This window comes from Bombina bombina, chromosome 4 (genome assembly GCF_027579735.1).
Source record: "Bombina bombina isolate aBomBom1 chromosome 4, aBomBom1.pri, whole genome shotgun sequence".
In the NCBI taxonomy this organism is placed as follows: Eukaryota; Metazoa; Chordata; class Amphibia; order Anura; family Bombinatoridae; genus Bombina; species Bombina bombina.
In genome coordinates this window covers 706259701-706331789 of record NC_069502.1, presented here as the reverse complement: position 1 = coordinate 706331789, position 72089 = coordinate 706259701, and positions in this window count along the sequence as shown.

Genomic DNA, 72089 nt, shown 5'->3' with positions numbered 1-72089 from the left:
TTAGACTCATGTTTTTATTCCCTCTCTGCAGTTGGAGTCTTTTATGCCTGTATTCTGGGGGTATGTCGGTACAAGGACTGGGGTCTGAGGTTATTCTCTACCTTACAGGGAGCATAATATTGTGTATGTACAATTTTTAACTTTGTTTCTCCACGTTTTTTTTCACTGTTTAATATTTTCTATTTAACAATTATTCATTGGTGTTTGGCGCCATCCTGTGGCCTGTTGATTCATAGCATACTTATGTTTACGGGTTTATTCAAGATATTTTAGCATATTCTTTAGATCTCTTTTTAAAGGGATAATATTCAGTTTAGTGATTTTCTTTTTTTAAGGTTTTCAACTTTTTTTTTAAATCTTAAGAATATATATGTATTGATATATATTGTTAGTATCAGGTACAATTTTCACAGTGCTGACTGTGACCGCATCTATTCTATTATGTAATATTCCTAGTTATCCTAGTGATTTTTAGGACACTTAGATGCTTTGTGTAGGGGAGTTTTACAATTTCCCCACATGGTGAGGAGATTTCAAGCTCTGACTGGTACAGCTTCTATTTTTTTTTTATATAATACTGTGAAATACATTGTCCCATGTGACACCTGTATATATCTTTAGTGCTCTATCTACTTTAATAGGTTTATTTTTAAGTTTTCCTAATTTGTCTATTTGGATGAGTTTAAGCCCAGGTAAAGCAACTGACGTGTGCTTCTGGTGTCATCTAAATTTCTATTGTAGATTTTATATCACATTTTTATAATATTTTTCATATTGAAGTGGTTTCTGTAATGTTATATATATATATATATATATATATATATAGTTCTACTCTGTGAAAAGCATTACTGGGCTAAAAAGAAGCTACACCCAGGTGGTAAATCACCAAAGAACAGGCTAACAATGGTATTGAGCCGGTTGTTTGTTCCTGTGAGTGCACTTCTCTCTGTATTTAGTCTCCCTATGGGAAAAAAGGGGAAACCAGACGTGGACTCCTTGCTCATTCTGCTTAGAGGAATATGGCTACACCTCACTGACGAGGCCCAATGAAGGCTGAAACGATCGTCTGGGGTTGCTGTGTTTCTTGTTCAGAGAGGAATTGCCTGGTATTTTGGTGCTGGACTCACCGTAATAGGTGGGATCAGACTTATAAGCTACAGGAAAGTTCTACTCTGTGAAAAGCATTACTGGGCTAAAAGAAGCTGCACCCAGGTGGTAAATCACCATAGAAAAGGCTAACAATTGTATTGAGCTGGTTGTTCGTTCTTGTGAGTGTGCTTCTCTCTGTATGTGTGTGTATGTCCTTCCTACCAGAGGATAAGAGGAACAAGGGACGGCAGTCCTCTAATTTTCGTTCCGTTCGTTCAAACAAGTCCAAATGATCTCAATCCTTATCCAAGCCTTAACAGCCAAAGAGTACTTGGAAGCCAGCTCAGTCCTGGAACAAGTCCAAGCAGACAAAGAAGCCCACCGAGAACAAATTGGCATGAAGTAGCGGGCCTTGATCTGGGATTGGATCGAGTAGGGGGCAGATTGTCGCTTTTCTCAGACGCATGGTTACAGGATGTTCAGGATCCTTGGGTTCTGGAGGTCGTGTCCCAGGGATACCGGATAGGATTCAAATCTCATCCGCCCAGGGGCAGATTCCTACGCTCCAGACTGTCTACAAGACCAGAGAAGAGGACAGTCTGTTTACGTTGCATATGGGATCTAGTCTCTTTAGGAGTAATTGTCCCAGTACCTGCATCAGAAAGAGGTCTGGGGTTTTATTCAAACCTCTTCATGGTTCCCAAAAAGGAGGGAACTTCTGGACTTGAAGTGTCTAAACAAATTTCTAGATGGAGACAATAAAATCAATTCTTCCCCTGGTTCAGGAAGGATAGTTTATGACCACCATAGATATGAAGGATGCATACCTTCACGTTCCGATTCACAAGGAACATTTTCAGTTCCTGAGGTTTGCCTTTCTGGACCAGCACTTTCAGTTCATAGCACTTCCGTTTGGCTTAGCTACTGCTCCAAGGATATTTACGAAGGTTCTGAGGGCTCTTCTAGCAGTTGCCAGAACACATGGTATTGCAGTAGCACCTTACCTGGATGATATCTTGGTACAGGCACCATTTTTTCGTCAAGCAAGGGAGCACTCGGAATTCCTTCTAAGTCTTCTTCGGCGAGCATCAGTGATTCTCATTGCTCCATCCTGGCCGGGAAGAACTTGGTTCACGGATCTGGTGGGGATGTGCTCATCTTCTCAGTGGAGATTACCTTATCGCAGGGACCTGCTGATACAGGGTCCCTTCCTACATCAAAATCTAGATTCTCTGAGGCTGACTGTGTGGCGATTAAATGACTAGAATTAGTCAAAAGAGTTTTCCCTGAAAGTGTCATTGACACTTTGATTCAAGCTCGTAAGCCAGTTACTCGACGCATATACCATAAGGTGTGGCAGAGTTACCTGCACTGGTGTGAGGAGCGTGGTTTTTCTTGGCATAAGGTTAAGGTTGCCAGATTGTATCTTTTCTCCAGGATGGACTGGAGAATGGGCTATCTGCTAGTTCCTTGAAGGGACAGATATCGGCCCTGTCGGTGTTGCTGCACAAGAGATTAACTGTGCTTCCGGATGTGCAGTCCTTTGTTAAGGCCCTGACTAGGATCAGACCTGTGTTTAGATCTGGGGCTCCGCCTTGGAGTCTCAGTCTTGTTCTTCGTGTGTTGCAACAGGTTCTGTTTGAGCGCATGCATAATGTTGAGGTTAAACTGTTATCTTGGAAGGTTATATTTCTATTGGCTATTGCCTCTGATCACAGAGTCTCTTAGATTTCTGCCTTGCAATGTGACCCCTTTCCTTATTTTTCCTGCTGATAAGGCATTTTGCGTACTAAGTTAGGTTTTCTCCCTAAGGTGGTGTCAGATCGTAGCATTAATCAAGAGATTGTTGTTCCTTTTTTGTTGTGACTTTTCCTTGTTCCCTCTGCCGAATGACTGGTGGGATAGGGGAAGTGGGAGGGATATTTTGGGAAGTGGGAGGGTATCTTTAGCTCCTCCGGGTGGCCAGATGTTGTATTTCCCAACAGTAAGGAATGAAGTTGTGGAATCTCCCTGCCAGGAAAGAAAGGAATTTATCTGGTAAGCATAAATTTAGTTTTTTTCAATCTACCACTTTATATAACTACTTCATACTGTTTGCTACCATTATCATACTATCACTTTACTTCACTCATCATGTAAACACCTCAACTTTAAATACAAACACTTCTGTATAGCAGTAATATAAGATTCACATTCTGTGCCAGGTTGCATTTAAGGGCACTTTCACTGGACCTACTTTTTAATACTCTGCCTCTCTTTTTTATCCCAAATTTGGTTCTTAATTTGGCTCCTAATATGGCCGAATTAGATTATGGGCTTTCTGCCTGACTCCACTGTAAAAGTGAGGTCGGCAGAAAGCCCCTTCACCTCCTCCTCCTTCCTTCCACATTCTCCGTTAATCAAGGCAGATTACCAAAAGTAGGGCCGGAAAAGAAATATGAAGTGGGCTCAAGATGAATGACCGTTCCATTGTCCACTCCATCCTACCAACCACCTCAGAGGGGAGATTGGGTTGGGCATTCATCTTTTGCTCACTCGTGCCCTTTAACTTTTGCTACAGGTGTGTTTCTGATACTAGAGATTGCATAATAAGAATTTCACTTCTCATATTCATCCACATCCTCACATTCATCCACAAATAATTCCTAAACTCCCTAACACTTTATGCAACTACTTCATACTGTTCTCTGCCATCATCATACCTTCACTATAAATCAGTCCTCATGTAAAAACCTCAACTTTAAATACAAACACTTCTGTATAGCAGTAATATAAGAATCACATTCTGTGCCAGGTTGCATAAGGCATTTTCCCTGGACCTACTTTTTAATACTCTGCCTCTCTTTTTATCCCAAATTTGGCTCCCAATTTGGCACCCAATATGGCCGAATTAGATTATGAGCTTTCTGCCTGAATCCACTTTAAAAGTGAGGTCGGCAGAAAGCCCCTTCACCTCCTCCTCCATCCTTCCACATTCTCCGTTAATCAAGGCAGAGTACCAAAAGTAGGGCCGGAAAAGAAATATGAAGTGGGCTCAAGATGAATGACCGCTCCATTGTCCACTCCATCCTACCAACCACCTCAGAGGGGAGATTGGGCTTGGGCATTCATCTTTTGCTCACTCGTGCCCTTTTCCTTTTGCTACAGGTGTGTTTCTGATACTAGAGATTGCATAATAAGAATTTCATTTCTCATATTTATCCCTATCCTCACATTCATACACAAATAATTCCTAAACTCCCTAACACTTTATGCAACTACTTCATACTGTTCTCTGCCATCATCATACCTTCACTATAAACCAGTCCTCATGTAAAAACCTCAACTTTAAATACAAACATTTCTGTATAGCTGTAATATAAGAATCACATTCTGTGCCAGGTTTCATTTAAAGGCATTTTCCCTGGACCTACTTTTTAATACTAAGGTTTGAGCAATATTAATCATAGTCTGTCCTGTCTACTTGAAGCAATCGAAACGTTTGGCGTGATTTCGGGATACAAAATCAACCTCACTAAATCTGAACTACTGTGGCTCAATAAGAAAGATGGTCATATTAATCATCCATTTGTCGAGACCTCACAGATATCCTATCTTGGTATTAAATTAAGTGCAAACCCAGATGAGTGGTATAAGTTAAACTTCGGTCAATGTTTCTCAGATTGTATAGATAAGATGGAAGGGTGGAAGAACTTACCTATCTCCTTAACAGCTAGGGTCACACTTATAAAAACCATTCTGTTTCCCAAATTATTCTATCTTATACAAAATCTTCCAATCCCTATTTATAACAAGGACATAAAAAATTACAACAGGGCATGTTCTAATTTAATCTGGAAAGGTGCCAAAGTGCGTATCTCTGCTGTACGTCTCATGTGTAATAAAGAAGCGGCAGGTTTAGCTCTCCCTAATTTAAACTTCTATAGTTTGGCCGCTCGGCTAAAGGTAGCGGTTGACTGGTTAACCCAATGTGATCAGGTTTCGCCAGTACTTTGGGAGACCGCTATGGTGGCCCCTTTTCGGTTGGATGCTATCCTACATTGCCCTATGAATGCACTTCCATCCTCACTTTTTGCACTCAGTACTTATAGGTATATCATTTTAGCATGGCAAAAATGTTGTTCCCTTGTGGGTTGTTCTCCATATGTCTCAAAATATTTATCCATTACGGGGAACCCTAATTTTGCACCAGGTTTGTCAGATAAAGTTTTTAGGGTATGGTCTTCTAAAGGATTGGTATTTGTCGCCCAAATATTAGATACGAATTTCGTCCCCTTAACCTTTGTTGAACTAAAGCAAACATTTGGGCTCGAGAATAAAGATTTCTACGCCTACCTCCAATTAAGACATTTTTTCTTTGAGTTAAAACAAAATTATGGAGTAGAATGGTCTCTTTCGGCACTCCAAGTGAAAATTAATAGCTTTCAGGGCGGCCTATATTCAATATCGCCTTTTTACAGCCTTCTGAATCAGGGGCCTTCAGGTCTTCAAAGAGAGTTCATAGCTGCAAAATGGAACAGGTTCTTTCCAGCGGTGAATAGTCAGGCCATCGAGAACACCTTTAAAATAACTGGGAAAAGCTGGGCACTGACGTCGTGGAGAGAGACTCAAATTAAACTAATCTTTATGACATACTTGACCCCTATTAGGTTAACTAACTGGTATAGGTCACAGACGGTGTGTCCCAAATGTTCCTCTCACACCGCTGATTTACTACATTGCTTTTGGAGTTGCCCTAGGATTATGCAATTTTGGTGCAGGGTAGAATACTGGATACAGGCCTCTCTTAAGATAGAGTTTCACCTTCAATCAATGCAGATATTTTTTTTGGTGCAGCCACAAATCGCCCCTAGAAACTTTAAATTACTCGATCAGATTATATTTCTTGGCCGTAATATAATACTGAGAGCTTGGAAGGCAAAAGCAGCACCTAAATTAAATGAGCTTAAAAACGCGTTGGTGTTCCTTTTCACACAAGAACAGTGGAACTTACAGGACGTGTCGGAGGGAAGGCTAGCTAAATTCTTTAAGCATTGGGGTCCATTCATTTTTTCCCTTCCTGTTGAAGTACAGATCAGGCTGGTCAAACCTTTCAGGGAAACCTCATATATGCAACTCCAGGTATTGGCTGGTCATTTTCCCCAAATTTGGTATAATACGGGATAGGGATCGATTAGGGTGAGGGCGACAGGAGCCGGCAGGGGAGTAATCCTTTTCCTTTGTTTTTTTTTTTTTTGTTTTTTTTTTTGTTTTTTTTGATATTTTATGCTTTGGTTAGATTGCATATTTAGTTAGGTTGTTGTACAACAGGTGTTATTCAAGAATTGAGTCAAAAGAGGGAAGGTAGAGAAAATGGGAAAGTTTGGAAAAGATGACACAGATTAGTGTACTATATTTCTTACAAGGGGGCTGGTAATTTGTCAAAATGTATCAACTTTGTTTTGTTCATTGTTTTGTTTTATTTTTATATCATGCCATACCCAGCCCTGCGTGGCAGAAAGAGGTCGATTTCTGTTATGAGTACACTTATTGTGTGTTAAATAAATAAATATTTAAAAAAAAAAAAAAGAATCACATTCTGTGCCAGGTTGCATAAGGCATTTTCCCTGGACCTACTTTTTAATACTCTGCCTCTCTTTTTATCCCAAATTTGGCTCCCAATTTGGCACCCAATATGGCCGAATTAGATTATGGGCTTTCTGCCTGAATCCACTTTAAAAGTGAGGTCGGCAGAAAGCCCCTTCACCTCCTCCTCCATCCTTCCACATTCTCCGTTAATCAAGGCAGAGTACCAAAAGTAGGGCCGGAAAAGAAATATGAAGTGGGCTCAAGATGAATGACCGTTCCATTGTCCACTCCATCCTACCAACCACCTCAGAGGGGAGATTGGGCTTGGGTATTCATCTTTTGCTCACTCGTGCCCTTTTTCCTTTTGCTACAGGTATGTTTCTGATACTAGAGTTTGCATAATAAGAATTTCACTTCTCATATTCATCCACATTCTCACATTCATCCACAAATAATTCTTAAACTCTCTAACACTTTATGCAACTACTTCATACTGTTCTCTGCCATCATCATACCTTCACTATAAATCAGTCCTCATGTAAAAACCTCAACTTTAAATACAAATACTTCTGTATAGCAGTAATATAAGAATCACATTCTGTGCCAGGTTGCATTTAAAGGCATTTTCACTGGATCTACTTTTTAATACTCTGCCTCTCTTTTTTATCCCAAATTTGGCTCCCAATTTGGCTCCCAATATGGCCCAATTAGATTATGGGCTTTCTGTCTGAGTCCACTGTAAAAGTGAGGTCGGCAGAAAGCCCCTTCACCTCCTCCTCCTTCCTTCCACATTCTCCGTTAATCAAGGCAGATTATCAAAAGTAGGGCAGGAAAAGAAATATGAAGTGGGCTCAAGATGAATGACCGTTCCATTGTCCACTCCATCCTACCAACCACCTCAGAGGGGAGATTGGGCTTGGGTATTCATCTTTTGCTCACTCGTGCCCTTTTTCCTTTTGCTACAGGTATGTTTCTGATACTAGAGATTGCATAATAAGAATTTCACTTCTCATATTCATCCACATCCTCACATTCATCCACAAATAATTCTTAAACTCCCTAACACTTTATGCAACTACTTCATACTGTTCTCTGCCATCATCATACCTTCACTATAAATCAGTCCTCATGTAAAAAACTCAACTTTAAATACAAACACTTCTGTATAGCAGTAATATAAGAATCACATTCTGTGCCAGGTTGCATAAGGCATTTTCCCTGGACCTACTTTTTAATACTCTGCCTCTCTTTTTATCCCAAATTTGGCTCCCAATTTGGCTCCCAATATGGCCGAATTAGATTATGGGCTTTCTGCCTGACTCCACTGTAAAAGTGAGGTCGGCAGAAAGCCTCTTCACCTCCTCCTCCTTCTTTCCACATTCTCCGTTAATCAAGGCAGAGTACCAAAAGTAGGGCCGGAAAATAAATATGAAGTGGGCTCAAGATGAATGACCTCTCCATTGTCCACTCCATCCTACCAACCACCTCAGAGGGGAGATTGGGCTTGGGCATTCATCTTTTGCTCACTCGTGCCCTTTTCCTTTTGCTACAGGTGTGTTTCTGATACTAGAGATTGCATAATAAGAATTTCACTTCTCATATTTATCCACATCCTCACATTCATACACAAATAATTCCTAAACTCCCTAACACTTTATGCAACTACTTCATACTGTTCTATACCATCATCATACCTTCACTATAAATCAGTCCTCATGTAAAAACCTCAACTTTAAATACAAACATTTCTGTATAGCTGTAATATAGGAATCACATTCTGTGCCAGGTTTCATTTAAAGGCATTTTCCCTGGACCTACTTTTTAATACTCTGCCTCTCTTTTTATCCCAAATTTGGCTCCCAATTTGGCTCCCAATATGGCCGAATTAGATTATGGGCTTTCTTCCTGACTTCACTGTAAAAATGAGGTCGGCAGAAAGCCCCTTCACCTCCTCCTCCTTCCTTCCACATTCTCCGTCAATCAAGGCAGAGTACTTAAAGTAGGGCCGGAAAAGAAATATGAAGTGGGCTCAAGATGACTGACCGTTCCATTGTCCACTCCATCCTACCAACCACCTCAGAGGGGAGATTGGGCTTGGGCATTCATCTTTTGCTCACTCGTGCCCTTTACTTTTGCTACAGGTGTGTTTCTGATACTAGAGATTGCATAATAAGAATTTCACTTCTCATATTCATCCACATCCTCACATTCATCCACAAATAATTCTTAAACTCCCTAACACTTTATGCAACTACTTCATACTGTTCTCTGCCATCATCATACCTTCACTATAAATCAGTCCTCATGTAAAAACCTCAACTTTAAATACAAACACTTCTGTATAGCAGTGATATAAGAATCACATTCTGTGCCAGGTTGCATAAGGCATTTTCCCTGGACCTACTTTTTAATACTCTGCCTCTCTTTTTATCCCAAATTTGGCTCCCAATATGGCCGAATTAGATTATGGGCTTTCTGCCTGACTCCACTGTAAAAGTGAGGTCGGCAGAAAGCCCCTTCACCTCCTCCTCCATCCTTCCACATTCTCCGTTAATCAAGGCAGATTATCAAAAGTAGGGCAGGAAAAGAAATATGAAGTGGGCTCAAGATGAATGACCGTTCCATTGTCCACTCCATCCTACCAACCACCTCAGAGGGGAGATTGGGCTTGGGCATTCATCTTTTGCTCACTCGTGCCCTTTTCCTTTTGCTACAGGTGTGTTTCTGATACTAGAGATTGCATAATAAGAATTTCACTTCTCATATTTATCCACATCCTCACATTCATCCACAAATAATTCCTAAACTCCCTAACACTTTATGCAACTACTTCATACTGTTCTCTACCATCATCATACCTTCACTATAAATCAGTCCTCATGTAAAAACCTCAACTTTAAATACAAACATTTCTGTATATCTGTAATATAAGAATCACATTCTGTGCCAGGTTTCATTTAAAGGCATTTTCCCTGGACCTCCTTTTTAATACTCTGCCTCTCTTTTTATCCCAAATTTGGCTCCCAATTTGGCTCCCAATATGGCTGAATTAGATTATGGGCTTTCTGTCTGAGTCCACTCTAAAAGTGAGGTTGGCAGAAAGCCCCTACACCTCTTCCTTCCTTCCACATTTTCCAACCACCTCAGAGGGGAGATTGGGCTTGGGCATTCATCTTTTGCTCACTCGGGCCCTTTTACTTTTGCTACAGGTGTGTTTCTGATACTAGAGATTGCATAATAAGAATTTCACTTCTCACATTCTCCGTTAATCAAGGCAGAGTACCAAAAGTAGGGCCGGAAAAGAAACATGAAGTGGGCTCAAGATGAATGACCGTTCCATTGTCCACTCCATCCTACCAACCACCTCAGAGGGGAGATTGGGTTGGGCATTCATCTTTTGCTCACTCGTGCCCTTTAACTTTTGCTACAGGTGTGTTTCTGATACTAGCGATTGCATAATAAGAATTTCACTTCTCATATTCATCCACATCCTCACATTCATCCACAAATAATTCCTAAACTCCCTAACACTTTATGCAACTACTTCATACTGTACTGTACCATCATCATACCTTCACTATAAATCAGTCCTCATGTAAAAACCTCAACTTTAAATACAAACATTTCTGTATAGCAGTAATATAAGAATCACATTCTGTGCCAGGTTGCATAAGGCATTTTCCCTGGACCTACTTTTTAATACTCTGCCTCTCTTTTTATCCCAAATTTTGCTCCCAATTTGGCACCCAATATGGCCGAATTAGATTATGGGCTTTCTGCCTGAATCCACTTTAAAAGTGAGGTCGGCAGAAAGCCCCTTCACCTCCTCCTCCATCCTTCCACATTCTCCGTTAATCAAGGCAGAGTACCAAAAGTAGGGCCGGAAAAGAAATATGAAGTGGGCTCAAGATGAATGACCGCTCCATTGTCCACTCCATCCTACCAACCACCTCAGAGGGGAGATTGGGCTTGGGCATTCATCTTTTGCTCACTCGTGCCCTTTTCCTTTTGCTACAGGTGTGTTTCTTATACTAGAGATTGCATAATAAGAATTTCACTTCTCATATTTATCCACATCCTCACATTCATCCACAAATAATTCCTAAACTCCCTAACACTTTATGCAACTACTTCATACTGTTCTCTACCATCATCATACCTTCACTATAAACCAGTCCTCATGTAAAAACCTCAACTTTAAATACAAACACTTCTGTATAGCAGTAATATAAGAATCACATTCTGTGCCAGGTTGCATAAGGCATTTTCCCTGGACCTACTTTTTAATACTCTGCTTCTCTTTTTATCCCAAATTTGGCTCCCAATTTGGCTCCCAATATGGCCAAATTAGATTGTGGGCTTTCTGCCTGACTCCACTGTAAAAGTGAGGTCGGCAGAAAGCCCCTTCACCTCCTCCTCCTTCCTTCCACATTCTCCGTTAATCAAGGCAGATTATCAAAAGTAGGGCAGGAAAAGAAATATGAAGTGGGCTCAAGATGAATGACCGTTCCATTGTCCACTCCATCCTACCAACCACCTCAGAGGGGAGATTGGGCTTGGGTATTCATCTTTTGCTCACTCGTGCCCTTTTTCCTTTTGCTACAGGTATGTTTCTGATACTAGAGTTTGCATAATAAGAATTTCACTTCTCATATTCATCCACATTCTCACATTCATCCACAAATAATTCTTAAACTCTCTAACACTTTATGCAACTACTTCATACTGTTCTCTGCCATCATCATACCTTCACTATAAATCAGTCCTCATGTAAAAACCTCAACTTTAAATACAAACACTTCTGTACAGCAGAAATATAAGAATCACATTCTGTGCCAGGTTGCATAAGGCATTTTCCCTGGACCTACTTTTTAATACTCTGCCTCTCTTTTTATCCCAAATTTGGCTCCCAATTTGGCTCCCAATATGGCCAAATTAGATTATGGGCTTTCTGTCTGACTCCACTGTAAAAATGAGGTCGGCAGAAAGCCCCTTCACCTCCTCCTCCTTCCTTTCACATTCTCCGTTAATCAAGGCAGAGTACTTAAAGTAGGGCCGGAAAAGAAATATGAAGTGGGCTCAAGATGACTGACCGTTCCATTGTCCACTCCTTCCTACCAACCACCTCAGAGGGGAGATTGGGCTTGGGCATTCATCTTTTGCTCACTCGGGCCCTTTTACTTTTGCTACAGGTGTGTTTCTGATACTAGAGATTGCATAATAAGAATTTCACTTCTCATATTCATCCACATCCTCACATTCATCCACAAATAATTCTTAAACTCCCTAACACTTTATGCAACTACTTCATACTGTTCTCTGCCATCATCATACCTTCACTATAAATCAGTCCTCATGTAAAAAACTCAACTTTAAATACAAACACTTCTGTATAGCAGTAATATAAGAATCACATTCTGTGCCAGGTTGCATAAGGCATTTTCCCTGGACCTACTTTTTAATACTCTGCCTCTCTTTTTATCCCAAATTTGGCTCCCAATTTGGCTCCCAATATGGCCGAATTAGATTATGGGCTTTCTGCCTGACTCCACTGTAAAAGTGAGGTCGGCAGAAAGCCCCTTCACCTCCTCCTCCTTCTTTCCACATTCTCCGTTAATCAAGGCAGAGTACCAAAAGTAGGGCCGGAAAATAAATATGAAGTGGGCTCAAGATGAATGACCTCTCCATTGTCCACTCCATCCTACCAACCACCTCAGAGGGGAGATTGGGCTTGGGCATTCATCTTTTGCTCACTCGTGCCCTTTTCCTTTTGCTACAGGTGTGTTTCTGATACTAGAGATTGCATAATAAGAATTTCACTTCTCATATTTATCCCCATCCTCACATTCATACACAAATAATTCCTAAACTCCCTAACACTTTATGCAACTACTTCATACTGTTCTATACCATCATCATACCTTCACTATAAACCAGTCCTCATGTAAAAACCTCAACTTTAAATACAAACATTTCTGTATAGCTGTAATATAAGAATCACATTCTGTGCCAGGTTTCATTTAAAGGCATTTTCCCTGGACCTACTTTTTAATACTCTGCCTCTCTTTTTATCCCAAATTTGGCTCCCAATTTGGCTCCCAATATGGCCGAATTAGATTATGGGCTTTCTGCCTGACTTCACTGTAAAAATGAGGTCGGCAGAAAGCCCCTTCACCTCCTCCTCCTTCCTTCCACATTCTCCGTCAATCAAGGCAGAGTACTTAAAGTAGGGCCGGAAAAGAAATATGAAGTGGGCTCAAGATGACTGACCGTTCCATTGTCCACTCCATCCTACCAACCACCTCAGAGGGGAGATTGGGCTTGGGCATTCATCTTTTGCTCACTCGTGCCCTTTACTTTTGCTACAGGTGTGTTTCTGATACTAGAGATTGCATAATGAGAATTTCACTTCTCATATTCATCCACATCCTCACATTCATCCACAAATAATTCTTAAACTCCCTAACACTTTATGCAACTACTTCATACTGTTCTCTGCCATCATCATACCTTCACTATAAATCAGTCCTCATGTAAAAACCTCAACTTTAAATACAAACACTTCTGTATAGCAGTAATATAAGAATCACATTCTGTGCCAGGTTGCATAAGGCATTTTCCCTGGACCTACTTTTTAATACTCTGCCTCTCTTTTTATCCCAAATTTGGCTCCCAATATGGCCGAATTAGATTATGGGCTTTCTGCCTGACTCCACTGTAAAAGTGAGGTCGGCAGAAAGCCCCTTCACCTCCTCCTCCATCCTTCCACATTCTCCGTTAATCAAGGCAGATTATCAAAAGTAGGGCAGGAAAAGAAATATGAAGTGGGCTCAAGATGAATGACCGTTCCATTGTCCACTCCATCCTACCAACCACCTCAGAGGGGAGATTGGGCTTGGGCATTCATCTTTTGCTCACTCGTGCCCTTTTCCTTTTGCTACAGGTGTGTTTCTGATACTAGAGATTGCATAATAAGAATTTCACTTCTCATATTTATCCACATCCTCACATTCATCCACAAATAATTCCTAAACTCCCTAACACTTTATGCAACTACTTCATACTGTTCTCTACCATCATCATACCTTCACTATAAACCAGTCCTCATGTAAAAACCTCAACTTTAAATACAAACATTTCTGTATATCTGTAATATAAGAATCACATTCTGTGCCAGGTTTCATTTAAAGGCATTTTCCCTGGACCTCCTTTTTAATACTCTGCCTCTCTTTTTATCCCAAATTTGGCTCCCAATTTGGCTCCCAATATGGCTGAATTAGATTATGGGCTTTCTGTCTGAGTCCACTCTAAAAGTGAGGTTGGCAGAAAGCCCCTACACCTCTTCCTTCCTTCCACATTTTCCGTTAATCAAGGCAGATTACCAAAAGTAGGGCCCGGAAAAGAAATATGAAGTGGGCTCAAGATGAATGACCGTTCCATTGTCCACTCCATCCTACCAACCACCTCAGAGGGGAGAATGGGCTTGGGCATTCATCTTTTGCTCACTCGTGCCCTTTTTGCTTTTGCTACAGGTGTGTTTCTGATACTAGAGATTGCATAATAAGAATTTCACTTCTCATATTCATCCACATCCTCACATTCATCTACAAATAATTATTAAGCTCCCTAATACTTTATGCAACTACTTCATACTGTTCTCTACCATCATCATACCTTCACTATAAATCAGTCCTCATGTAAAAACCTCAACTTTAAATACAAACACTTCTGTATAGCAGTAATATAAGAATCACATTCTGTGCCAGGTTGCATAAGGCATTTTCCCTGGACCTACTTTTTAATACTCTGCCTCTCTTTTTATCCCAAATTTGGCTCCCAGTTTGGCTCCCAATATGGCCGAATTAGATTATGGGCTTTCTGCCTGACTCCACTGTAAAAGTGAGGTCGGCAGAAAGCCCCTTCACCTCCTCCTCCTTCCTTCCACATTCTCCGTTAATCAAGGCAGATTATCAAAAGTAGGGCAGGAAAAGAAATTTGAAGTGGGTTCAAGATGAATGACCGTTCCATTGTCCACTCCATCCTACCAACCACCTCAGAGGGGAGATTGGGCTTGGATATTCATCTTTTGCTCACTCGTGCCCTTTTACGTTTGCTACAGGTGTGTTTCTGATACTAGAGATTGCATAATAAGAATTTCACTTCTCATATTCATCCACATCCTCACATTCATCCACACATAATTCCTAAACTCCCTAACACTTTATGCAACTACTTCATACTGTACTCTACCATCATCATACCTTCACTATAAATCAGTCCTCATGTAAAAACCTCAACTTTAAATACAAACATATCTGTATAGCAGTAATATAAGAATCACATTCTGTGCCAGGTTGCATAAGGCATTTTCCCTGGACCTACTTTTTAATACTCTGCCTCTCTTTTTATCCCAAATTTGGCTCCCAATTTGGCACCCAATATGGCCGAATTAGATTATGGGCTTTCTGCTTGAATCCACTTTAAAAGTGAGGTCGGCAGAATAGCCCCTTCACCTCCTCCTCCATCCTTCCACATTCTCCGTTAATCAAGGCAGAGTACCAAAAGTAGGGCCGGAAAAGAAATATGAAGTGGGCTCAAGATGAATGACCGCTCCATTGTCCACTCCATCCTACCAACCACCTCAGAGGGGAGATTGGGCTTGGGCATTCATCTTTTGCTCACTCGTGCCCTTTTTCTTTTGCTACAGGTGTGTTTCTGATACTAGAGATTGCATAATAAGAATTTCACTTCTCATATTTATCCACATCCTCACATTCATCCACAAATAATTCTTAAACTCTCTAACACTTTATACAACTACTTCATACTGTTCTCTACCATCATCATACCTTCACTATAATTCAGTCCTCATGTAAAAACCTCAACTTTAAATACAAACACTTCTGTATAGCAGTAATATAAGAATCACATTCTGTGCCAGGTTGCATTTAAAGACATTTTCACTGGATCTACTTTTTAATACTCTGCCTCTCTTTTTTATCCCAAATTTGTCTCCCAATTTGGCTCCCAATATGGCCCAATTAGATTATGGGCTTTCTGTCTGAGTCCACTCTAAAAGTGAGGTCAGGAGAAAGCCCCTTCACCTCCTCCTCCTTCCTTCCACATTCTCCGTTAATCAAGGCAGAGTACCAAAAGTAGGGCCGGAAAAGAAATATGAAGTGGGCTCAAGATGAATGACCGCTCCATTGTCCACTCCATCCTACCAACCACCTCAGAGGGGAGATTGGGTTGGGCATTCATCTTTTGCTCACTCGTGCCCTTTAACTTTTGCTACAGGTGTGTTTCTGATACTAGAGATTGCATAATAAGAATTTCACTTCTCATATTTATCCTCATCCTCACATTCATACACAAATAATTCCTAAACTCCCTAACACTTTATGCAACTACTTCATACTGTTCTATACCATCATCATACCTTCACTATAAACCAGTCCTCATGTAAAAACCTCAACTTTAAATACAAACACTTCTGTATAGCAGTAATATAAGAATCACATTCTGTGCCAGGTTGCATAAGGCATTTTCCCTGGACCTACTTTTTAATACTCTGCCTCTCTTTTTATCCCAAATTTGGCTCCCAATTTGCCACCCAATATGGCCGAATTAGATTATGGGCTTTCTGCCTGAATCCACTTTAAAAGTGAGGTCGGCAGAAAGTCCCTTCACCTCCTCCTCCATCCTTCCACATTCTCCGTTAATCAAGGCAGAGTACCAAAAGTAGGGCCGGAAAAGAAATATGAAGTGGGCTCAAGATGAATGACCGCTCCATTGTCCACTCCATCCTACCAACCACCTCAGAGGGGAGATTGGGCTTGGGCATTCATCTTTTGCTCACTTGTGCCCTTTTCCTTTTGCTACAGGTGTGTTTCTGATACTAGAGATTGCATAATAAGAATTTCACTTCTCATATTTATCCACATCCTCACATTCATCCACAAATAATTCCTAAACTCCCTAACACTTTATGCAACTACTTCATACTGTTCTCTGCCATCATCATACCTTCACTATAAACCAGTCCTCATGTAAAAACCTCAACTTTAAATACAAACATTTCTGTATAGCTGTAATATAAGAATCACATTCTGTGCCAGGTTTCATTTAAAGGCATTTTCCCTGGACCTACTTTTTAATACTCTGCCTCTCTTTTTATCCCAAATTTGGCTCCCAATTTGGCTCCCAATATGGCCGAATTAGATTATGGGCTTTCTGCCTGACTCCACTGTAAAAATGAGGTCGGCAGAAAGCCCCTTCACCTCCTCCTCCTTCCTTCCACATTCTCCGTTAATCAAGGCAGAGTACTTAAAGTAGGGCCGGAAAAGAAATATGAAGTGGGCTCAAGATGACTGACCATTCCATTGTCCACTCCATCCTACCAACCACCTCAGAGGGGAGATTGGGCTTGGGCATTCATCTTTTGCTCACTCGTGCCCTTTAACTTTTGCTACAGGTGTGTTTCTGATACTAGAGATTGCATAATAAGATTTTCACTTCTCATATTCATCCACATCCTCACATTCATCCACAAATAATTCTTAAACTCCCTAACACTTTATGCAACTACTTCATACTGTACTCTACCATCATCATACCTTCACTATAAATCAGTCCTCATGTAAAAACCTCAACTTTAAATACAAACACTTCTGTATAGCAGTAATATAAGAATCACGTTCTGTGCCAGGTTGCATAAGGCATTTTCCCTGGACCTACTTTTTAATACTCTGCCTCTCTTTTTATCCCAAATTTGGCTCCCAATTTGGCTCCCAATATGGCCGAATTAGATTATGGGCTTTCTGCCTGACTCCACTGTAAAAGTGAGGTCGGCAGAAAGCCCCTTCACCTCCTCCTCCATCCTTCCACATTCTCCATTAATCAAGGCAGATTATCAAAAGTAGGGCAGGAAAAGAAATATGAAGTGGGCTCAAGATGAATGACCGTTCCATTCTCCACTCCATCCTTCCAACCACCTCAGAGGGGAGATTGGGCTTGGGTATTCATTTTTTGCTCACTCGTGCCCTTTTTCCTTTTACTACAGGTGTGTTTCTGATACTAGAGTTTGCATAATAAGAATTTCACTTCTTATATTCATCCACATCCTCACATTCATCCACAAATAATTCTTAAACTCTCTAACACTTTATAGAACTACTTCATACTGTTCTCTACCATCATCATACCTTCACTATAATTCAGTCCTCATGTAAAAACCTCAACTTTAAATACAAACACTTCTGTATAGCAGTAATATAAGAATCACATTCTGTGCCAGGTTGCATTTAAAGGCATTTTCACTGGATCTACTTTTTAATACTCTGCCTCTCTTTTTTATCCCAAATTTGGCTCCCAATTTGGCTCCCAATATGGCCGAATTAGATGATGGGCTTTCTGTCTGAGTCCACTCTAAAAGTGAGGTCGGCAGAAATCCCCTTCACCTCCTCCTCCTTCCTTCCACATTCTCCGTTAATCAAGGCAGAGTACCAAAAGTAGGGCCGGAAAAGAAACATGAATTGGGCTCAAGATGAATGACCGTTCCATTGTCCACTCCATCCTACCAACCACCTCAGAGGGGAGATTGGGTTGGGCATTCATCTTTTGCTCACTCGTGCCCTTTAACTTTTGCTACAGGTGTGTTTCTGATACTAGAGATTGCATAATAAGAATTTCACTTCTCATATTCATCCACATCCTCACATTCATCCACAAATAATTCCTAAACTCCCTAACACTTTATGCAACTACTTCATACTGTACTCTACCATCATCATACCTTCACTATAAATCAGTCCTCATGTAAAAACCTCAACTTTAAATACAAACATTTCTGTATAGCAGTAATATAAGAATCACATTCTGTGCCAGGTTGCATAAGGCATTTTCCCTGGACCTACTTTTTAATACTCTGCCTCTCTTTTTATCCCAAATTTGGCTCCCAATTTGGCACCCAATATGGCCGAATTAGATTATGGGCTTTCTGCCTGAATCCACTTTAAAAGTGAGGTCGGCAGAAAGCCCCTTCACCTCCTCCTCCATCCTTCCACATTCTCCGTTAATCAAGGCAGAGTACCAAAAGTAGGGCCGGAAAAGAAATATGAAGTGGGCTCAAGATGAATGACCACTCCATTGTCCACTCCATCCTACCAACCACCTCAGAGGGGAGATTGGGCTTGGGCATTCATCTTTTGCTCACTCGTGCCCTTTTCCTTTTGCTACAGGTGTGTTTCTGATACTAGAGATTGCATAATAAGAATTTCACTTCTCATATTTATCCACATCCTCACATTCATCCACAAATAATTCCTAAATTCCCTAACACTTTATGCAACTACTTCATACTGTTCTCTGCCATCATCATACCTTCACTATAAATCAGTCCTCATGTAAAAACCTCAACTTTAAATACAAACACTTCTGTATAGCAGTAATATAAGAATCACATTCTGTGCCAGGTTGCATAAGGCATTTTCCCTGGACCTACTTTTTAATACTCTGCCTCTCTTTTTATCCCAAATTTGGCTCCCTATTTGGCTCCCAATATGGCCGAATTAGATTATGGGCTTTCTGCCTGACTCCACTGTAAAAGTGAGGTCGGCAGAAAGCCCCTTCACCTCCTCCTCCTTCCTTCCACATTCTCCGTTAATCAAGGCAGAGTACCAAAAGTAGGGCCGGAAAAGAAATATGAAGTGGGCTCAAGATGAATGACCGTTCCATTGTCCACTCCATCCTACCAACCACCTCAGAGGGGAGATTGGGTTGGGCATTCATCTTTTGCTCACTCGTGCCCTTTAACTTTTGCTACAGGTGTGTTTCTGATACTAGAGATTGCATAATAAGAATTTCACTTCTCATATTCATCCACATCCTCACATTCATCCACAAATAATTCCTAAACTCCCTAACACTTTATGCAACTACTTCATACTGTTCTCTGCCATCATCATACCTTCACTATAAATCAGTCCTCATGTAAAAACCTCAACTTTAAATACAAACACTTCTGTATAGCAGTAATATAAGAATCACATTCTGTGCCAGGTTGCATAAGGCATTTTCCCTGGACCTACTTTTTAATACTCTGCCTCTCTTTTTATCCCAAATTTGGCTCCCAATTTGGCACCCAATATGGCCGAATTAGATTATGGGCTTTCTGCCTGAATCCACTTTAAAAGTGAGGTCGGCAGAAAGCCCCTTCACCTCCTCCTCCATCCTTCCACATTCTCCGTTAATCAAGGCAGAGTACCAAAAGTAGGGCCGGAAAAGAAATATGAAGTGGGCTCAAGATGAATGACCGCTCCATTGTCCACTCCATCCTACCAACCACCTCAGAGGGGAGATTGGGCTTGGGCATTCATCTTTTGCTCACTCGTGCCCTTTTCCTTTTGCTACAGGTGTGTTTCTGATACTAGAGATTGCATAATAAGAATTTCACTTCTCATATTTATCCACATCCTCACATTCATCCACAAATAATTCCTAAACTCCCTAACACTTTATGCAACTACTTCATACTGTTCTCTACCATCATCATACCTTCACTATAAACCAGTCCTCATGTAAAAACCTCAACTTTAAATACAAACATTTCTGTATAGCTGTAATATAAGAATCACATTCTGTGCCAGGTTTCATTTAAAGGCATTTTCCCTGGACCTACTTTTTAATACTCTGCCTCTCTTTTTATCCCAAATTTGGCTCCCAATATGGCCGAATTAGATTATGGGCTTTCTGCCTGAATCCACTTTAAAAGTGAGGTCGGCAGAAAGCCCCTTCACCTCCTCCTCCTTCCTTCCACATTCTCCGTTAATCAAGGCAGAGTACTTAAAGTAGGGCCGGAAAAGAAATATGAAGTGGGCTCAAGATGACTGACCGTTCCATTGTCCACTCCATCCTACCAACCACCTCAGAGGGGAGATTGGGCTTGGGCATTCATCTTTTGCTCACTCGTGCCCTTTTACTTTTGCTACAGGTGTGTTTCTGATACTAGAGATTGCATAATAAGAATTTCACTTCTCATATTCATCCACATCCTCACATTCATCCACAAATAATTCTTAAACTCCCTAACACTTTATGCAACTACTTCATACTGTTCTATACCATCATCATACCTTCACTATAAATCAGTCCTCATGTAAAAACCTCAACTTTAAATACAAACACTTCTGTATAGCAGTAATATAAGAATCACGTTCTGTGCCAGGTTGCATAAGGCATTTTCCCTGGACCTACTTTTTAATACTCTGCCTCTCTTTTTATCCCAAATTTGGCTCCCAATTTGGCTCCCAATAGGGCCCAATTAGATTATGGGCTTTCTGCCTGACTCCACTGTAAAAGTGAGGTCGGCAGAAAGCCCCTTCACCTCCTCCTCCATCCTTCCACATTCTCCATTAATCAAGGTAGATTATCAAAAGTAGGGCAGGAAAAGAAATATGAAGTGGGCTCAAGATGAATGACCGTTCCATTGTCCACTCCATCCTACCAACCACCTCAGAGGGGAGATTGGGCTTGGGTATTAATTTTTTGCTCACTCGTGCCCTTTTTCCTTTTACTACAGGTGTGTTTCTGATACTAGAGTTTGCATAATAAGAATTTCACTTCTCATATTCATCCACATCCTCACATTCATCCACAAATAATTCTTAAACTCTCTAACACTTTATACAACTACTTCATACTGTTCTCTACCATCATCATACCTTCACTATAATTCAGTCCTCATGTAAAAACCTCAACTTTAAATACAAACACTTCTGTATAGCAGTAATATAAAAATCACATTCCATGCCAGGTTGCATTTAAAGGCATTTTCACTGGATCTACTTTTTAATACTCTGCCTCTCTTTTTTATCTCAAATTTGGCTCCCAATTTGGCTCCCAATATGGCCGAATTAGATTATGGGCTTTCTGTCTGAGTCCACTCTAAAAGTGAGGTGGGCAGAAATCCCCTTCACCTCCTCCTCCTTCCTTCCACATTCTCCGTTAATCAAGGCAGAGTACCAAAAGTAGGGCCGGAAAAGAAACATGAAGTGGGCTCAAGATGAATGACCGTTCCATTGTCCACTCCATCCTACCAACCACCTCAGAGGGGAGATTGGGTTGGGCATTCATCTTTTGCTCACTCGTGCCCTTTAACTTTTGCTACAGGTGTGTTTCTGAAACTAGAGATTGCATAATAAGAATTTCACTTCTCATATTCATCCACATCCTCACATTCATCCACAAATAATTCCTAAACTCCCTAACACTTTATGCAACTACTTCATACTGTACTGTACCATTATCATACCTTCACTATAAATCAGTCCTCATGTAAAAACCTCAACTTTAAATACAAACATTTCTGTATAGCAGTAATATAAGAATCACATTCTGTGCCAGGTTTCATTTAAAGGCATTTTCCCTGGACCTACTTTTTAATACTCTGCCTCTCTTTTTATCCCAAATTTGGCTCCCAATTTGGCTCCCAATATGGCCGAATTAGATTATGGGCTTTCTGCCTGAATCCACTTTAAAAGTGAGGTCGGCAGAAAGCCCCTTCACCTCCTCCTCCATCCTTCCACATTCTCCGTTAATCAAGGCAGAGTACCAAAAGTAGGGCCGGAAAAGAAATATGAAGTGGGCTCAAGATGAATGACCGCTCCATTGTCCACTCCATCCTACCAACCACCTCAGAGGGGAGATTGGGCTTCGGCATTCATCTTTTGCTCACTCGTGCCCTTTTCCTTTTGCTACAGGTGTGTTTCTGATACTAGAGATTGCATAATAAGAATTTCACTTCTCATATTTATCCACATCCTCACATTCATCCACAAATAATTCCTAAACTCCCTAACACTTTATGCAACTACTTCATACTGTTCTCTGCCATCATCATACCTTCACTATAAATCAGTCCTCATGTAAAAACCTCAACTTTAAATACAAACACTTCTGTATAGCAGTAATATAAGAATCACATTCTGTGCCAGGTTGCATAAGGCATTTTCCCTGGACCTACTTTTTAATACTCTGCCTCTCTTTTTATCCCAAATTTGGCTCCCAATTTGGCTCCCAATATGGCCGAATTAGATTATGGGCTTTCTGCCTGACTCCACTGTAAAAATGAGGTCAGCAGAAAGCCCCTTCACCTCCTCCTCCTTCCTTCCACATTCTCCGTTAATCAAGGCAGAGTACCAATAGTAGGGCCGGAAAATAAATATGAAATGGGCTCAAGATGAATGACCGTTCTATTGTCCACTCCATCCTACCAACCACCTCAGAGGGGAGATTGGGTTGGGCATTCATCTTTTGCTCACTCATGCCCTTTAACTTTTGCTACAGGTGTGTTTCTGATAATAGAGATTGCATAATAAGAATTTCACTTTTCATATTCATCCACATCCTCACATTCATCCACAAATAATTCCTAAACTCCCTAACACTTTATGCAACTACTTCATACTGTACTCTACCATCATCATACCTTCACTATAAATCAGTCCTCATGTAAAAACCTCAACTTTAAATACAAACATATCTGTATAGCAGTAATATAAGAATCACATTCTGTGCCAGGTTGCATAAGGCATTTTCCCTGGACCTACTTTTTAATACTCTGCCTCTCTTTTTATCCCAAATTTGGCTCCCAATTTGGCACCCAATATGGCCGAATTAGATTATGGGCTTTCTGCCTGAATCCACTTTAAAAGTGAGGTCGGCAGAAAGCCCCTTCACCTCCTCCTCCATCCTTCCACATTCTCCGTTAATCAAGGCAGAGTACCAAAAGTAGGGCCGGAAAAGAAATATGAAGTGGGCTCAAGATGAATGACCGCTCCATTGTCCACTCCATCCTACCAACCACCTCAGAGGGGAGATTGGGCTTGGGCATTCATCTTTTGCTCACTCATGCCCTTTTCCTTTTGCTACAGGTGTGTTTCTGATACTAGAGATTGCATAATAAGAATTTCACTTCTCATATTTATCCACATCCTCACATTCATCCACAAATAATTCCTAAACTCCCTAACACTTTATGCAACTACTTCATACTGTTCTCTGCCATCATCATACCTTCACTATAAACCAGTCCTTATGTAAAAACCTCAACTTTAAATACAAACATTTCTGTATAGCTGTAATATAAGAATCACATTCTGTGCCAGGTTTCATTTAAAGGCATTTTCCCTGGACCTACTTTTTAATACTCTGCCTCTCTTTTTATCCCAAATTTGGCTCCCAATTTGGCTCTCAATATGGCCGAATTAGATTATGGGCTTTCTGCCTGACTCCACTGTAAAAATAAGGTCGGCAGAAAGCCCCTTCACCTCCTCCTCCTTCCTTCCACATTCTCCGTTAATCAAGGCAGAGTACTTAAAGTAGGGCCGGAAAAGAAATATGATGTGGGCTCAAGATGAATGACCTTTCCATTGTCCACTCCATCCTACCAACCACCTCAGAGGGGAGATTGGGCTTGGGCATTCATCTTTTGCTCTCTCGTGCCCTTTTACTTTTGCTACAGGTGTGTTTCTGATACTAGAGATTGCATAATAAGAATTTCACTTCTCATATTCACCCACATCCTCACATTCATCCACAAATAATTCTTAAACTCCCTAACACTTTATGCAACTACTTCATACTGTTCTCTGCCATCATCATACCTTCACTATAAATCAGTCCTCATGTAAAAACCTCAACTTTAAATACAAACACTTCTGTATAGCAGTAATATAAGAATCACATTCTGTGCCAGGTTGCATTTAAAGGCATTTTCCCAGGACCTACTTTTTAATACTCTGCCTCTCTTTTTATCCCAAATTTGGCTCCCAATTTGGCTCCCAATATGGCCGAATTAAATTATGGGCTTTCTGCCTGACTCCACTGTAAAAATGAGGTTGGCAGAAAGCCCCTTCACCTCCTCCTCCTTCCTTCCACATTCTCCGTTAATCAAGGCAGAGTACTTAAAGTAGGGCCGGAAAAGAAATATGAAGTGGGCTCAAGATGACTGACCGTTCCATTGTCCACTCCATCCTACCAACCACCTCAGAGGGGAGATTGGGCTTGGGCATTCATCTTTTGCTCACTCATTCCCTTTTCCTTTTGCTACAGGTGTGTTTCTGATACTAAAGATTGCATAATAAGAATTTCACTTCTCATATTTATCCACATCCTCACATTCATCCACAAATAATTCCTAAACTCCTTAACACTTTATGCAACTACTTCATACTGTACTCTACCATCATCATACTTTCACTATAAATCAGTCCTCATGTAAAAACCTCAACTTTAAATACAAACATATCTGTATAGCAGTAATATAAGAATCACATTCTGTGCCAGGTTGCATAAGGCATTTTCCCTGGACCTACTTTTTAATACTCTGCCTCTCTTTTTATCCCAAATTTGGCTCCCAATTTGGCACCCACTATAATTCAGTCCTCATGTAAAAACCTCAACTTTAAATACAAACACTTCTGTATAGCAGTAATATAAGAATCACATTCTGTGCCAGGTTGCATTTAAAGGCATTTTCACTGGATCTACTTTTTAATACTCTGCCTCTCTTTTTTATCCCAAATTTGGCTCCCAATTTGGCTCCCAATATGGCCCAATTAGATTATGGGCTTTCTGTCTGAGTCCACTCTAAAAGTGAGGTCGGCAGAAAGCCCCTTCACCTCCTCCTCCTTCCTTCCACATTCTCCGTTAATCAAGGCAGAGTACCAAAAGTAGAGCCGGAAAAGAAACATGAAGTGGGCTCAAGATGAATGACCGTTCCATTGTCCACTCCATCCTACCAACCACCTCAGAGGGGAGATTGGGTGTGGCATTCATCTTTTGCTCACTCGTGCCCTTTAACTTTTGCTACAGGTGTGTTTCTGATACTAGAGATTGCATAATAAGAATTTCACTTCTCATATTCATCCACATCCTCACATTCATCCACAAATAATTCCTAAACTCCCTAACACTTTATGCAACTACTTCATACTGTACTGTACCATCATCATACCTTCACTATAAATGAGTCCTCATGTAAAAACCTCAACTTTAAATACAAACATTTCTGTATAGCAGTAATATAAGAATCACATTCTGTGCCAGGTTGCATAAGGCATTTTCCCTGGACCTACTTTTTAATACTCTGCCTCTCTTTTTATCCCAAATTTGGCTCCCAATTTGGCACCCAATATGGCCGAATTAGATTATGGGTTTTCTGCCTGAATCCACTTTAAAAGTGAGGTCGGCAGAAAGCCCCTTCACCTCCTCCTCCATCCTTCCACATTCTCCATTAATCAAGGCAGAGTACCAAAAGTAGGGCCGGAAAAGAAATATGAAGTGGGCTCAAGATGAATGACCGTTCCATTGTCCACTCCATCCTACCACCACCTCAGAGGGGAGATTGGGCTTGGGTATTCATCTTTTGCTCACTCGTGCCCTTTTTCCTTTTACTACAGGTGTGTTTCTGATACTAGAGTTTGCATAATAAGAATTTCACTTCTAGGCATGCTCTGACTGACTTCCTGTTGGAGGCGGGGCATGCAGGTAGCTGCAGGTGCTGAGGACGCTCCGTGCCTCTGAGAGAGTCCCAAATTAATTTCCAACTTATGCACTGGTTTCCCTTGGCCACATTTAGGCTTGGGAACATGGATCACGATCCAGCATGGGAAGTCCGAGTTGCAGCCTAAGAGTGCACGGTGGCTGGTGCACACCATTTCTATAAATACTCCCAAACATCAAGCTATTACTATTTCAAAATATGCCCTCTGTAACATTCAGGCGTTACATCAGTGATTGATAACGCTTATACCTATTATACCTGTCTCCTGAAAGGCGTCTGCAGAGAGGCTCTAATCCCATTGCACAAGAACTGTCTCCTCGAATGAACATACTTACACGCTGAGATACGCTGATATACAGGACACAGAGGAGCTTGGTACTCACCTGGTTGAGTGTTCGCTGTGCTCGGTGGTGATCTCTCCGCCTGCTGGCGGTGTTATACGGACATCTGGAGCTCTCGATGTAGACGAGGAAGGAGTCTTTCTCCAGGGTTGAAAGTGGAGCGGTGGCGGCTTGGAGACCGCCGCAAGGATCATCGGGCCCCCTGGTTGGGCAGACAGCGTAGGTGATCCCGCCCCCTTCAACCGGAGTCATCGGGGTTCGACGTAGCACATCGGCCTTGATCGCTGTGTGCTTAGACCCCCCCTCGCCGAAGGCCGGCACTGCAGCTGGGAGGGAGGAGTGTCCAAAGTGCACGCTGGTCCGGTCGCAAGTGCCCTTTGGCGTGGGCGCACAGCACCCCCCCTCGCAGAGGATCGTCTGCTTGGAAAATCAGTGGGGAGTTATTTTGAGCCCAGGGCTTTGGAAGGGCTGAAATCTGGTCGGTCAGACAAGGTTCCTGGATAGAACAACAGCGGCAAGGTTCTGTACGTTGATATCTCTATACATGCTGGCCCGGATTGCTCTCTTTGTGAATACTTTGACCGTAGCTAAACAGCCTGCCTAAGTACCCTTAAACTTTTTTCGACATATTGGGCTGTGTGTTTGGAGCTACAGAGTGATTTGACAGCTCAAGATCATCTGAATAGGCTGGATGAGAGGGCAGTAAAGACTCTGCTGCAAAACATCATTATTTGATCTGAACTGCACTATGTGGGAAACTATTATTTCCTTAGGCATGGACTGTTTAAATATTCTGCCTTAAACATAAAGTTTTTTCTATCTAGGCGTAGTGGTGTTACCTATATATACCCTGCAGTAATAGCAATCTCCCCTTTGTCTCAAGCTATTGTTTTTCCTCTCTTGATTGCAGGTTGTGGGGGGATACTATAGGCATAAAAAGGTGATTACTGAAGGTTAATACATACTAGACTACAGTAGCTATGTGATATTCTTTCTTATTACCTAACAGCTGATTGAGCTTTTCCAGACTGAGAAGCATAAATATCTGAGACACACAACATAGAGTAAGTTCCCAGTTGAACTCACGGTGATAGATTTATACCACCAAGGCCTCTATAGGTGCATCTTTTACTAATCAATAGCCCTAAATACTAGGCACTGGTCTATAGCATTTCAAATTAAGCCTAGCATTATACATTAGAGTGTTCATACATATATATGCTGTATTGGGTATCACCTATTGTATTGGGCTAGGTTTGAAACTGAGTACTTACATTGATACCTACATTGATATATCTATTTCTGCTTTTTCTTTTCTTTTTTGTTTGTTTTTTTCTTTTTTTTTCCCACACTAAATGTGGGTAAAAATAAGGTACCATCTCTGTCCTTTTACCTATCTGTTTTCGTTTTATTAAACTAAAAGGGTCTAGAAGCAAGGAATATTTCTCCCACACTTTGGATTAAACCAAAACACTATGGCCTAGATTTGGAGTTTGGCGGTAGATGGGCTGTTAACGCTCCGCGGGTTTTATGTCTAACGCACGGCATTGTTTGACTCCGGTATTTAGAGTACCAAAAAGACCATCTAACGATGCTCCTAACGCGTGTATGTCACACGCGTAATCCTGCCCGCGTTAGACAGTCTCCCATAGAGATCAATGGAAAAGCAAAAAAAATAGCTTTTTTCACCTAACACTCGATCTCGCGAGAAATACGCACGGCTCGGTCATATGACGCATACCACATCATGCACAACAATAACACGCCCCAAATGTCACAACAACAATCAATCAACAAAGCACACAAGCATTACACATTCACAAACGGGGGGATTTTTACAAAAATTTAATACGGGGAATACGCATATACTTTAAGATGCGGAAATTCGCAAAATAACAACAAGGAATAAAAAATATATACATACACTTGAAAAATAATCGCATTCAATATCAATATATATTAGGACAAACATACATATACAACACTTCACTAATAACACACCATCGCAAATTCACTTTTAAAAAAAATACTATTGGACAATGTTAGAGAAAACGACCACTATGACATCATCGCATTCTACACATTCCACAAATACTAACTCAAAATGAGCATGCGCAAATTCGCACACCTAATACACATTGCACTAATACGAATTGCTAATAATGCACACCTGAACACAATTTACAACGCAAACAGGTACATCATTAAACATTTACACAGGGTATATAAGCACCACACAAGCAGGGCTTCTTTGACTGTGTTGCTGGTGGGTCTTTGGAGATTGGAGGTTGAAGATTAGAGAGTTGGTGCATTATTGTGAGTGAGTTAGTGTTAGCGTGAGAGAGTCAGTTGGTAGTGTTATCGTGAGTGAGTTAGTGGGAATTAGTGGGAGAGAGTCTGTTAGAGGGAGCGTGAGTGAGTTAGTGGGAGTGGGAGTTGTTAGTGAGAGTTGTTAGTGGGAGCGTGAGTTAGTGGTAGTTAGTGAGAGTTAGTGGGAGTGTTTGTTAGTGAGAATTAGTAGTAGTGTGAGTTAGTGAGAATTAGTAGTAGTGTGAGTTAGTGAGAATTAGTAGTAGTGTGAGTTAGCGAGCGAGTGATTTTTCTGTACATTTAACACATTTACACGCAAACACATTCAATACATACATACACTTATCAATAACACTACATACACTCCATACCCCCTACCCCCTCATACTACACTCCATACCCCATTCCCTGTAGTCCCATTCCCTGTAATCCCATTTACTCTTATCCCATACCCCATACCCATCCCATACCCATCCCCTAGTTACATTTAGTTTACATATCCTCCTTTTAGTCTTATTCTTCTTTTGGTTTATTTAAATACTCCTTACCCTCTTTGTTTTTTTACATCCCTCTCACACTTTAAGCACCTTTTTTGTCTTTTGACTTCTTTAGTTTGACCCCCTTTCATTTCATCACACTCACTTTTTGTTTGATTATTTGGGGTTTAGTTTAGGGAACAGATGGAGACCAGGCAGGGGACAGGTAGAGGGGGGAGGAGAGGGAGGGGGAGAGGAACAGGGCAGGAAGGGGAGCAGGAAGGGGGGCAGGAAGCGGGGGTGGAAGCGGTGGGTGGACCCAGCCACTTGGTTCAAGATGAACAAGTGGCTGGGCCCAGTGGCGGTCAGAGTAGGGCATCACAGTCCGGGAAACAGAGGGCATCGTCACAGGGGAAGGCCAAGGCGACTAGGGAGGCGAGGTTTTCGATGGAGGAGAAGGAGGTCCTCGTAGAGGCCTATATGGCCAGGCATAGGATGCTGCAGCACCAAAAGACCACCCCGACTGACAAGAGGAGGCTCTGGAACGAGATCAGAAATGCAGTCAATGCAGTGGGTGGCCGGAACAGAGATCTGGATTCGATAAAACATCGCTACCGGGACTGTAAAATGGATCTCAAAAAAAAGTTAAGTCTGGAGGCCCGACATGCCGCAGGAACCGGTGGCGGACCTGCCCTGGAAATAGAGTACTGCCGATGGGAGGAATTGTTGCGGCCCAGCATCTCCGAGGTGGAAGTAGTCGGTATCGGAGGAATTGATACCGGGAACCTGCCACTCTCATCTGACGGTAAGCTCATTTAAGAATAAATTCACATACGAATGTATTTCAATGGACACTATACGCAAACCTTTACTTTCATGATTAAGGTAGCGAATACAATTTGTCAAAACATTCAAATGTACTTATATTACCTAATTTTAATCATTCTTGAGATATACTTTAATGAAGAAATAGACATGCACACGGTGAAACAATCACAGGAGGCAGCTATATTCAGCTACCAATCGGCATCTTCTAAGCATATCTAGATATGCTTTCCAGCAAAGAATATCCAGAGAATGAAGCTAATTAGATAAGAAAAGGACATTAGAAAGTTGATTATAAATGTATGCTTCTAAATCATGAAAGATAAAACATTGGGTATAATGTCCCTTTAAGGATCAGATTAATGCTATTACGCTGTTTACACGCATTCACAATTACTTTGCAGTTACATCAGTATCTAGGCTATAGGTTAGGTGTGCATTTAAACAGACTGAAAACAAACGCTAAAACATTCAGATTTAACACAGATATCACAAACACGGTTTAGAAAATAAGGACATCGTATTGATTGTTAGATTTCAAAGTGGATTAATGATTCTGCTTTTGTAATTGTATCGTAAGCTAAGTCATTTAAAGCTTCATTTGGAAATATGCTAATATATACATTTTTTCTTTGTTCAAATATACAGAGTCCGGGGAGGAGGCAGCACAACAAATACAGCCTCCTCCATCTCCCCGGGATGAGAGTGGTGGGGAGGAATTTCCACTTCGGAGGGAAGAGGCCCCCCGTGACGAAGAGCGCACGGGAGCTGATGAAGAGGCCCCGGAAGCAGAGGAGGAGCCCGCGGAACCAGAACCAGAGGCCCCTCAAAGACCCGCACCCCGCCATGCACGGGTACCCCGCCGTGCACAACAAGAGGAAATAGCGGAGGTGCGGGTTCTACTAGACTACATAGACCAGATGCGTAACTCCCGGATACAGAATATAGAAGGCAGAAGTAGAATTATTGAAGAGCTCAGTGGCATTCGAGAAGGCCAAAACCAAATCATACACCTCCTTACTCTAATAGAAGAACGCCAAAACAGAACCTTTACACTCCAACAAGAGATGTTGAATTTCATCCGGGAGGCGCATGCTGGTCTGCATCCTGCTGCTGGGCCTCCTGCTGCTGGGCCTCCTGCTGCTGGGCCTCCTGCTGCTGGGCCTCCTGCTGCTGGGCCATCTTCTCCTGCTGCTGGGCCATCTTCTCCTGCTGCTGAGCCATCTTCTCCTGCTGCTGAGCCATCTTCTCCTCCTGCTGAGCCATCTTCTCCTCCTCCTCAGCCATCTTCTCCTCCTCCTCAGCCATCTTCTCCTCCTCACCTTGGTCGTCCCAGTACTCTTCCTTCCACTCTTCCCACAACATCTCCAAGGAGAACTCGTCAGAGTCGGCAGTTGCCCCTCCCAGAGCCTCAGCCCCGTGGGAAGAGGGGAAGGAAGAGGAAGTAAGTATTTTTTTCCATCTTTTCTGGTTTTTTTATTTAATGTGTAATGGATAGGTATGTGATGATGTGGTTTTCATACACTTGTGGACCACACTCTGTATATAATCGACTTCTATGGGACCGGGTCCATGGAGGGAGATTGTTTGCAGAGTGTGGGTTATAAGTGTGTGAAAACCACATCATCACATACCTATCCTTGTTCATGATATTGATTGGTTTCTGTGATGTGATGTCCAAACTGTTTCCCGAATCGCAAACAAAATTACCATTACAATTATCCATGATGGCATATTACTGTTTGAATGCCAATAACACAGCTTAAAGGGACAGTCAGAAAATTATTGATTACAAAGAAAACACTGTATTACGCATTATCAAGTTGGAAACAACAAAACATGGAAAAATACGTGTGACTTATGTGCTTACCCTTGTATCTCTGACTATGAAAAATGACCACTTATTTGTTGTTCAGACATAACAACATTTTAGATATCAATGATCAATACATGGTCAATAATATGCTGTATGAGCACAAGGTTTTACATATACAAATGCTATCCAAATGCCCTCTAGTGCTCAAATTGTATAATGATTACAAGCACTCTTCAAGATCGAAGAAATGAGCACACCAACCTCATAGGTTTAGCTAGCAAATTTAAATAAACACAGACAAATGTTCAATTGTTGAGAAACATTTGATATCATTGATATTACATAATTGACTTTTAGAATAATGCAAAACATTATTTGTTTTCGAAACTGTCCCTTTAACAACATTACATATGCTAACACATATTTGAAGCTTCTTGGTATATCTACATGTACTTTGTGAAAAAATAAATATTGAAATCACATTTATATTGACGTGTTAAATAAAGTCTATTTTCTTTAAGATACATTATTGTGTTAATATTTTATTGTAAAGACATTTGTTTGAACAATTAATATGGTTTAAAGTCCTTTTAGGAGAGGGGGGGGGGAAATATGCTAACAATAATATATTTGAAGATTAAACAATGTGGATCTCATACATGATACAAAAAACAACATTTGCATTCAAGGGACAGTATACTATATTTTTAACAGAACTGTATGTAATAGACACTACTACAAACAACAAGATTAACATATACTGATATCAATATTACAAAGCTTCAAACACTTGAAAATAAAATAGGGTTAGCTATATTGAAAATATAGATGAACCCCCATTACAACCGTAAAACAAGACAATACCCCATCATTAACATATGAAAAGACCCTTTACACAAACTGGAGAAAGCTGGAGATGGTACTCACATGAAACTCAGAGGCTTTGCGAGGAGTCTGAAAATTACTTACATTTTCGTAGAACAGAAGAAAAAATAAACGTATTGGTTAAACAATGGACTATCTAACTAGAGACAAAATCAAAGCTTTTGATTTATAATGTGAGTGTCTAATGAACCTTTAATAAAATATACAACGAAATTACATTTAGAAGAAGTCGGCATCATATATTTAGCATATGATAAAGATAAATGCATATTGATTACTTTATTCAAACACAATAGCGCATATTTATTAATTAGATATCTTTAACATTAAACACAACAGTCATTTTTCAGAAAAAGGAACATTGTTGACAAACATATTAAACATGGACTATACAGATTTGCACTTGCCTCGAAATATCATATGCATGAAAACATTTTGCTTTCGTTCGTTTATTCAACCAGACATCCAGCAAAAGAGAATGTGGTGGTCTTTATCAGCTACGGGTCAACAATGTAACCTGATGCAAATAATACATATTCGCAAGGTTTTTAAAATTGGCTGCAGTCACAAACGTTTTTAACGTGCACAAATATTGCGGGACTACGTAATCCAATCAGACGTTTTTTTACCTTTGCATGTGACGTCTTAACATGGCGCTTCCTTGATCACGTAAGAACGCCATCCAATGAAAGGCACATTCTTGATCACGTAAGAAGGGAAAAAAAAAGGCGCATCCTTGATCGCGTTAAAACGCCATCCAATGAAAGGCACATTATTGATCACGTAAGAACGCCCAAAAAAAAAGGCGCATCCTTGATCGCGTCAAAACGCAATCCAATAAAAGGCACATTCTTGATCACGTAAGAACGTCAGTCAATACAAGGAATCATTGGACAGCCTGGCAGGTGACGTCTTAAGCAACATGGCGCATCCGAGATCGCAGAAAAACCGCAGACAATACAAGGACTCAGTGACATCTTGGCATATCAATAAGAAACGTATTTATATTTTCGGAACTAGTATGTGTCTAGATTGCTATCTAGGAATGTCACCAAATCATGATTCATCTTTTCGGACTTGACTGTCCCTTGAACTATAGCTATGGTGTATATCTTTAACATTTAAAAGATACACATGAGAAATACATATGCCATTGATGTTTTAAGATATGTTTGGATTGTTGTGGAATAACAATAGTTATACATGGATTGATTAAACGTGTCATTTATTCAAGTTTAATTATTGTCAGCCTACCTATAACCATATATGGGAGGATAAGTATTTTGTTAACATCTTTGTTAACAAATATTCATCATCTAAATTATTTGCATTACACACAGAGATTTATTTGGTTACACTTTTACAATTATATAGAATTGAAAATGAAATACATGTGCTGTCAACATTACAATAAGATTGTTTATTAATAAGATTATATGTCCTTGTTCATGTAAAAAGGACAAAAACGCTTTAGAAATGGAAATACATTCATTAACAATTGTGCTCACCATCACTTAAAGGGACATTATTTTGTTTTTAAAAAGAGCATACACATAGACAATACTATTTCAATAAAATGAACACTTTACAGGGATTATATCATTGTATCAATACTCAGATCATTTGGTAAAGGTGCATCAATTCATGCAGAGTTTCTAAATACACACATTATATATACATATATAAAACAATTACTATGCTAATCATAATCAGGCAATGATAAAGCTAAGATAAAAATATATAAAGACAAATAATAAGATTACATTGGAGATGTTAATCTTAAAGTCATTTACTATTGTCTTACATATATGATTTTATTATTACAAATATATTTGGTAGGTCCCTTTAAGGATCAACAACATAAACTAGAGCTTTCAAAAAATAACATGAAGAATCAGGACAAAGATTCGTGAAATAAAATGTATTTTATTAGTATGTAAGAAAACATACACAACGTTTATAAATAATATTTTAAAAATAAGGAATATATGAGCCATATGACAAGGTAACACAGTGTATCACAGTCCATGAAGAGAGTTGCCAAGGGCCAGCATAGCCCCATTGGAGCCATATGACAAGGTAACACAGTGCATCACAGTCCATGAAGAGAGTTGCCAAGGGCCAGCATAGCCCCATTGGAGACATATGACAAGGTAACACAGTGCATCACAGTCCATGAAGAGAGTTGCCAAGGGCCAGCATAGCCCCATTGGAGCCATATGACAAGGTAACACAGTGCATCACAGTCCATGAAGAGAGTTGCCAAGGGCCAGCATAGCCCCATTGGAGACATATGACAAGGTAACACAGTGCATCACAGTCCATGAAGAGAGTTGCCAAGGGCCAGCATAGCCCCATTGGAGCCATATGACAAGGTAACACAGTGCATCACAGTCCATGAAGAGAGTTGACAAAGGCCAGCATAGCCCCATTGGAGACATATGACAAGGTAACACAGTGCATCACAGTCCATGAAGAGAGTTGCCAAGGGCCAGCATAGCCCCATTGGAGACATATGACAAGGTAACACAGTGCATCACAGTCCATGAAGAGAGTTGCCAAGGGCCAGCATAGCCCCATTGGAGCCATATGACAAGGTAACACAGTGCATCACAGTCCATGAAGAGAGTTGCCAAGGGCCAGCATAGCCCCATTGGAGCCATATGACAAGGTAACACAGTGCATCACAGTCCATGAAGAGAGTTGACAAGGGCCAGCATAGCCCCATTGGAGACATATGACAAGGTAACACAGTGCATCATAGCCCCATTGGAGCCATATGACAAGGTAACACAGTGCATCACAGTCCATGAAGAGAGTTGACAAAGGCCAGCATAGCCCCATTGGAGACATATGACAAGGTAACACAGTGCATCACAGTCCATGAAGAGAGTTGCCAAGGGCCAGCATAGCCCCATTGGAGACATATGACAAGGTAAAAGAGTGCAACAGGCACAACAATAAACTTGTAAAAAGGCCAAATGGCAACAATAAAAAAACAAAATCAACATGTGGACGGAGGATTCTTATCTGCCACCATGGAGCATCTCCAGATCCTCCACTTACTGGTCATCCTCTTCATCGTCCTGTGCATGTCCAGCTCCAGATTCAGGCCTTGAACTTAATCTCATAATTGCACGCAGAGTCAAGTCCTGAACCCGGAGCTGGGCCTGCATGGTGTCGTTCATCCCTCTCAGGACAGCTGCGTTCCTCAACACGGCCTGCTCTACTCTTGCTATACTTTCTAGCATGAGCCATGCTGAGTCACAGCCTAAAATAAAGAATACATTAAATATTAAGGATAATTACACAACAGACGAAAACATTTTACAACATACATTGTCATCATAAAGACAAATAATTCTTTACATCAATTATTTTACATTTATTATTTACACATGAATTAGGTTATTCAGACAGACAGAAATCATTAAAGGGACATTTAACTCAAACATGTTGTCCCCTTTAATTGGTTTTAGATTATCCACTTATACAGCTTGAGTGTATAAAATCTTGTTAAAGGATTTACATTGTACTTACATTAGCAATTAAAAAATTAAAATTATACTGTGGTAGGCACACCTATCCTTAAACATTTTGGCATTGAGGTCAAGCTGTGTAAACATAGCAACCTGAAGAAATTACATTCCCACTGGGTTAGACAAGAGATAATGTATCAACATTTGTACATAAATTGTTGGATCCAAGTAGTGGTGATTGGTATATGTAGTGATATCCAATTAAAGGGACACTGAACCTAAATATTTAATGGACTGATTCAGATAGAGCATGACATTACAAATCTTTAAAACTTACACATATTCATTAAATTTTTAAATTCTATAGCTAGATTTTGAATGCAAGAATGTTGCTTTTTATGGAAGCCAATATTTGTTTATCAACTTTGTTTGTCCCTGCTGGTTGATGGATACATTCATCCAACAATAAAGAAATGATGGCCAGAATTATTTTATTGTTTAAACTAATTATAGGAATTTCTTTGTTTCAAAAAAAATATCAAGAGAATGAAGAATAATTCATAAGAGTAGTAAATTATAAATTTGATTAACATTGCATGCTGGATTGGAATCACAATTTACAACATTTAACTTCACTGTACATTTAAGTATCTTATAACGTGTATTTTGAATGATACTTACAGCTGTGCCTGGGAAGGACAATCCGACACCCAGGACAATGAAGGTTGAGACAGGGGGGAGGGATGGGATTGGCTTGGGGAGGGATGGGAGTGGCTTGGGGAGGGATGTTAATGGCTTGGGGAGGGGTGAGCTGCCGCTCCGGGGTAGGCCGTACAGCTGGGGAGTGGGGAGTTTGGGTCTGGGCAGCTGTACGGGCCATAATACGGGGAGAGCGGCGAAGGGGGTTGTAGGGGCGTTTTTTGGGAGGGACAGGATAGGAACTATGGGAAGGGCCGGCAGTGGTCTGGTCATGGGCAGGGGTCTGGGTCTGTGCAGGGGTCTGGCCATGGTCAGGGGTCTGTGCATGGGGAGGGGTCTGTGACTGGGCAGGGGCGGAAACCAGATGACCAGAAGTGGTGGATCCATCTGAAAATTTAAAGAAAATATATTAACATCTCATACATCCTGACATCAAATCAACGCATTTCAAATTGAATATGTTTTCAATATACTTCGAAGTGTGTTTGAATTTTTAAAAAATTCTGAAATTAGGATATGGTATGTATATAGGCACTCAGATGAATATCAATGACTGTCTGTACAATTATAACATTATTATTGTGTTTTGGCCTGGAATATGCATGTGACATAATGATGTCATGAATTTTACATATTTTCTATAAAATATATTTCATGCTGCCTGATATAGAAAGGGGGCAGTAGTGTATTTGAACAGACAAATAATATTCCTTTTTAAAGTGCAAAAGATGTAGACTTTGAATGTCTTCAATTAAATTATTTCAAATAAACAAACATGTTGGAAACATGATAGATATATTTCACATACCATTAGACTCCAAGGCAGCCTCTTCCTCCTCCGTCCCACATGTTAAATCAATCTCTGTAAAACATAACATGTTGTGTACACGTTAACAACAGATATTATAACATATGTTACTGTTGGTCAAAGACACACATCAATGTTGCATTAAAGATATACACACCCAAAGTTATGATTTACATCATTTTGATGGAGCATACAAATTACATTATATTTGTTATTCTCAATGATTCATATTTTCAATGTATTGTTTGGATTAATGTAAAAATCATAAAAGCATATTACATAGAACATTTAAGATTTCTCATGTGTGTATCACTTGATGACTGTTGTCAAAAAAGAACATTGAAACAAACATATGTTATACATCTTCTGAATAACAAATGTGGAGACTAATAAAGTTGAAATTATTAATCGTTCAATATTAAAAGAAAATTAATATATAATCAGAAGAGACAATCTTATTTTTTTTTCTAATGTTATGCTTCATCAGAATCATGATCATAATATTGATTAGCAATACACCTTCAATTACATATAAATGAGTCAATGGACTTACCAGGAGACCGCAAAGGCGGCTCTATGTCACTGCTGGATTCCTGTGGGCTCACCACACCAACTCTCTCTATGAATGATATAGATATATATTAGGAAACACATTTGGGATATCACTAAATCACATCTGTCTCGAATTTTACCATTAATCAACTTTAAAATGTGAAGAATAGAGCAGTCATTACACCAGAAAATGCTTGATTGAATCAAGGGGATTCTGTTAAATATTCTGTATTGAACATATGTTTAATGTCAGACTATATTAGACATCAAAATCATCTCATACGATGCTATTGCATATCTAAATATACCCATTGATCAATGTTCTTAACCCTTTAAGGACACAGCTTTCAGTTTGCTCAATTGTTTTATGACGGAATAATTCTGTCATATGTCCTTAAGAGGTTAAAAGAATACACACAAACCACATTTTGAAGAGCATCTGTTGACAAATCTAAACAAACACATGTGTCACATCGAGCCATTTGTGCAATGTACAGTAATCTTGTTTAGGACACAACACATATTTATCACAATACAAAACAAAATTGATTATTACAAATATGTAATCATGGTGCTGTTAGAGTATGCAAATATCTATAAAGTAACTCCAACAGAGAATATGTGAATTATATATCAATATTTTTTAATCAAAAGAATGTAAAGATGAATGAATCTATTTTGTCTTAAAGGGACACTGACATGATTAATTTAAATAATTGATTTCTATGTTCAAACTGTTCAAAATAATTTAACATTGACTCCTATTATAATTTTAATGTTGCTACATTTTAATATTAAAGGCAGATAAGCAATATTGGATTCCATAAATATTGTTTGTTGAAGGTATCCACCAATCATCAATAAAAACCACGGTTGGTCAACCAAAATTGAGCTGCAGATAAACGTACATTCTTGATTTTAAAATCCATTTAGCAATAGAATATTTCACATATGATGATAGTATTATATTTAAATGTTTATTAATATTGCATACTCTATCTGAATGACAACATTAATAATTTTAGCTCAGTATCCCTTTAATATAAAATTTTATTGATTTGACAATGTTGGTGTTAATGAATTCTCTACTCCATATGTTGATGTAATGAATGGGATTGAGCATGCAATTCAAATCTAATATGTTATTTAAGGATATCCGAAGAATTATTTAATTTTCATCTATTAAAGGGACATTACATATAAATATTGAACAATGTGGATTTAGTATGTAATGTTCTGTCCATGTTTCTAAGACAAATGTCAATTAAAATGAGACATACCATACTGTGACAAGCCCTGCCTTAAGGATCCAGCAGCAACATCCATATCTGTAATATATTAAATGAGGATTGCATATCATTAATACAAATCATGCCATGTTTAAAATCTTTACATTATTAGCAAATCAATTTAAAAATATTAATCCTTTGGTAGTCCCATGAGTTAATTGTTTCCTCAATTAAATTCATGATAAATATATCCTGTACTCTTATTTTCAATCACTTGTGTTGTTTACTGTAGCTTTAATTATTTTTTGTTGTTATTTCATTATCATCAATTGATGGGCATATGTTATAATTTATTTGTATTCTTCTTATTTTATTATGTATAATATTGAAAATAAGAATACTGTATTCTTCACATATATAATAATTCACATTTCATTTTGACCAACATGTATAAAGCAATGCCACTTACAGCAAAGCCATGTTAACGTGGATGCGCAATTCCATTTTCGCGATCATTGCGCAATGATTCCAAGCGGAATAACGCATCCGTCATTTGACCAACATGTATAAAGCAATGCCACTTACAGCAAAGCCATGTTAACGTGGATGCGCAATTCCATTTTCGCGATCATTGCGCAATGATTCCAAGCGGAATAACGCATCCGTCATTTGACCAACATGTATAAAGCAATGCCACTTACAGCAAAGCCATGTTAACGTGGATGCGCAATTCCATTTTCGCGATCATTGCGCAATGATTCCAAGCGGAATAACGCATCCGTCATTTGACCAACATGTATAAAGCAATGCCACTTACAGCAAAGCCATGTTAACGTGGATGCGCAATTCCATTTTCGCGATCATTGCGCAATGATTCCAAGCGGAATAACGCATCCGTCATTTGACCAACATGTATAAAGCAATGCCACTTACAGCAAAGCCATGTTAACGTGGATGCGCAATTCCATTTTCGCTCTGTGACGCATATTCTGTAGAGCGCAAGACACATCATTCCTATTTCATGTATCACTAATCTAAAATCAGATATCTAAACATCATATGCAGTGTATGTTGTGAGATCTGTATAGGTTTAGTATCTGACTATATACACATTTTTTGATAAAAATAACAAATATTAAGATATTATATGAAGTTGGATAATTACCTGGTTCAGATTCTCCATCTCCTCCCAGGCCACCGGACGGAGAAGCAGCTGCCCTGGCCCCCGCGTCAGGACTTTCAGATCCCGCAGCTGGGAGGGAAGAAGAGGAGGCCGAGGATGGCGAGGATCTAAATCTTTTGGGGACCCGGAGATTGAGGAGCTCGCATAAAGTCACCTCATAAGGGAGTAGGTACAGTTTCCGCGGGGCCTCTCTTTTGCCACCTCTTTTACGGGCTTGTACCCAGTCCCTTATGAGGTTGACTTTTTTGGATAACCGCAACCTCATATCTCCGAATCTCCTCATGATCTGATCCTGGGTCCTCTGGACGTCACACACCAATCTAACCGCATTGGTGATAGACTCCCAGAGGGCCTTCTTAACAGGCGCATCTGTCAACCTCCTCTTGTTCCCAAACAGCTGGGGATAAAAGTCCTTGACGGCGTGGACCAGTGCAGCGCTCTCCTCCTTGGTGAACCTGGGAACTGACATGCCTGCCGAGTTGCGTATATATAATATATATATTTAATATATAAAAACAAATACACCAGCAGGCATTAGAGAACTGACAAAGATGGCAACGTGTAATGGACTTTTATATGGTGAAGTAAACATGAGATGCACCATGGGACAAGTTATCTGTACATCTGATTGGATAAAAGTTTGAAATATTGTTAGAATGTCTGTGAGACCATCCTGACTCAAGTTGTGTTTGTGTGATGAACTCGGATTGGCCGTTCATTAATGTTTCATATCTTAGTAACTTCCTTACACATACCGCTTGGTGGTGCTGTGACTTCATTTTTCATGTAGACTTATTAGTAACTCATGGGCCTGTCATGCGGATATGTGTGACGCAGATTTAATATCCGTGATCCGTTAAATATTAATGATTAAATTCTCTTTAAAATCTAATACTGTCACATTATTAAATGTTGTAGACATTTCTCGGTTTAATAACGGTCTTTTTCTTTAATACAAATACACATTTAATATTGTATGTCTTTATTGTTCATAAAATCCATTTATTGACTTATTGTGAAGTATTGATATTGCTCTATTAAATGTATTTCATAATGCACATTGATTGTGTGCTATTGCGTGACATTAGACTCTAATGTTTAAAGATGGTAATCTTGTGTTTCAAGATGCGTTTCCCACGCAATATTTCTGAATGTTCAAATTCAGGTTATAAGGTCAGTAACTTGGATAATCTGTTTATAAATGTTAAACTACAGGTTTGTTTGTTATTAGCAAATAAACCTTGAGCTTGTATTTGTCTGAAGTGCTCATATATGTTATTGTGCAATGGCGTCTTTATTTTTAAATAGACATTACAAACAATTGTATCAAATGATCTGAAGAGATAGAAGATTGTTTAGACTTTAAAATGTAAATCAATTTATCTTAGTATTTATATATCCTCAACAGAAGAAATTTAAATGCACATGGTTGAGCCAATCACATAAGGCATCTCTGTGCATCCACCAATCTTCATCTACTGAGCCTATCTCGATATGCTTTTCAAGCAAAGTATGTCAAGATAGGAAGCGAAGTAAATACACTATTTAAAGCTCTTAAAGGGACACTGTCCAAACAAATTTAGCGTTGGTGATTCAGATTGAGCATGAAATGTTAATCAACTTTATAATTTAATCCGATTCTCAAATGTTAACAGTTATCTTGTTATCTTTCTTTGCAAATCAATAATTATATTTTAGATTACGGACAATTGTTTCCAAAAAACCTGGGTTGTCCTTGATGATTGTTGGATAAATTAATCCAACCAAAAAAAGCAAGTTCTGTCCAGAGTACTGAAGCAAATAAATGATCTATTTAATGCCTTTTTTTTAAAGTAATGATAGCAACATCACAAGGAGCATTCATAATACGAGACAATGTTTAAAGTTGCTTAAAATAGAATACTCATTCATAATGTATAAATCATTAATTTTTTAACTGTCTCCCTTTAAGTATATTTTGATTTCATGTCCCTTTAAATAAACATTTCACAATAATGCTTACAATATCAGAAACATAGGCACCTTCCTTTTGCTAAATTAGTATAACATATGAGTAAAGCAAATTTAGATTAACTTCTGGATTGTTTTACACACTGACTGAAATATATTTTGTAAAGGAGGTATTTTGGAGCCTTCAGCTTAGAGGGACATTAAGCTATATCTTATGTATGCATTTTGTATAAGATTATAATATTTGAACAACTTAATATGTTTTGTTATTCAATCATTAGATTGTAATTATATATTCTTGGATTAAATACATATCTACATAGGCTATTTTGATGCTGATTGTTGGTTGCACATAGATGCCTTATGTAATTGACTAAGATATGTGCATTGATGTATTTTTTTAAAAGTATATTTAAAGACTGAATGTAATTCTATATTACTTTCTAAATATGTTTAAAATCTTTTATTATTTTTTAAAAAAATCTATACACAATATACTTTGTGAATGTTCCTTTAAGGACCAAAACATTTGTAATGTTGATTTAACATTGTCAAAATAAACTAAAGGGGAATTCAAATTATATATAGATATTTGATGTCTAACCCAAGAGGTAAGATTTTAAAAACTACATAATATTAATAACTATAGTTAAATGACTCCAGTAGAAAATTACATTGATTAACCTGGCATCCAATAACTAGCTTGTGAAAAATATGAAGTTAAATGACCTACCATTTATAAAAGTAACAATTAAAATAATTTCGAAAATAATGTTTTGAGATACCTAAGGAAGATACAAGATCTGATAAAATTAATTTTACATTCAACAACACTGTCACTTTAATGTAATTGAACCACTTCCCCTTCTTAAAAGTGAAATTAAATAATTTTTGAGAAATTTTGACTACATATCCGAAATTAATTTAACATCTAAGAATTTCAAAAGAAAAGCATCGATGGATCTCACTCCCCAATTAATGTTAAAAAAGATAGTTTAATGTAATATTCTCGGAATCAGTTGATTTTCTAAAATTAATGCATTATTTGATCTTATGCATGTGCTTGTCAAATAGCCAACTACCAGTCATGGGAGTCAAACTTTTTTTTATTGACAGATTATATGGATATTTATTATAATCTGTTCAAAAGAATGTATTTAATAATAAAATGTTTATTATTAACATTTAAAAAAAAAATAAAGTTTATGAAAAAAATAAAATATTCCTGGAAGTCATCAGATGCCAATCTGAAATAAAAAACAAAATTGAACTAAGTTAATACACACGTTGTCAAATATTCATAAAATACATTTCCAATCATCTTGTGTCTATGCTCTAACTTTGTTCAACATTTATTAAAGATATTTATTAAATTTTTTTTTTTTAAAAAAAAAAAAACATACACCATTATATTGTGGATTAAAAATTCAATTTAAATATCCAAATTTCTAATTATACATAATAATGTATATCACATTTCAACAATATATGTATGCTGAACATAAATGTAATATTTAATGTCCATTCAAATACCTCTATATCAACTATAATATGTATTCCTTTTTCTGATTGTGATCCCTAAATATCTAATGATGAAATAAGTATGACTAATGTATGTAAGCTAACAATAATCAACATTCTTCATGTGATTCTTAACTAGCATGCACCAACCTGGATAATGCATGGTCTTTGAAAGTCAATTCAGGGGTAAACAGTTGATCTTCAATAGGTGTCTTATTCATCAGTTCATTAAATAGAGGACTGGGAAATACCATCTAAAAAAGTAAAATCATCTAAGTGTCTGATTGTGATCCATAAATATCTAATTAACAACTAAATATGACTAATGTATGTAAGCTACTAATATTCTACAGTCTTCACTAGCATGCATTGGTACACCAACCTGGATAATGCATGGTCTTTGAAAGTCAATTCAGGGGTAAACAGTTGATCTTCAATAGGTGTCTTATTCATCAGTTCATTAAATAGAGGACTGGGAAATACCATCTAAAAAAGTACAATCATCTAAGTGTCTGATTGTGATCCATAAATATCTAATTAACAACTAAATATGACTAATGTATGTAAGCTACTAATATTCTACAGTCTTCACTAGCATGCATTGGTACACCAACCTGGATAATGCATGGTCTTTGAAAGTCAATTCAGGGGTAAACAGTTGATCTTCAATAGGTGTCTTATTCATCAGTTCATTAAATAGAGGACTGGGAAATACCATCTAAAAAAGTACAATCATCTAAGTGTCTGATTGTGATCCATAAATATCTAATTAACAACTAAATATGACTAATGTATGTAAGCTACTAATATTCTACAGTCTTCACTAGCATGCATTGGTACACCAACCTGGATAATGCATGGTCTTTGAAAGTCAATTCAGGGGTAAACAGTTGATCTTCAATAGGTGTCTTATTCATCAGTTCATTAAATAGAGGACTGGGAAATACCATCTAAAAAAGTACAATCATCTAAGTGTCTGATTGTGATCCATAAATATCTAATTAACAACTAAATATGACTAATGTATGTAAGCTACTAATATTCTACAGTCTTCACTAGCATGCATTGGTACACCAACCTGGACAATGCATGGTCTTTGAAAGTCAATTCAGGGGTAAACAGTTGATCTTCAATAGGTGTCTTATTCATCAGTTCATTAAATAGAGGACTGGGAAATACCATCTAAAAAAGTACAATCATCTAAGTGTCTGATTGTGATCCATAAATATCTAATTAACAACTAAATATGACTAATGTATGTAAGCTACTAATATTCTACAGTCTTCACTAGCATGCATTGGTACACCAACCTGGACAATGCATGGTCTTTGAAAGTCAATTCAGGGGTAAACAGTTGATCTTCAATAGGTGTCTTATTCATCAGTTCATTAAATAGAGGACTGGGAAATACCATCTACAAAATAGAAAATCATCTAAGTGTCTCCAATAGGATGTCTCCACAGCCTTATTCTATCAAATAGTTTGCACTTACCATGTGAACATGTCTTTGTATGGTTTTCAAGGTCAGCAGAATTGAAAGATAATGCCAGACATGATCCCATTGGTATACTTCAATTTCAATCTTGGCTTTTTCCCCACTGTCAGTCTGGGCAATCTTCACTGTCAGGCTTCAAATTGTTCCCTTTCAGTCTTTAGATTAAGTCATCTCCCTAATGTAAGAAATTATATCAAAAAAATTCATACAAGTGTGTGAATCAGTTCTGTACCCCTCTCCCACCCCCCATTTCATAATAAATATCTGTCACTAGCTTACTAAGCCTGTGTATGAACCTGTGTTATTTTCTATCAAGTGTGAAGATGAGTCATATTGAGCAGAACAAACCTCTGTGTGACATTGAACCATAGTCATTCTAGAGTATCCCTTTCTGATTATGTACATTTTAAGTAATGTGTAAACAAAATTCTATTTATGAAAATGTATGCCATATGATGTATTTGTGTACAAATCATGCCAGCAACAGTCCATACATTTCTACTTACCATCTGATGTCCTCTTTAAAAACCAGGTGGCAAAGACTCGCTATAGGACCCAATGCCCAGAGCATCACCTATATTATGAAAATTAAAGATTATTCTAACATTTGATCAATACTAACATGTTTGCACAATTCTCTACTTGTCATTTCCATAGAGTTCACATCTATTGAAAATACTCCAGTGTAACTTCTATTCTTTACCGTCTAAAGTGGCGGTTGATGACGTCTGCTCTGACATCAAGTCCCTCGTCCTGGAATTCCCCCTCTAGAACAGGATCATCCTCCTCATCTCTGAGGAGGTCTCTGTCCACCGGGACGGCCTGCAGCATCCCAGCCCGCTGTGCAATATTATGCAGGACGCTACAGGCTACAACGATCTTAGCCACCTTCTTTGGGTTGTACTGGAGTGCTCCTCCAGAACGGTCCAGGCACCTGAATCTCATCTTCAGGAGCCCGAACATCCTTTCAACCACCGCCCTGGTTCTCTTATGAGCCCTATTGTAGCGCTCCTCAGACACATCAGTCGGGCTACGCAAGGGGGTAATGAGCCAAGGCCGGCTCATGTACCCAGAATCACCTATAAATTTTGAACAGAACATAATTCAAACAGAATACTTAAACTAGTATATTGTTGTCTAAATTTGTATTTTTAAAAACCATAATCCATATTAAAAGTTGTCAGAAACATCCAAAAAATAAATTTCTATATTATTCTGTATCTTCCCATTTCAGCTAAGACATGCTACATATGCATATTGTTCTGAAACCAAACCTTGTGTAAAATGCTAACTACATGGTTACATTGCATTCTCTATCTGAACACTTAAGGTAAGACATGCTACATATCTGCATTTAAATAAAACTAGACATTAGCAGAAAGAGACAATGACAGGGTTAAATTGCATGAGATAATCTTCCCATTTCAGCTAAGACATGCTACATATGCGTATTGTTCTGAAACCAAACCTTGTGTAAAATGCTAACTACATGGTTACATTGCATTCTCTATCTGAACACTTAAGGTAAGACATGCTACATATCTGCATTTAAATAAAACTAGACATTAGCAGAAAGAGACAATGACAGGGTTAAATTGCATGAGATAATCTTCCCATTTCAGCTAAGACATGCTACATATGCGTATTGTTCTGAAACCAAACCTTGTGTAAAATGCTAACTACATGGTTACATTGCATTCTCTATCTGAACACTTAAGGTAAGACATGCTACATATCTGCATTTAAATAAAACTAGACATTAGCAGAAAGAGACAATGACAGGGTTAAATTGCATGAGATAATCTTCCCATTTCAGCTAAGACATGCTACATATGCGTATTGTTCTGAAACCAAACCTTGTGTAAAATGCTAACTACATGGTTACATTGCATTCTCTATCTGAACACTTAAGGTAAGACATGCTACATATCTGCATTTAAATAAAACTAGACATTAGCAGAAAGAGACAATGACAGGGTTAAATTGCATGAGATAATATCTTCCCATTTCAGCTAAGACATGCTACATATGCGTATTGTTCTGAAACCAAACCTTGTGTAAAATGCTAACTACATGGTTACATTGCATTCTCTATCTGAACACTTAAGGTAAGACATGCTACATATCTGCATTTAAATAAAACTAGACATTAGCAGAAAGAGACAATGACAGGGTTAAATTGCATGAGATAATCTTCCCATTTCAGCTAAGACATGCTACATATGCGTATTGTTCTGAAACCAAACCTTGTGTAAAATGCTAACTACATGGTTACATTGCATTCTCTATCTGAACACTTAAGGTAAGACATGCTACATATCTGCATTTAAATAAAACTAGACATTAGCGTCGGTAAATAACAAATGGTTAAATTTAATCCTATAGCTGAACATGACGCTAACAGTTAAAAAATACAGGGGCAATTGTAAAAATAATTAACCATGTTGAGCACAAATACTCACCAACGAGATAACCAGGGGGCATTTGTCTTTCCTCAAACTGTCTCCACAGGGACGACAAAGAGAGGATGCGGGCATCATGACAAGCCCCTCCAAAATTCGCATACACATGCATAATCCTCATCCGTGCGTCACAAACATACTGCACGTTGAGGCTATGAAAATGTTTGCGATTTCTGAAGGGCAAGTCATCAATTGGAGCACGCAGCGCAATGTGGGTACAATCTATGGCTCCCAAGACATTGGGCAATTGAGCAATATCAAAGAATTCCCGCTTCAGGCGCCTCCAATCACCATCATTCTGTGGGAATCCTATGTAATGCTTACTGATACGTACCATGGCGTCCAGAAAGTTATCAAACACCACAGAGAATGTACCTTGAGACAGGCCATGCATGTACAGTTCTCCTGATTGAAAACTCCCGGAGGCCAGGACGTATAGACAGCTTAGCATCTTACTCATGGGGGAAACAGCAGTCCTTATTTGTATACGTGGCTCCAAATGAGGTTTAAGAAGCTCGTAAAGGCCAATGAGCTGTTCGCGATCGAGCCGATACTTATCAAAAACCTCAAAGTCGCTCATGTTTTCCAAGGTGGGTCTCACCCTGTAGACAGGAGGACCTCGAACCAGACGACCCCTTCGTCTTGGTCTGAGCCGCCGAGGCTGCCTGATTCGACCAACAGCTAGTTCGCCAATAGCAGCACCAGCAGCGTCTACCATGTCATCGTCATCCATCTTTCAAAACAGCGTAACAAGGTAAGCACTTGATCTGATGTGGATCACAAGTGATGCTTTGGCCATGTTGTTTGGGGGATTTATAGTACAATTAGTCCAATGGTAGTGAGTTTGTAATGATTGCTAATTGTATTCACTTGTTTGTATGTGAGCGGCGCGAATGCTTTCACAGTGGGCGTTTTTTAGTTGTTTGCTGAAATATTGTTTCCCCCCAATGAATCTCAATGTGAAAGTGTCAAATATCACACATACAGTGCATGTTTGTAATGTTTGATCATATGCGTTATCAATATTTGTTAAACGCGATCTTATAGTAACAAGCACACGTCCAGGCTAACATGAATGAAAGTGCATAGTTGTGTATAATGTGCATCGAATGTGATCGATCAATGTTGCTGCAATATTGTTTGTAAACGATAAAGTAACATCTGCCATCTGTAGTATTGTATATATAAGTGATTGCCGAGCTGTCAATATTGTATGCGTCCCTTTAAAATCGCAATAATAATTCCGAACTTCCCGTCTGTCATCTGTAGTATTGTATATATAAGTGATTGCCGAGCTGTCAATATTGTATGCGTCCCATTCAAATGGCACTAATATTGAATAACTTCCGGCTGCCATCTGTAGTATTGTGTATATAAGTGATTGCCGAGCTGTCAATATTGTATGCGTCCCTTTAAAATCGCAATAATAATTCCGAACTTCCCGTCTGCCATCTGTAGTATTGTATATATAAGTGATTGCCGAGCTGTCAATATTGTATGCGTCCCATTCAAATGGCACTAATACTGAATAACTTCCGGCTGTCATCTGTAGTATTGTGTATATAAGTGATTGCCGAGATGTCAATATTGTATGCGTCCCTTTAAAATCGCAATAATAATTCCGAACTTCCCGTCTGTCATCTGTAGTATTGTGTATATAAGTGATTGCCGAGCTGTCAATATTGTATGCGTCCCTTTAAAATCGCAATAATAATTCCGAACTTCCCGTCTGCCATCTGTAGTATTGTATATATAAGTGATTGCCGAGCTGTCAATATTGTATGCGTCCCATTCAAATGGCACTAATACTGAATAACTTCCGGCTGTCATCTGTAGTATTGTATATATAAGTGATTTGCGATCTGACAATATTTCTTAATTGTCCCATTGAAATCTCCCTAATAATGCTGTTCCAAAGTGTTGTTTACGTATATGTTGTATTGTAGTATTGAGTGTTAAAGTTCCGAAAGGGGCGGTACAGTGGGTGAATCTGTAATGTGTATGGTTGAATCTTCTAATGACGTCATGATATTATTAACCTGCCTATGTAGTTCAGAAATCCTGATTGTGTTGTTGTATTGTGCTACATTGTTATTGTGTGCTGAATCAAATCTAAATGTGTGCTTTGTGGTTGCGTGATGGGTGATGCGTGTACATGTACGTATATATTGTGATTGTGTCCCACATATGCTGACTTCTATATAGCGGTGTGGCATTGTTGTTCCTTCCCATAAAGTGACATGTGTAATCTGGTGTAATGATGTTCTTGTTGTACGTAATTCCTAATGGTTTCTGGTGATGGAATCATGATGTTAAAATTACAGTAAAATCCATATGTTGTGTTTTGTGATTCCTCTAGAGAATGTAATGTGTTTTTCCCCCATCATTTGAATGCACATGTATGAGTGAATGTTAAAAGTAATGTATGTGCATCCATGAGTGATCATGTGTTAAGCCTATGTAGATATGCAGTTGCTGCAAGAATATGAGTTGAATAACTGAAATGCAATAATAAATGTAAATGAGAGGTGTTTCCCATTGTGTACTGTTTGTGAATCCAGAAAAGTTTAAATAATTTATTTGTCCGTTTAAATGTAATTTTATTTTAATAAAATGTTGTTACTAGTGATGTTGATTTGTAGTTGATGTAATCTAAAAGTGTGAAACAATTTAATGGTGTTGTGAATATTCAAACTGTAAAATCCATAAATCCACCATAGGGAAATAGTCATTTCTTGATCTATTTATCATCGCTAGGTCTAACGCATAAAATCATGTATTTTCTAGCGCTGGTATTTGGAGTTTTTCTGTCTACGCTATTTGCGTGCGTTAGGGAAATGTGGGTTTCGCGTGCACGAGCACGTCTTCCCAATAGAAGTCAATGGAGGCTCATAAAATTTGTCATTTTTTTTTTCTAAGACTGGTTTTCCTCGTTAAGTGAGTGACGTCATGAGCTTGTGTGAAAAAGTAACTAAATCGTGTTCTTTATGTAATAAATAAATATTTTGTGTATGTCATGTGATGTATATTTTTTGTATGCATCGATGAGTGTATATTTGTGATAATGTTATTAGTTAGATGTAGGTATATGAGGGTCTTTTCCCGTGTGTCAATGTAAGTCAATGGGAAAATGGATTTGTGTTGTTTTTTTTCAAACACCCGAGATCTCGCAACTTTAATCCTTTGTATTTTGCTTAAAAATTATTAAATATGAAAAATAAACATAGTGTAGTGTTTGTATGAGTGTAAGTGTACTTTGTGTAATTTTTTTAATTTGATTCGTCGATGTTTATTTTGTCGGTATATGTTTACTACTGGGTCTGAGGTGTCGGTAGAAATTTGAGCGTTAGGTGATTTTTGAGTGTCGGTAAATAAACTCTAAATACCGGAGTCCGTAAGAAACCCGCGTTAGGGGCCTCTAACGCTGGTTTTCACGGCTAACGCCAAACTCCAAATCTAGGCCAGAGATTTGAAGATTAATAGGGACTCGTGATTTAAAATATTGTATCACTTTCTGGAGAATAAATTGTTGTAATTTATACGAAAAACTAGCACTTAAAGCAGGGCTTCACAAATTTTTTTTTTTTTTTTTTTTCTTTGTGTTTTTTTTCCCCACACTAAATTTGGGTAAAAATAAGGTACCATCTCTGTCCTTCTATTTATCTGTTTTCGTTCTATTAAACTAAAAGGGTCTAGAAGCAAGGAATATTTATCCCACACTTTGGATTAGACTAAAACACAGAGATTTGAAGATTAATATGGACTCATGATTTAAAATATTGCATCACTTTCTGGAGAATAAATTGTTGTAATTTATACGAAAAACTAGCACTTAAAGCAGGGCTTCACAAAGAGCATCACCTAAAGATAATCTAGTAAGATATTATTAGGTTGCCTCTTTTTTTTTTTTTTTTTTTTTTTTATTCTCTTCTCTGCACTACTGTGCTAAATCTTTCAGATAAACACCTAGTGCTGCTCAGATAAACACTAGCAGTGCTCTGTTCATGGATAAGTACATGCAGCAAAGGAGTTCTCCTTCTAATATGCCCCCTAAATCCCGAGAAAAAAAAGGGAGCAGCAGGAACCTGGACTCTAGCACTGTATCCCCTCTGGATAAAAGTGTCTCCATTCCTTCCCCTAATAATTTGATGGAATTTGCAGCTGAAGTAGCTAAAATATTGACGCCGCAATTTGATTTGATCAAACAGGAGATCAGAAATGAGATATCAACCCTCACTATGGAGGTTAGACAGTTCACAACCAGATTGGAGGAAATAGAAAATCGGATCTCAGATCTGGAAGATAGATTTAATGTCAGTGATCCGATAATGGACACGCATAGCAAATCAATTCTCGCGTTGCAAGCCAAGGTTGAAGATCTTGAAGATCGATCAAGGCGTAACAACCTCAAAGTAATTGGCTTGCCCGAGTCGCCTGAGTTTCAAGATTTGATGAATTTTGTCACTGTCACATTACCACAAGCCCTGCAGATCCCAGTTCCTGCTGCTCCCTTCCTGATTGAAAGGGCTCATAGGATAGGCCAAAGACGTGAACAGAGTGAGCTATCGAGACCTAGGCCAGTAATTTTTAAATTTGTCAACTTTCAGGACAAATTAACATTCCTTAAGCATTACAGGAAATGTGGTTCTCTCTCTCTGGGCTCGCATAAATTACTATTGTTTCAGGATTTCTCTTCGGAAACATTAACCAAAAGAAGAGATATGTCCTTCTTTTATGGGAGGCTACAGAAGGAGAACTAAAATATTAGGTTAATTTATCCAGCAAAGCTAATAGTGCAGAAAGATGGTAGTACACATACACTTAACAATGTTATGGAGGCCGAGACCTTTTGTAGGGAGGCAGGGGTCCCATGAGAATGTTTCTTTCATAATGGGACGATGGCTTTGATCGCAGAATCTAAATATTTTATTATTTAGAGTTAATGAAATGGGTAATATGGTTTTTTGAATTTAAGAATATGATAGTTTTAGAAATGGTGTCTTTCATGTTTGTCACGGGATCTGTGTGGGGGAGGGTTTTGTTGTGTCCCTTTTTTTTTTTTTTTTTCTCTTCTCTCTCTTTCTCTCTCTTCTCTCTCCCCTCTCCTCCCTCGCTCCACAGGTCTTTTTTATGTCCCATTGTGGGGTCGGGTTCTCATTGCTTTGTGAAGGAAACTGTTGGGAGTCCTTTATTCCCCTTGATGGATATTAGATCAGCAAGATGAATAGTACTGATGATGTTTAACCTTAGCCTCTTGTCTTGGAATATAGGGGGTATCAATTCACCCATTAAAAGGAAATCTATAATAAAACATTTGGGCAAATTCAATCTGGATATAGTCTTCCTACAAGAATTACATCTTGAGGCCAGTGAAATACCCAAACTTAAATCTAAGTGGGTGGGGGAAGTGGTGGCGGCTCCATTTACTTCTAGGAAGAGGGGGGTGGCAATATTATTGAATCGTAAGTTAGAATACACGATAGGTAATATTGATCTTGACCCCGAAGGGAGGTTTTTAATAGTGGAGTTGTCAATTAAAGTTATTAAATATACACTCTGTAATATATATGGCTCTAATCAAGTCGACCAAAATTTTTGGTCCGTCCTATTAGTAAAACTACATAGTTTCATAGGAACAAATTTAATTATTGCAGGTGATCTTAACCTAATAGCAGACCCTTTTCTGGATAACTCTAATAATAAGATGCTAAACAGCAGAGGTAGAAAAATGAGAATATTTCAGAGATTATGCTTCCATCTGGGGATGGTTGATTTATGGCGAGTTCAGAATCCGGATGTCCGCTCTTATACGTGTATTTCGCATGCGCAGAGGTCTTTCTCTAGACTAGACTATTTTTTTATTTCAGAAACCATGCTAATGCAGAATTGGACTACCAGAATTGAGGACATAGTCATTTCTGACCATGCGGTTATTTCATTGGGACTTAGGACCGTAGGTAGACGGCTTGGTCAGAACTATGTTTCCTTCCCTAGACATCTGAGTAACAATATTAAATTTCAGAACCATCTCCGATTGAAATGGGCTGAATATCTTAATAATAATCATAATTATATAGACAAGGTTGAGATATTCTGGGAGGCTTCTAAAGCCGTCTTACGAGGAGAGATTAAGTCCCATACACTTTACTTGTCAAAAAGCAGTAGTCTAGGGGCTAGACAATTAGCCAACCGCGTGAAGAATTTATATAGAGCGTATATTACTAGGCGCACGAAAGAACGTTGGGATGCATATGTCACAGCGAAGACACTCCGGGATTCCTTCCTGAAGCAGATTAGTGTCCAGGAAGAACGGGTAGATCAGCAAAAAACGGGTAGATCAGCAAAATTCCTAGCAAGGCTAGCTAAAGCTTCTCCTAGATACGCAATCACCGCTATTAAACAAGGAACCTTGAGATATACAAGTCATACTGACATAGAAAAAGTATTTTTTGATTTTTTCCAGGATCTATATACTCAAGAGCCTATCAATCCACAGACAAAAGAGACATTCTGGGGGAAGATTAAAACCCCACGTTTATCCATAGAAGCCAGAGATGCCATCAATGCGCCTATCACGGAGGAGGAAATAATGTGGGCCATTAAGAACGCGAAACCCAATAAAGCAGCTGGTCCAGATGCGCTCCCCATAGAATATTATAGAATCCTTCAACCCCAGGTGCTTCCCATATTAGTCAAGTTATTTAATTTTTATTTTTCCGAAAATACGAGCTGTTCCACATCTTTTACAGCTGCAAATATCTCTCTGATCCTTAAAAAGGGGAAAGATCCCGAATTACCAAGTTCCTATAGACCTATTTCGGTCCTAAACACTGATTATAAGTTGCTTGCGTCTATTATAGCCTTACGATTAAAACCTTATATGTGCAATTTAATTCATGAGAATCAATCTGGCTTTATGCATGGTTGTAAATCGACAAGGAATATAAGGAAATTACTAATCCTGATTGAATCTTTTTGGAATATATATAAAACTAAGGAATCTTATGGAAGTATTGACAAGGCTATTTTGACAGTCGATGCGGAAAAGGCCTTCGACAGGGTCAGTTGGGATCATCTGTTTTCCACATTAGATAAATTTGGGTTCTCGGGCTCCTTTAACAATTATATACGCTTAATTTACAGTACCCCCTCCTCCGCGGTAATTATTAATAACACCTCTACTCAGCGATTCAATCTTTTCAGAGGGACCAGACAGGGTTGCCCACTTTCCCCCTTCTTGTTTAACCTTAGTATAGAACCACTGGCCATTCTAATACGGCAAGAACTGGAGGGGATTACATTAGCGCGGGAGAAGCTGATTCTTTTTCTATACGCGGATGATCTCCTCCTATTTCTATCTAATCTTGCAGTAGCATTACCTATCCTACAGAGTATTACCCAAGAGTTCGGGGAAATCTCAGGGTTTAAGATTAATACATCTAAATCTGAGTTTATGTGGATAGATAAAAATCCCGTATTGCAGCTGGATCACCCCTTCAGGGAGGTCCCACAGATTACATATCTGGGCTTACGACTATCCAGAAACCCAGAGGAATGGTATGGATTAAATTATAGGTCAGTAATGGACTCCTGTAAGAGTAAACTAGATGAATGGACTAGGCTTCCTATCTCATTAACAGCTCGGGTGACTTTGATTAAAACAATTATCTTCCCAAAGCTCCTTTATATTATGCAAAACATCCCATGGTTCCTACATAAGAGAGACATCACCATATATAATAAGGCCTGTTCCAAATTTTTATGGAATGGCAAAAGACCGCGGATCGCCGCAGGTAGGCTCATGAACTTTAAGACTTCAGCAGGCTTGGCACTCCCCGATATTCAGACATATAATCTGGTTATAATAGCTAGATTCGCATTTGACTGGTTAACGGGGAAGGAGCAAATTACATTGTTTATGTGGGAATCGCAGCTTGTGGCCCCATTTAAATTGAAAGCCCTGTTACACTGTCCACTTACCTCACTTCCTTCTAATATATTCTATCTAGACACCCTGAAGAATGTCATTATTGCCTGGCAAAGACTCTGTACAGAAATGGGCAACTCGCCCTATGTTTCACAATATTTACCTATAGTGGGTAATCCAGAATTTAGTCCTGGCCTCTCGAATCGGATATTCATAGATTGGGAAGCTAAAGGTCTCCAGACCTTATGCCAGATGCGGGACACGGGAGGGCAGACATTACTATTCCAAGAAATGGTATCCCGGTTTGATATAGGGCCACGGGAGTTCTATGCCTACCTCCAAGTTAGGCATTTTCTCCAAGAGATAACTACGAAATATGGGATTGACTGGTCATTGGGTGAGCTGCAGACTAGGATCTCAATGTACGCAGCAGGAATATATGCAATTTCCCCCTTATATTTACTATTAAAACAAAAATCATCAAAGGCACAAGTAGACGAGATGGTGGTTAGATGGGCTAACATATTCTCGGACATAGATGAGCAGACTATCATAGAGAGCTTTAAAATAACGCAACAGCCCTGGGTCCCGACATCTTGGAGGGAGTCCCAGATAAAGATAGGGCTACAGAGATATCTTACGCCTGCTGCGCTAGCCAGATGGTATAAAACAAAAGCTCTTTGCTCTAGATGTTCAAACACTGGTGCTGACCTCTTCCATTGTTTATGGAGTTGCCCTAAGGTATCTCAATATTGGGGGAAAATCATATTCTGGATGACAGTTATCTTGAAGTTGGACTATAAAATATCCCCTATTGAGATCTTCTTCCTGGTAAAATATCGGCACACAATTAAGAATCATAAGCTGATAAATACCATCATATTAACTGCACGGAATCTTATCTTTAAGACATGGAAAGCAACTGCCTTACCCACAATGGCACAATTTAAAAGGGCTTTGACTGATCAGTTCATAATAGAACAGATCAATCTACCTTATCCACAAGAAAAACATCTAGTAGTATTTTTTAAGAAATGGGAGATATTTCTAAGATCGTTACCCCTATTGCATCAAAAAAAATTAATTAAACCATTCAGTAACTCAGAATATCTGCAGATGAATATACTGGCAGGTCACTTCCCGGGCGAATGGGCATTGGACTCTGAGTGAGTGTTTGGGGGCGAGACGGGGGGGGGGGGACGGAGAAGAGCGTTTCCTGTTTTTTTTTTTTTTTTTGTTGTTGTTGTTTGTTTGTTTGTTTTGTTTTGTGGGGTCTTGTTTGGGTTGGGGGGTTCGGATTTTGGTTACACTGTATATTTGGTAGCGTACACATAATGTGGGGTAAGAAGGTGAGAAAATAACTGAGTCGAAGAAAGCATAGCGAGTTTACTCAGGGCCATTTGATTACACTATATAATTTTAGCCAAATCTGAATGTTTACATTAAAAGATAGCAGTAAGAATTTTTTTCAATTAGTCACAGGCATTATTGACTCACTGGTTTGGTTCACCTTGATTGTATCTAACTATGTATGGATTTGTGTATAATCACTGTTTCTTATTACCCTTAGTTTAAGAAAGAAGGTAATCTTTTAATTACAAATGTTTTCTCATATTTTAATATACAGACATATGCGTTTATGGATAAAGGGTTTTTTAGTAGATGTTCATATAGCACATTATTTATTATTTCTCACAAAGGATTCATGACGATTATGTTTTTTCCTTGGTTCTCAAATTGTACTGCTTATGATGCACCATATTAACCTGAATATTATATGTATGTTTTTGTTCTTCTTTTTTTTTTTCTTTTTCTTTCCTCTGTCACTGTATGTGGACAAAGTGTCTGTTTGTAATTATTCGTAACCTCAATAAAAAAAGATTTAATAAAAAAAAAAAGAATTTCACTTCTCATATTCATCCACATCCTCACATTCATCCACAAATAATTCTTAAACTCTCTAACACTTTATGCAACTACTTCATACTGTTCTCTGACATCATCATACCTTCACTATAATTCAGTCCTCATGTAAAAACCTCAACTTTAAATACAAACACTTCTGTATAGCAGTAATATAAGAATCACATTCTGTGCCAGGTTGCATAAGGCATTTTCCCTGGACCTACTTTTTAATACTCTGCCTCTCTTTTTATCCCAAATTTGGCTCCCAATTTGGCACCCAATATGGCCGAATTAGATTATGGGCTTTCTGCCTGAATCCACTTTAAAAGTGAGGTCGGCAGAAAGCCCCTTCACCTCCTCCTCCATCCTTCCACATTCTCCGTTAATCAAGGCAGAGTACCAAAAGTAGGGCCGGAAAAGAAATATGAAGTGGGCTCAAGATGAATGACCGCTCCATTGTCCACTCCATCCTACCAACCACCTCAGAGGGGAGATTGGGTTTGGGCATTCATCTTTTGCTCACTCGTGCCCTTTTCCTTTTGCTACAGGTGTGTTTCTGATACTAGAGATTGCATAATAAGAATTTCACTTCTCATATTTATCCACATCCTCACATTCATCCACAAATAATTCCTAAACTCCCTAACACTTTATGCAACTACTTCATACTGTTCTCTACCATCATCATACCTTCACTTTAAACCAGTCCTCATGTAAAAACCTCAACTTTAAATACAAACATTTCTGTATAGCTGTAATATAAGAATCACATTCTGTGCCAGGTTTCATTTAAAGGCATTTTCCCTGGACCTACTTTTTAATACTCTGCCTCTCTTTTTATCCCAAATTTGGCTCCCAATTTGGCTCCCAATATGGCCGAATTAGATTATGGGCTTTCTGCCTGACTCCACTGTAAAAATGAGGTCGGCAGAAAGCCCCTTCACCTCCTCCTCCTTCCTTCCACATTCTCCGTTAATCAAGGCAGAGTACTTAAAGTAGGGCCGGAAAAGAAATATGAAGTGGGCTCAAGATGACTGACCGTTCCATTGTCCACTCCATCCTACCAACCACCTCAGAGGGGATATTGGGCTTGGGCATTCATCTTTTGCTCACTCGTGCCCTTTCTCTTGTAAGGTGTATCCAGTCCACGGATCATCCATTATTTGTGGGATATTCTCATTCCCAACAGGAAGTTGCAAGAGGACACCCAACAGCAGAGCTGTAATATAGCTCCTCCCCTAACTGTCATAGCCAGTCATTCTCTTGCAACTCTCAACAAGCTAGGTCGTTGTAGGAGAGAGTGGTTAAATATAGCTAGTTTATTTTCTTCAATCAAAAGTTTGTTATTTTTAAATAGTACCGGAGTTGTGCTATTTTATCTCAGGCAGTAAATAGAAGAAGAATCTGCCTGAGGTTTCTATGATCTTAGCAGGTTGTAACTAAGATCCATTGCTGTTCTCACATATGTCTGAGGGAATTACAGAGATGAGCTAACTTCAGCGAGAGAATGGCGTGCAGTTTATTCTGCCATCAGGTATGTGCAGTTTTATTTTTTTCTAGAGATGGAAAACACTAGAAAATGCTGCTGATACCGGATTAATGTAAGTTAAGCCTGAATACAGTGATTTAATAACGACTGGTATCATGCTTACTCCCAGGGGTAATACCCTTATGATATTGCAATATAAAACGTTTGCTGGCATGTTTAATCGTTTTTATATATGCTTTGGTGATAAAACTTTATTGGGGCCTAGTTTTTTCCACATGGCTGGCTTAAATTTTGACTAGAAAACAGTTTACTGAGTCTTTCCACTGTTATAGTATAAAAGTTATAGTTGGTGCAGTTAAAATTACAAACTGTGACATCCAGCTTCCCTCAGGAGTCCCCTGTATGCTATAGGACATCTCTAAAGGGCTCAAAGGCTTTCCAAAGTCGTTTATTGGGGAAGGTAGGACCACAGCTTGCTGTGGCAGTTGGTTGTGACTGTTAAAAAACGTCTATTTCGTTTTTTTGATCCGTTTTTTGAACTAAGGGGTTAATCATCCATTTGCAAGTGGATGCAATGCTCTGCTAGCCTATTACATACACTGTAAAAATTTCGTTTGATTTACTGCATTTTTTCACTGTTTTTCATATTCTGACAAAATTTGTTTCTCTTAAAGGCACAGTACCGTTTTTTATATTTGCTTGTTAACTTGATTTAAAGTGTTTTCCAAGCTTGCTAGTCTCATTGCTAGTCTGTATAAATATGTCTGACATAGAAGAAACTCCTTGTTCATTATGTTTAAAAGCCATGGTGGAACCCCCTCTTAGAATGTGTACCAAATGTACTGATTTCATTTTATGTAATAAAGATCATATTCTTTTTTTTTTAAATTATCACCAGAGGAATCTGACAAGGGGAAAGTTATGCCGACTAACTCTCCCCACGTGTCAGACCCTTTGACTCCCGCCCAAGGGACTCACGCTCAAATGGCGCCAAGTACATCTAGGGCGCCCATAGCGTTTACTTTACAAGACATGGCGGCAGTCATGGATAATACACTGTCAGCGGTATTAGCCAGACTACCTGAACTTAGAGGTTAGCGAGATAGCTCTGGGGTGAGACAAAATGCAGAGCATACTGACGCTTTAAGAACCATGTCTGATACTGCCTCACAATATGCAGAAGCTGAGGAAGGAGAGCTTCAGTCAGTGGGTGATGTTAATGACTCAGGAAAGATACCTGATTCTAATATTTCTACATTTAAATTTAAGCTTGAACACCTCCGCGTGTTGCTTAGGGAGGTTTTAGCTGCTCTGAATGACTGTGATACCATTGCAGTGCCAGAGAAATTGTGTAGACTGGATAAATGCTTTGCAGTGCCGGTGTGTACTGATGTTTTTCCAATACCTTAAAGGTTTACAGAAATTATTAATAAGGAATGGGATAGACCAGGTGTGCCGTTCTCTTCCCCTCCTATTTTTAGAAAAATGTTTTCCAATAGACGCCACCACACGGGACTTATGGCAGACAGTCCCTAAGGTGGAGGGAGCAGTTTCTACTCTAGCAAAGCGTACTACTATCCCTGTCGAGGACAGTTGTGCTTTTTTAGATCCAATGGATAAAAAATTAGAAGGTTACCTTAAGAAAATATTTATTCAACAAGGTTTTATCCTACAGCCCATTGCATGCATTGCCCCTGTCACTGCTGCTGCGGCGTACTGGTTTGAGTCTCTGGAAGAGGCTTTACAGGTAGCGACTCCATTGGATGACATACTTGGCAAACTTAGAGCACTTAAGCTAGCCAATTATTTTATTTCTGATGCCATTGTTCATTTGAATAAACTAACGGCTAAGAATTCTGGTTTTGCTATACAGGCGCGCAGAGCGCTATGGCTTAAATCATGGTCAGCTGACGTGACTTTAAAATCTAAGCTACTTAACATTCCCTTCAAGGGGCAGACCCTATTCGGGCCTGGTTTGAAGGAGATTATTGCTGATATCACGGGAGGAAAAGGTCGTGCCCTTCCTCAGGACAGGTCCAAATCTAGGGCCAAACAGTCTAATTTTAGTGCCTTTCGAAACTTCAAGGCAGGTGCGGCATCAACTTCCTCTAATAATAAACAAGAGGGAACTTTTGCTCAATCCAAGACGGTCTGGAGACCAAACCAGACCTGGAAAAAAGGTAAGCAGGTCAAAAAGCCTGCTGCTGCCTCTAAGACAGCATGAAGGAACGACCCCCTATCCGGTAACGGATCTAGTAGGGGGCAGACTTTCACTCTTCGCCCAGGCGTGGGCAAGAGATGTTCAGGATCCCTGGGTGTTGGAAATTATATCCCAGGGATATCTTCTGGACTTCAAAGCTTCCCCCCCAAAAGGGAGATTTCACCTTTCACAATTATCTGCAAACCAGATAAAGAGAGAGGCATTCTTACACTGTGTACGAGACCTCCTAGTTATGGGAGTGATCCATTCAGTTCCAAAGGAGGAACAGGAACAGGGTTTTTACTCAAATCTGTTTGTGGTTCCCAAAAAAGAGGGAACCTTCAGACCGGTTTTGGATCTAAAGATCTTAAACAAATTCCTCAAAGTTCCGTCGTTCAAGATGGAAACTATTCGTACCATCCTACCACTGATCCAGGAGGGTCAATATATGACTACAGTGGATCTAAAGGATGCTTATCTTCACATTCCGATACACAAAGATCATCATCGGTTTCTCAGGTTTGCCTTTCAAGACAGGCATTACCAGTTGTAGCTCTTCTCTTTGGATTAGCTACAGCCCCATAAATCTTTACAAAGGTTCTAGGGTCGCTTATGGCGGTCCTAAGGCCGCGGGGCATCGCAGTAGCCCCTTATTTAGACGACATCCTGATACAGGCGTCAAACTTCCAAATTGCCAAGTCTCATACGGACGTAGTACTGGCATTTCTGAGTTCGCATGGGTGGAAAGTGAACGAGGAAAAGTGTTCTCTATCCCCACTCACAAGAGTTTCCTTTCTAGGGACTCTGATAGATTCTGTAGAAATGAAAATTTACCTTGACGGAGTCCAGGTTATCAAAGCTTCTAAATTCCTGTCGGGTTCTTCATTCCATTCCGCGCCCCTTGGTGGCTCAGTGTATGGAAGTAATCGGCTTAATGGTAGCGGCAATGGACATAGTGCCGTTTGCACGCTTACATCTCAGACCGCTGAAACTATGCAGGCTCAGTCAGTGGAGCGGGGATTACACAGATTTGGCCCCTCAACTGAATCTGGACCAAGAGACCAGGGATCCTCTTCCCTGGTGGCTATCTCGGGTCCATCTGTCCAAAGGTATGACCTTCGCAGGCCAGATTGGACTATTGTAACAACAAATGCCAGCCTTCTAGGTTGGGGTGCAGTCTGGAACTCCCTGAAGGCTCAGGGATCGTGGACTCAGGAGGAGTCTCTCCTTCCAATAAATATTCTGGATCTAAGAGCGATATTCAAGGCTCTTCAGGTTTGGCCTCAGTTAGCAACTCTGAGGTACATCAGATTTCAGTCGGTCAACATCACGACTGTAGCTTACATCAACCATCGAGGGGGAACAAGAAGTTCCCTAGAGATGTTAGAAGTTTCAAAAACAATTCACTGGGCAGAGATTCACTCTTGCCACCTATCAGCTATCCATATCCCAGGTGTAGAGCACTGGGAAGCGGATTTTCTAAGTCATCAGACTTTTCATCCGGGAGAGTGGGAACTCCATCCGGAGGTATTTGCACAACTGATTCTCCGTTGGGGCAAACCAGAACTGGATCTCATGGCGTCTCGCCAGAACGCCAAGCTTCCGTGTTACGGATCCAGGTCCAGGGATCCCAAGGCGACACTGATAGATACTCTAGCAGCGCCCTGGTCTTTCAACCTGACTTATGTGTTTCCACTGTTTCCTCTGCTCCCTCGACTGATTGCCAAGATCAAGCAGGAGAGAGCATTGGTGATTCTGATAGCACCTGCATGGCCACGCAGGACCTGGTATGCAGATCTAGTGGACATGTCATCCTTTCCACCATGGTCTCTGCCTCTGAGACAGGACCTTCTACTTCAGGGTCCTTTCAACCATCCAAATCTAATTTCTCTGAGGCTGACTGCCTGGAGATTGAACGCTTGATTTTATCAAAGCGTGGCTTCTCCGAGTCAGTTATTGATACCTTAATACAGGCACGAAAGCCTGTCACCAGGAAAATTTACCATAAGGTATGGCATAGATATCTTTATTGGGGTGAATCCAAGGGTTACTCATGGAGTAAGGTCAGGATTCCTAGGATTTTATCTTTTCTCCAAGAAGGTTTGGAAAAAGGATTGTCAGCTAGTTTCTTAAAGGGACAGATTTTTGCTCTGTCTATTCTTTTGCACTAGCGTCTGGCAGATGTTCCAGACGTTCAGGCATTTTGTCAGGCTTTAGTTAGAATCAAGCCTGTGTTTAAACCTGTTGCTCCACCATAGAGCTTAAACTTGGTTCTTAAGGTTCTTCAAGGAGTTCCGTTTGAACCTCTTCATTCCATAGATATCAAACTTTTATCTTGGAAAGTTCTTTTTTTTTTTTTTTTTTTGTAGCTATTTCCTCGGCTCGTAGAGTCTCTGAGCTATCTGCCTTACAATGTGATTCTCCTTATCTGATTTTTCATACGGATAAGGTAGTCCTGCGTACCAAACCTGGGTTCTTACCTAAGGTGGTATCTAACAAGAATATCAATCAAGAGATTGTGGTTCCATCCTTGTGTTACACAATCTGGACGTGGTCCGTGCTTTAAAGTTTTACTTACAAGCTACTAAAGATTTTCGTCAAACATCTGCTTTGTTTGTTGTCTTCTCTGGACAGAGGAGAGGTCAAAAGGCTTTGGCAACCTCTTTTTCTTTTTGGCTAAGAAGCTTAATCCGCTTAGCCTATGAGACTGCTGGACAGCAGCCTCCTGAAAGGATTACAGCTCATTCCACTAGAGCTGTGGCTTCCACTTGGGCCTTTAAAAATGAGGCTTCTGTTGAACAGATTTGCAAGGCGGCGACTTGGTCTTTGCTTCATACTTTTTCAAAATTTTACAAATGTGATACTTTTGCTTCTTTGGAGGCTATATTTGGGAGAAAGGTTTTACAGGCAGTGGTTTCTTCCATTTAAGTTCCTGCCTTGTCCCTCCCTTCATCCGTGTACTTTAGCTTTGGTATTGGTATCCCACAAGTAATGGATGATCCGTGGACTGGATACACCTTACAAGAGAAAACACAATTTATGCTTACCTGATAAATTTATTTCTCTTGTGGTGTATCCAGTCCACGGCCCGCCCTGTCATTTTAAGGCAGGTAATTTTTAAATTTAAACTACAGTAACCACTACACCCTATGGTTCCTCCTTTCTCGGCTTGTTTTCGGTCGAATGACTGGCTATGACAGTTAGGGGAGGAGCTATATTACAGCTCTGCTGTTGGGTGTCCTCTTGCAACTTCCTGTTGGGAATGAGAATATCCCACAAGTAATGGATGATCCGTGGACTGGATACACCACAAGAGAAATAAATTTATCAGGTAAGCATAAATTGTGTTTTTACTTTTGCTACAGGTGTGTTTCTGATACTAGAGATTGCATAATAAGAATTTCACTTCTCATATTCATCCACATCCTCACATTCATCCACAAATAATTCTTAAACTCCCTAACACTTTATCCAACTACTTCATACTGTTCTCTGCCATCATCATACCTTCACTATAAATCAGTCCTCATGTAAAAACCTCAACTTTAAATACAAACACTTCTGTATAGCAGTAATATAAGAATCACATTCTGTGCCAGGTTGCATAAGGCATTTTCCCTGGACCTACTTTTTAATACTCTGCCTCTCTTTTTATCCCAAATTTGGCTCCCAATTTGGCTCCCAATATGGCCGAATTAGATTATGGGCTTTCTGTCTGAGTCCACTCTAAAAGTGAGGTCAGCAGAAAGCCCCTTCACCTCCTCCTCCTTCCTTCCACATTCTCCGTTAATCAAGGCAGAGTACCAAAAGTAGGGCCGGAAAAGAAATATGAAGTGGGCTCAAGATGAATGACCGTTCCATTGTCCACTCCATCCTACCAACCACCTCAGAGGGGAGATTGGGTTGGGCATTCATCTTTTGCTCACTTGTGCCCTTTAACTTTTGCTACAGGTGTGTTTCTGATACTAAAGATTGCATAATAAGAATTTCACTTCTCATATTCATCCACATCCTCACATTCATCCACAAATAATTCCTAAACTCCCTAACACTTTATGCAACTACTTCATACTGTACTCTACCATCATCATACCTTCACTATAAATCAGTCCTCATGTAAAAACCTCAACTTTAAATACAAACACTTCTGTATAGCAGTAATATAAGAATCACATTCTGTGCCAGGTTGCATAAGGCATTTTCCCTGGACCTACTTTTTAATACTCTGCCTCTCTTTTTATCCCAAATTTGGCTCCCAATTTGGCACCCAATATGGCCGAATTAGATTATGGGCTTTCTGCCTGAATCCACTTTAAAAGTGAGGTCGGCAGAAAGCCCCTTCACCTCCTCCTCCATCCTTCCACATTCTCCGTTAATCAAGGCAGAGTACCAAAAGTAGGGCCGGAAAAGAAATATGAAGTGGGCTCAAGATGAATGACTGTTCCATTGTCCACTCCATCCTACCAACCACCTCAGAGGGGAGATTGGGCTTGGGTATTCATCTTTTGCTCACTCGTGCCCTTTTTCCTTTTACTACAGGTGTGTTTCTGATACTAGAGTTTGCATAATAAGAATTTCACTTCTCATATTCATCCACATCCTCACATTCATCCACAAATAATTCTTAAACTCTCTAACACTTTATACAACTACTTCATACTGTTCTCTACCATCATCATACCTTCACTATAATTCAGTCCTCATGTAAAAACCTCAACTTTAAATACAAACACTTCTGTATAGCAGTAATATAAGAATCACATTCTGTGCCAGGTTGCATTTAAAGGCATTTTCACTGGATCTACTTTTTAATACTCTGCCTCTCTTTTTTATCCCAAATTTGGCTCCCAATTTGGCTCCCAATATGGCCCAATTAGATTATGGGCTTTCTGTCTGAGTCCACTCTAAAAGTGAGGTCGGCAGAAAGCCCCTTCACCTCCTTCTCCTTCCTTCCACATTCTCCGTTAATCAAGGCAGAGTACCAAAAGTAGGGACGGAAAAGAAACATGAAGTGGGCTCAAGATGAATGACCGTTCCATTGTCCACTCCATCCTACCAACCACCTCAGAGGGGAGATTGGGTTGGGCATTCATCTTTTGCTCACTCGTGCCCTTTAACTTTTGCTACAGGTGTGTTTCTGATACTAGAGATTGCATAATAAGAATTTCACTTCTCATATTCATCCACATCCTCACATTCATCCACAAATAATTCCTAAACTCCCTAACACTTTATGCAACTACTTCATACTGTACTGTACCATCATCATACCTTCACTATAAATCAGTCCTCATGTAAAAACCTCAACTTTAAATACAAACATTTCTGTATAGCAGTAATATAAGAATCACATTCTGTGCCAGGTTGCATAAGGCATTTTCCCTGGACCTACTTTTTAATACTCTGCCTCTCTTTTTATCCCAAATTTGGCTCCCAATTTGGCTCCCAATATGGCCGAATTAGATTATGGGCTTTCTGCCTGAATCCACTTTAAAAGTGAGGTCGGCAGAAAGCCCCTTCACCTCCTCCTCCATCCTTCCACATTCTCCGTTAATCAAAGCAGAGTACCAAAAGTAGGGCCGGAAAAGAAATATGAAGTGGGCTCAAGATGAATGACTGTTCCATTGTCCACTCCATCCTACCAACCACCTCAGAGGGGAGATTGGGCTTGGGTATTCATCTTTTGCTCACTCGTGCCCTTTTTCCTTTTACTACAGGTGTGTTTCTGATACTAGAGTTTGCATAATAAGAATTTCACTTCTCATATTCATCCACATCCTCACATTCATCCACAAATAATTCTTAAACTCTCTAACACTTTATACAACTACTTCATACTGTTCTCTACCATCATCATACCTTCACTATAATTCAGTCCTCATGTAAAAACCTCAACTTTAAATACAAACATTTCTGTATAGCTGTAATATAAGAATCACATTCTGTGCCAGGTTGCATTTAAAGGCATTTTCACTGGATCTACTTTTTAATACTCTGCCTCTCTTTTTTATCCCAAATTTGGCTCCCAATTTGGCTCCCAATATGGCCCAATTAGATTATGGGCTTTCTGTCTGAGTCCACTCTAAATGTGAGGTCGGCAGAAAGCCCCTTCACCTCCTCCTCCTTCCTTCCACATTCTCCGTTAATCAAGGCAGAGTACCAAAAGTAGGGCCGGAAAAGAAACATGAAGTGGGCTCAAGATGAATGACCGTTCCATTGTCCACTCCATCCTACCAACCACCTCAGAGGGGAGATTGGGTTGGGCATTCATCTTTTGCTCACTCGTGCCCTTTAACTTTTGCTACAGGTGTGTTTCTGATACTAGAGATTGCATAATAAGAATTTCACTTCTCATATTCATCCACATCCTCACATTCATCCACAAATAATTCCTAAACTCCCTAACACTTTATTTAACTACTTCATACTGTTCTCTACCATCATCATACCTTCACTATAAACCAGTCCTTATGTAAAAACCTCAACTTTAAATACAAACATTTCTGTATAGCTGTAATATAAGAATCACATTCTGTGCCAGGTTTCATTTAAAGGCATTTTCCCTGGACCTACTTTTTAATACTCTGCCTCTCTTTTTATCCCAAATTTGGCTCCCAATTTGGCTCCCAATATGGCCGAATTAGATTATGGGCTTTCTGCCTGACTCCACTGTAAAAATGAGGTCGGCAGAAAGCCCCTTCACCTCCTCCTCCTTCCTTTCACATTCTCCGTTAATCAAGGCAGAGTACTTAAAGTAGGGCCGGAAAAGAAATATGAAGTGGGCTCAAGATGACTGACCGTTCCATTGTCCACTCCATCCTACCAACCACCTCAGAGGGGATATTGGGCTTGGGCATTCATCTTTTGCTCACTCGTGCCCTTTTACTTTTGCTACAGGTGTGTTTCTGATACTAGAGATTGCATAATAAGAATTTCACTTCTCATATTCATCCACATCCTCACATTCATCCACAAATAATTCTTAAACTCCCTAACACTTTATGCAACTACTTCATACTGTTCTCTGCCATCATCATACCTTCACTATAAATCAGTCCTCATGTAAAAACCTCAACTTTAAATACAAACACTTCTGTATAGCAGTAATATAAGAATCACATTCTGTGCCAGGTTGCATAAGGCATTTTCCCTGGACCTACTTTTTAATACTCTGCCTCTCTTTTATCCCAAATTTGGCTCCCAATTTGGCTCCCAATATGGCCGAATTAGATTATGGGCTTTCTGTCTGAGTCCACTCTAAAAGTGAGGTCAGCAGAAAGCCCCTTCACCTCCTCCTCCTTCCTTCCACATTCTCCGTTAATCAAGGCAGAGTACCAAAAGTAGGGCCGGAAAAGAAATATGAAGTGGGCTCAAGATGAATGACCGTTCCATTGTCCACTCCATCCTACCAACCACCTCAGAGGGGAGATTGGGTTGGGCATTCATCTTTTGCTCACTTGTGCCCTTTAACTTTTGCTACAGGTGTGTTTCTGATACTAGAGATTGCATAATAAGAATTTCACTTCTCATATTCATCCACATCCTCACATTCATCCACAAATAATTCCTAAACTCCCTAACACTTTATGCAACTACTTCATACTGTTCTCTGCCATCATCATACCTTCACTATAAATCAGTCCTCATGTAAAAACCTCAACTTTAAATACAAACATATCTGTATAGCAGTAATATAAGAATCACATTCTGTGCCAGGTTGCATAAGGCATTTTCCCTGGACCTACTTTTTAATACTCTGCCTCTCTTTTTATCCCAAATTTGGCTCCCAATTTGGCACCCAATATGGCCGAATTAGATTATGGGCTTTCTGCCTGAATCCACTTTAAAAGTGAGGTCGGCAGAAAGCCCCTTCACCTCCTCCTCCATCCTTCCACATTCTCCGTTAATCAAGGCAGAGTACCAAAAGTAGGGCCGGAAAAGAAATATGAAGTGGGCTCAAGATGAATGACCGCTCCATTGTCCACTCCATCCTACCAACCACCTCAGAGGGGAGATTGGGCTTGGGCATTCATCTTTTGCTCACTCATGCCCTTTTCCTTTTGCTACAGGTGTGTTTCTGATACTAGAGATTGCATAATAAGAATTTCACTTCTCATATTCATCCACATCCTCACATTCATCCACAAATAATTCTTAAACTTCCTAACACTTTATGCAACTACTTCATACTGTTCTCTGCCATCATCATACCTTCACTATAAATCAGTCCTCATGTAAAAACCTCAACTTTAAATACAAACACTTCTGTATAGCAGTAATATAAGAATCACATTCTGTGCCAGGTTGCATAAGGCATTTTCCCTGGACCTACTTTTTAATACTCTGCCTCTCTTTTTTATCCCAAATTTGGCTCCCAATTTGGCTCCCAATATGGCCGAATTAGATTATGGGCTTTCTGCCTGACTCCACTGTAAAAATGAGGTCGGCAGAAAGCCCCATCACCTCCTCCTCCTTCCTTCCACATTCTCCGTTAATCAAGGCAGAGTACCAAAAGTAGGGCCGGAAAAGAAATATGAAGTGGGCTCAAGATGAATGACCGTTCCATTGTCCACTCCATCCTACCAACCACCTCAGAGGGGAGATTGGGTTGGGCATTCATCTTTTGCTCACTTGTGCCCTTTAACTTTTGCTACAGGTGTGTTTCTGATACTAGAGATTGCATAATAAGAATTTCACTTCTCATATTTATCCACATCCTCACATTCATCCACAAATAATTCCTAAACTCCCTAACACTTTATGCAACTACTTCATACTGTTCTCTACCATCATCATACCTTCACTATAAATCAGTCCTCATGTAAAAACCTCAACTTTAAATACAAACATTTCTGTATAGCTGTAATATAAGAATCACATTCTGTGCCAGGTTTCATGTAAAGGCATTTTCCCTGGACCTACTTTTTAATACTCTGCCTCTCTTTTTATGCCAAATTTGGCTCCCAATTTGGCTCCCAATATGGCCGAATTAGATTATGGGCTTTCTGCCTGACTCCACTGTAAAAATGAGGTCGGCAGAAAGCCCCTTCACCTCCTCCTCCTTCCTTCCACATTCTCCGTTAATCAAGGCAGAGTACCAAAAGTAGGGCCGGAAAAGAAATATGAAGTGGGCTCAAGATGAATGACAGCTCCATTGTCCACTCCATCCTACCAACCACCTCAGAGGGGAGATTGGGCTTGGGCATTCATCTTTTGCTCACTCATGCCCTTTTCCTTTTGCTACAGGTGTGTTTCTGATACTAGAGATTGCATAATAAGAATTTCACTTCTCATATTTATCCCTATCCTCACATTCATCCACAAATAATTCTTAAACTCCCTAACACTTTATGCAACTACTTCATACTGTTCTCTGCCATCATCATACCTTCACTATAAACCAGTCCTCATGTAAAAACCTCAACTTTAAATACAAACACTTCTGTATAGCAGTAATATAAGAATCACATTCTGTGCCAGGTTGCATTTAAAGGCATTTTCCCTGGACCTACTTTTTAATACTCTGCCTCTCTTTTTTATCCCAAATTTGGCTCCCAATTTGGCTCCCAATATGGCCGAATTAGATTATGGGCTTTCTGCCTGACTCCACTGTAAAAGTGAGGTCGGCAGAAAGCCCCTTCACCTCCTCCTCCATCCTTCCACATTCTCCGTTAATCAAGGCAGATTATCAAAAGTAGGGCAGGAAAAGAAATATGAAGTGGGCTCAAGATGAATGACCGTTCCATTGTCCACTCCATACTACCAACCACCTTAGAGGGGAGATTGGGTTGGGCATTCATCTTTTGCTCACTCGTGCCCTTTAACTTTTGCTACAGGTGTGTTTCTGATACTAGAGATTGCATAATAAGAATTTCACTTCTCATATTTATCCACATCCTCACATTCATCCACAAATAATTCCTAAACTCCCTAACACTTTATGCAACTACTTCATACTGTTCTCTACCATCATCATACCTTCACTATAAACCAGTCCTCATGTAAAAACCTCAACTTTAAATACAAACATTTCTGTATAGCTGTAATATAAGAATCACATTCTGTGCCAGGTTTCATGTAAAGGAATTTTCCCTGGACCTACTTTTTAATACTCTGCCTCTCTTTTTATGCCAAATTTGGCTCCCAATTTGGCTCCCAATATGGCCGAATTAGATTATGGGCTTTCTGCCTGACTCCACTGTAAAAATGAGGTCGGCAGAAAGCCCCTTCACCTCCTCCTCCTTCCTTCCACATTCTCCGTTAATCAAGGCAGAGTACTTAAAGTAGGGCCGGAAAAGAAATATGAAGTGGGCTCA